The sequence below is a fragment of the Schistocerca piceifrons genome, chromosome 2 (genome assembly GCF_021461385.2).
Source record: "Schistocerca piceifrons isolate TAMUIC-IGC-003096 chromosome 2, iqSchPice1.1, whole genome shotgun sequence".
Classification (NCBI taxonomy): Eukaryota; Metazoa; Arthropoda; class Insecta; order Orthoptera; family Acrididae; genus Schistocerca; species Schistocerca piceifrons.
This window is the reverse complement of record NC_060139.1, coordinates 845,951,831-846,023,919: the sequence shown is the minus strand read 5'-3', so window position 1 is coordinate 846,023,919 and position 72,089 is coordinate 845,951,831. Positions and strand designations below refer to the sequence as shown.

The 72,089-nt window shown below is 40.7% G+C and overlaps 1 long non-coding RNA gene and 1 pseudogene across 1 annotated transcript; one reads left to right on the top strand and one right to left on the bottom strand.

Moving 5' to 3' along the window:
* Positions 1 to 14,728: 14,728 nt before the first annotated feature.
* Positions 14,729 to 28,135, bottom strand: LOC124777937. The gene is made up of 3 exons (XR_007015807.1): positions 28,066 to 28,135; positions 27,679 to 27,723; positions 14,729 to 14,859 (listed from the first exon to the last, which is right to left on the bottom strand). It is a non-coding gene; the product is annotated as an uncharacterized LOC124777937 (long non-coding RNA).
* Positions 28,136 to 38,643: 10,508 nt separating this feature from the next.
* On the top strand, positions 38,644 to 69,334 carry LOC124776674 (annotated as a pseudogene).
* The last annotated feature ends 2,755 nt before the right edge of the window (positions 69,335 to 72,089 follow it).

Genomic DNA, 72,089 nt, shown 5'->3' with positions numbered 1-72,089 from the left:
ATTAAGCTCCGCTTCCTTGATACATTATGTTTTATGCAGGCGCCACTCCAGAAACTTGTTGAAACTGTACCTCAGGAGGGTATGCATATCACTCAAGATGCATTTCCCAGTGTGGAAAAGTTTCAACTTGTAACTAGGAAGGGGGTTTTCCCATATGAGTATGTGGATAGTATGGTGAAACTCAACGAAACCATGCTACCTGACATAACTGCATTCTCCAGAAAACTTACAGGCGATTTCATAACAGATGCCGAGTATGAAATGCCGTGAATGTCTGGCGGGAATTCATCATCTCCACTTTAGGAAAGTACACACGGCTTTATATGGACACAGACGTGTGTTTGCCTGCAGACGTTTTCGAGAAATTCCGCAGTCTAAGCATGGCCACGTATTCTCTGGATCCTGTCTTTTGTTATATGGCGCCTGGGTTGTCATGGGATGCTATGCTCAAGAAATCGAAGTGCAGCATTGAATTATTGACCAATTCTGACATGCTTCTTTTCTTTGAGCGAGGGATCCGTGGGGGACTTTGCCAATATGTCCATAGGCACACAAAGGCAAATAACCTGCAGATGGGTGACAGGTTCAGCGCATCTCTTGATTCGAGTTACATAATGTACCTGGACACAAATAACTTGCACGGGCATGCCATGTAGCAATCACTGCTGATTGGTGAGTTTCAATGGGTGCCCAAGACGAATGCAAGGGATTAGGTAGAAAAATCATGGGGGTTTGGCAGCTGATTGTGATGTAGGGTATATGGTGGAGGCAGATCTCACATACCCTATTAGTTTGCATGATGCACACGCCGATTTTCCGCTGTGTCCAGAGTAACTAGTTCTGTGAGGAGGCTCCACACCAAAACTGATCACAACGCTGAGGAATAAGCAGAGATACATTATTCATTATCGTAATCTCCAGCAGTGTCTCATCTAGGGTTTGGTGCTGGTTAGAATCACCCAGGCTATCTCCTTAAGGCAGTCCCCCTAGTTGAAAGAGTTTATTGATGTGAATACGAGACAGAGAGCTTCTGTGACGTGTGACTTTGAGAAAGATTTTTACAAATTAATGAATAATTCAATTTTCGGTAAATCTATGGAGAATTCGAGGGAATGACGTGAAATTTTGATTAGAACCGAGTGGGATGGGCTTTATGGAGTAAGAAAATGCACTGCCAGACCAAATTTTAAGTGGGTCACCATATTCAACAAGAACTTTGTTGCTGTGGAAATGGCGAAGACTGCAGTGGAGTTTACGAAACCTATTTATGTGGGGATGTGCATACTAGACCTATCCAAGCTCCACATGTACATCTTTCATTATGAGTTTGCGAAAACTCATTTCGCAGATCCTAAATTCCTTTATATGGGTACAGATAGCTTCATCTATTGGGTGAAGAACTGCGATCCATATGAAGTAATGAGGTACCACGGTAATGAATTCGACACTTCCTCATACACCGCCGATAATTCTTATAGTATTATTCCACAGAACAAGAAGGTTACCTGTCTTATGAAGGATGAGGCGAATGGATTGCTGATTGTGGAGTTTGTAGGTCTACGCTCAAAACTGCATGCGTATCGTACATTGGAAGGTACCATCCACAGGCGAGCTAAGGGTGTGCGTCATATGGCGTCGAGAGCCCTCTCTATCGCAGACTAATTGCGGTGCCTGCGCAGAGGTCTTCGCGGTGCTGCACCACAGCCGCGGCATATAGTACGGCAGACCACTATGCGATCGAGAGGACATGACGTGTACACTGTGCTGCAGTCTAAAATCGGTCTGTCTCCTCATGATGATAAAAGGGTCATTTGTGTTGACAGGATTGAAACTCTCCCATACTCACACTATTCACTTGTAGCGAGAGAAGGGGTGGGGGACTCTGATTGAGTGTGAGAGTGAGAGAGAGAGAGAGAGAGTCTGCAGAGTAATAGTACGACCTTATTATCACAAAGTAAGTAGGTTTTATGTGTGTGTGTGTGTGTGTGTGTGTGTGTGTGTGTGTTTGCGTCGTCTAAATATTTTTGTGTAGTATGAACACATGTATATACATAGAGAGTGTGTGTGGAAAAAAGGATATAAAAAAGAAAAAATGTATATACATGCATACCATGTGTGTGAAATAAAGAAAAATTTTTAAAAAGCATAAAAAATGTTAGAAAGCATAAACAGAAAAAATATTCATATGTTTATTTATTCATATGCAATGTATGTGTAGCATGTATATATATATATATATCCACCATGTGCGTCTCGTAAATAGAATAGTTTTTAAGTTTTTCACCTGCTGTTAGCCATCCAAGTCAGAATAGCACAGTCCATCACAATTGTTATTGGAAAAACCTCTGCTATTGGGGACTGTTTAAATTAGATTCTAAGTGTGCACAGTCCATCAGAATGTAAAAGCTATGGTACTGGGGCTGTGGAACTTAGTTGTAGTAAAGTATTAGTTTTATAAAAAAAGAAATTTCCGACCAGTGTTACAGTTGTAGCGTGTAAGTTTTGGAATAGCAGAGTCAATTTGAACCTCAAGAATACTATATTGTACCTCAAAAACTACATTGTACCTCAAGAATTTTATTGTGCCTCAAGAACTACATTGTATTTGTTTGAACTGAATAAATAAAGATAAAAATTATTCACTATACTTCTTTGTTGTTGTTATTTACAAAGAAAAGCCTATCCCCTGTTGCATTATGTATGTATATGTATATAAAGGCTGTGTAGTTCACAAATGACATTAGTTTTGCTGAAGATGAGTACTATTAAGGAGGTGAAGTTTAAGATGGAAGATAACAAAATATATTGAATGGTTGCATGGAATTACTCCTATCATGCTGCGCAAATGGGATTTGGGAGCAGGAGGCACGTGACCATGTCCAGTTCCAAAGATATATAGCAAACATGTTTAAAATTATATCTCCTGTGCTTGAAAAGAAACAGACATAGCATGTGGTTAAAACTGTAAACTGTGAAAGTGAGAACAGGGTTGAAAACAAGAACACAGAGGTTGTGAGGTAAAAATTCATTTATTTCTCATCCAACTTAAAAGTAATTTTACATTTTCATAAGCGGAATTTTCATACATCTTCTTCTTCTTCTTGAGTCGATGGAGAGAAGGACACCTGTCGAATTCCACATCTTGAATAGCAGCAAACTTAAAGATTCGACGCTTGTATGACATCTTCTCCTTCCCCTTCCTGTAGATGATGGTATCTGTGTGGCCGAATAATTGAAGCGACGTCACCATATCTTTACAGGGTATGCCAGGATCATCCCAGTGAATTCCATGGTAGAAATGTGTTAACCACTTTGCACTCTGCTGTGTCTTAGCTCACTTCACATACTTGAAAGATCTTGGTGCTGCAATGTTTGCTGAGAATGTCTCTACTATTCTTGCATCTTCTGTGTATGTTCCGAATGCAGCGTCTTTAAATATGAACTGTCTATGCTCAACACCATAGAAACCCTGAGCTCCGCAATGATGTTCACACCTTGAGACCCCATTGTGAAATGCTCTAGGTATGGTGCAGCACCTGTTCATTTATACAGCTCTTTCCACAACACGGGTGAGCAGGCAGTAGTTGATCACACGGTCATGTAGAACTAGAGCATACACGGCAGTGTGTTCCGGGAAATTTGTCGAAGATTGAAATTCAGTTCACACATCTATAGGTCCAGACTTAATTATCTCATTCTGTTTCGAGCAGTCTATTACGATGATTGGTGATAGCTCCTTGAACTTCCGTGGACTGAGTAGGCACCCTGCGCCTCCTTCAGCACTCTCAGAGTAAGAAGCACGAAATCTTGCATACATGTCATATGCTAGACTGTGTACATTTTCATTCCACTGCGGGTGTAAATTGTCATAGGGGTATAATTCTGGATTCAGGTAGATTTTAGCATTAGTTAACTTGCAGTTGTCGAACACGATGGAATCATTTGCTATATTCCCTCTTCTAACAGTGTGAAACGTAAGTATGATGAATCAAGGTGTCTCTAGCTGCGAAGAGGTTTTAATAGCCTATGTTTGTCTGTTCACAGTCGGTAACACTGGGTACTCGAAAACCTCCCATGAGCGACATGTCAGTGACAGAAATGTACCGGAATGTAGGACTTTTAAAAGCTTCAAATGCTCCTCGTCTGATACACTGATGTGAGGCATTTTTCATGTAATCTTGCTGATTGTAATCACATTCTCCTCTTGAGCTCCTTGAATGTATGAGTTATTATCCGTCGCACTTTGTACCAGAATGAGTTCCTGTTTAGCGTTCATAATAATCTGTCTCATGTCCTCGAAGTACCCCACAAGCATTTTTATTGTTATGCATGCAGTAAATCGCTTGTACTCTGCAGTTGTTCTATCCTCTGGATCGTCTATGAACCATCCCGCATTTTCTAAACTATGCAAATCTGTGGGTGACGCAGAGACGTATGTTTTAAGGGTTGATGTTATGCCGACATTGCATGTACGGTCGATCTCATTAAATATTTCTTGGAAGAGGAATGCTAAAGTGTTGCTTGTAAGCTTGGATCCCACTGTATCGCTGCCGTCGGTTTTCTTGAATGACCCTTCTAGGAACATGAAACTATTGCATGGAAGTGTCAGCGCATCTTGGTGCTGGATGACAATCCTAATTTCATCGTTCTTGTTAAATGTGGTTGAAGCGTAGGTTTTTGCGAGAATTATTCCTGACGTATAATTCTCTCATCATACGCTACTGGACTGGTTATTTTGAGTGAGGACGTCATTGCAAGCTTTCAAGCCAACTGATTTAATAAACTCGTAGTTCGCACATGTTAACACTTTGCTGTTCGGCAGCGAAGTGGCATGCTGTGGATTGCGTACACTGGCTTTATACCGCACAGCCATCTTGCCTTAGACGTAATCGTACAATGATTTCCTCACCACGAAAGTCAACAAGTTGATTATTCTGGTCCAAAATACACAGCTCCAAATAATCCAATGTCTGAGCTGTCACTGGAAGGTATATTGCATTGACAGTAGTCTCAACAATCTTATACCCAGTTGCAGCTGAGGGGAAGAATCCGTAAATAGTATGGATCAGACTGTCGTTGAGATAGGAGTTCGTTGCAATGTTACACTCGACTCGGATTGTGCTGACGGGCAGTATGTCCACAGTCTGATCTGATTTGTAAAATTTACTAGGATCCCTCTTCAAAACCTGCCCTTTCGTGAAACCCAGTAGGTACCCTACTGAATCTTTCTGGTTAAAGTCAATCGTTGCTTTTACAGTCCTTATTTCAGATTTAAGTGTATTGATGTTTGCCCTTAACTCAATACCTTCTCCAAACTGTTTTAAGACTTCATTTAAATTGTCGATATCGTATGCACCCGGTTCTATTTACACAATGTCTTTTTCACCATTAATATCTAGGTGCAGTTTGTTGTTAGCCTCGGTGATATTTGGCAAGCTGTTGTACGTCTCCAGTCCAATCAGTGCAATCCTCCATTCAGCAACGCTCAAATCAATTGGCGGGAAGTAATTTGCACGCAATACAAAAGATCGTTCTTTTAACATCAAAGTGCATAACATTGCATCTGAACCTCAACTGATAAAGGAATGTTTAAAGCTCCTCCTTTTATAGTCTGGTTCTTCTTTGTAAACGTCAAGAGAAACATGATGCATAGACGTCCACAGAGGTATGTATTAAATTCCTGATAGTGCCGATAATTATAGAACACATATCTTCTGTGAGTGAAGTATCGTTGCAATTCTTCTGGCGGTTTCAGGTCACCAAATGATTCGAAATAGTAGACGGTATCCGCATTTTTCATAACATATGACACCCAGTTGGCGCCGGGGCCTCCAGCAACATCTAAATTCACAATACCACATTCACCAGTTTTCCTCATAGTCTTCGGCAATGTATCCCGCATAAACACACCACGGAATCTTGGAATGTTGATTTTTTTTTTCTAACAAACTTAAGATTAGTATTTGTGAGCGGTCGATCTGGTAGGACCGCTAATGGGTTTTTTTTATTTATAAATAGACCACGCCCTTTCCTATACGGTTTCAAGTATAGTCATTTTCCAGTGGCTGCGGCTTCCATCATGCGGTTGTGTCTTCTTGCCTCTTCTAACTGCGCTTGGGAGTTTTGCGCGTTCTTGACTGTTAGTGCAATAGCTGCAGCACCATCAGTGATGGAACCTACCGCCGAGAGCGTGGAGAGGGCTGGGATGATAAATGGAAGAAAACCACCAGATGTCTTGCGTATTGGTAGAACTCCAGGTGCTGTAACCGATCCTGTTCTTCTTCCCGTACCTTTCTGCTTCAGTGCGTTTTTAGCTGCATACATCGCTGTCAGGACACAGTTCTTCATATAGCTCTGCTTCCTGCCCTTTTCCTTCTTCTTGTTTAGTGCACAACGTGCAGCATTCATAACTCGCTTGAAATTCATCACTCCTAAACACAACTTAATTTTTTCCACACATGGTTTTATCAACTGCAAATGCTGCGATGCGTTGCCTATACCATTATTCTTACTTCTCCGTATCGCCTTAACCTTATCAGCTAAAACCCTATCTGCAATGTGACGACTTGAGAGATCTTTATTTGCAGCGTATGGAATGTCATGTTCCATACACACTTCTTTGAGCAAATTAACCCCCTCATCACCTCTTGCCAAGCGTTTCTGAAGCTTTGTTCCAGGTCCACAGTAATTATACCCCGGAATGTGTAATTCCACTGGCAGTTTGTCTAGAATACCACCATCTCCTTTAATGCGTCTTCTAGCACGCATTTTATGCCATTGCGGTGGTTGTGGACTGTGCGCCCCCATTATATGCAAATCTTTAGCATCAATCCAGCTCTTTTGTGTTGCAGAAAAACCAAGCCATTTGACTAGTGCTCTATTTCCCCGACGTCTTATGACTCTCTCCGCGAGAAATACATCCGGTTCCGAGCTTTTCTGCAACTCCGCGGTGTAGATGCAGCCTGCAGTTTCTTCGCCTTTACTATCCTTCAATATGTAAGTTCTAGGATTCGTTCTTTGTACATATATCTACTGGCCAGTCCAGTAGGTATGATTTCTCAAATGCTGTCTTGTGTTTTGAGATACGTACCAATTACCTACATTAAATATCTGCGTTGATCCAGCATTTTAATGCGATAGTACACCGTTTCCATGAGTCCATTATCACGAACGTCGATTGGTTTCATTTTTGTTGTGCTATATTTAGTTCGATTGTACAGAGCAATTATTTCTGAGAAGAAATCTGCCCATTTGTATGAGGCGCAAAGGTTAAAACGCATCCACGACCTTTTATTGTTTTGTTCAGGTGCTCCATGATACTGGTCTTCGTGTGAGTGAATGTTGAGTAGTGATGTATTCCATACCACTACATCACGGTCTTGAAATACCTATTGTAAAACTCTCCCCCTTGATCGGTTTGGAGGTTGAGCATCGATTCATCCCTGTCTGTAGCAAACGCTCAAACACATCCGAGACATTTCTACCCGTTTTTGTTTTAACACGTAATGCCCAGACAAATTTGGATTATGTATCAACAACCATTAAAATATATTTGATTCCATTATTCTCATGTGAATATTCCCTCATATCTACAAGATTAGCTTCCCATAAGTCATCCAACCCTTTAAACATAACATGCCTACAAGGGTACGTTTTGCGTGCTGGTTTATGCAGTTCTCGAACTACTGTCTCCACATGTATTCGATGAAACCTCTCTCTCTAAGCTCAGAGATTACTGAAAGAGCCTCATTCGAATGAGCTGTATTACCTGCAGCAGCTAATGCCATGAGCAGCCGTAGTCAATCTATTAGCTCGTTGGGGTCATCATAATATATATACTGCGGGATTCGATTGTTCACTGCTTTATGCGCAATGTCAGTACCATAGCCGCTGCTGCTGCTGCTGCTGTTGCTGTTTTCGCCATCAAGTACTGGTTCTATAATGGTTTTATATTCATGTTGCTCAGGCTTTTTGTTATCTCACGTACATCATTGAAATGCAGTATTTCATGGTACATTTCCCTATCACTAACTGAGTTCCCCTGCTAATGCCGAATGTTCTATCTATTTGACCAGGGGCGTGATGGATAATGAATTTGTCAATGGCAACACCATCGTTATCATGTGGTTTCGTTTTTGCTGAGAGATGCCTGAGAGATTCAGTAACTGGCTTAAAGGTCTCTCTTAGTGTTTACTGTCGACCCAAATGCCCTAACCTTAGCAACCGCAATTTCTCTCGAAACGCTTTCCGCGCTTGAATCACTTTCTGCTTCGTTGACATTTCGATATACACTAATCAGACGTCTCCGCAGCGTGAGGCTTTATATATCAACTCTTCTTCTTACCCTTACTATGTGCCTGCTCCCCCTTCTCAATAACAAGGAACTCAACATCTACTTTCCCCTCAATAGCCTCGACCTTTCAGTTAAGTCGGTTACCTTCTTACCGATTTCATTAACTAACTCATTTAGCATTGATCATTCTCAGAAGAGTCTGGTAATACGTCTCTAGTTCCCTGCGCATACCTCCAAACTTTATGCACAATAGCCTGAATTTTCTCATCCATGTACAGGCGTATGTTCTGTCTGTGTCCACCCATTCTCTCGGGTTGAGAGCTAGACATGCGCGAATTTGTCCATGATGTAGCGTATACTCACGTACTAACCTCTCTTATCGGGTTATATATGCAGACATACTTACAAATCTTTAAAAAATCATTTAACGGTATGTCAGTTCCTACATGTGCCTGGTAAACGTGTTTTAAATTCAGATTGTCTTGTTTGAAGGCTATAATGAGGTTTGCATTATGCCTAACCAACTGTTTCGGGATTCTGGAATATGTTGGGCTTAGATAAAATCCATCAGCACCCATATGACGACCGAAACAGAAATATTTTCGAATTTGATCTTGGTTTTCCACAGCAACATCGTCGAATATGAAGACAGTGTTTGGTTTTGCTTTTTCAGCTGGGGGGATATCACTGCCTTCACTGAATGTCGAGTATGTAACACCATCTACACCATGCAACATCTTCTGTAATAGCTGATACTTGGACTGAAACAGTGTTTTTGAGACTACACAAACATGTTCAAATCGGACTCCATCTACATGCGTTATCAGCGTCAGGAGAACATTAGTCTTGCCACAATTGGATGGACCTACAATAATTGCTTGTATATTATCAGGAAGGAGAATTCCGTTCTTCTTCTTTTTCAGGTCTTCTTTTGCATCTTCACAGGACCAATCACCGACAACAAAGTCCTTGTGATGAGGATGTCTCACTCACCGTGCCATGATACTAACTACGCCAGGTACTGACAAGTAGTTGCCATATATAGAAAGATACACTTGAAGGGACGGTAATAGTATATGTAGCCACTATAGCTCCATCACTTAACCGACTGAGCTATACTGGCTACACAGAGAAATCAGCTACATATATTTTACCCATAAAGAGTAACTTTATCATTCATTTTGTCAATAACTGGTGTGGCACTCTTTGTGGTAATTGTAAGCTGCATCATTATAGGTGTAACATTGAAAAATAATGATATTAAAAAGCGTAATACTTTTACTATAACGAGAGAGGTGTGAAATAAAACACAAACACGGTTTGAGATTATATATACATACATATTTATTTAAATATCATACACAGGGTGCCCCCCCCCCCCCCCATGAACCATGGACCTTGCCGTTGGTGGGGAGGCTTGTGTGCCTCAGCGATACAGACAGCCGTATCGTAGAAGCAATCACAACGGAGGGGTATCTGTTGAGAGGCCAGACGAAAGTGTGGTTCCTGAAGAGGGGCAGCAGCCTTTTCAGTAGTTGCAGGGGCAACAGTCTGGATGATTGACTGATCTTGCCATGTAACATTAACCAAAACGGCCTTGCTGTGCTGGTACTGCGAACGGCTCAAAGCAAAGGGAAACTACAGCCGTAATTTTTCCCGAGGACATGTAGCTTTACTGTATGGTTAAATGGTGATGGCGTCCTCGTGGGTAAAATATTTCGGAGGTAAAATAGTCCCATATTCGAACATCCGGGCGAGGACTACTCAGGAGAACGTTTTTATCAGGAGAAAGAACACTGGCGTTCTACGGATCGGAGCGTGGAATGTCAGATCCCTTAATCTGGCAGGTAGGTTAGAAAATTTAAAAAGAGAAATGGATAGGTTAAAGTTAGATATAGTGGGAATTAGCGAAGTTCGGTGGCAGGAGAAACAAGACTTCTGGTCAAGTGAATACAAGGTTATAAATACAAAATCAAATAGGGCTAATGCAGGATTAGGTTTAATAATGAATAGGAAAATAGGAATACGGGTAATCTACTATAAACAGCATAGTGAACGCATTATTGTGGCCAAGATAGAAACGAAGCCCACGCCTACCACAGTAGTACAAGTTTATATGCCAAATAGCTCTGCAGATGATGATGAAGAAGTTGATGAAACGTATGATGACATAAAAGAAATTATTCAGGTAGTGAAGGGAGACGAAAATTTAATAGTCATGGATGACTGAAATTCGACAGTAGGAAAAGAAAGAGAAGGAAACGTAGCAGGTGAATATGGAATGGGAGTAAGGAATGAAAGAGGAAGCCGCCTGGTAGAATTTTACACAGAGCATAACTTAACCATAGCTAACACTTGGTTCAAGAATCTTGAAAGAAGGTTGTATACATGGAAGAAGCCTGGAGATACTGGAAGGTCTCAGATAAATATATAATGGTAAGACAGAGATTCAGGAACCAGGTTTTAAATTGTAAGACATTTCCAGGGGCAGATGTGGACTCTGACCACAATCTATTGGTTATGAACTGTAGATTAAAACTGAAGAAACTGCAAAAAGGTGGGAATTTGAGGAGATGGGACCTGGATAAACTGGAAGAACCAGATGTTGTAGAGATCTTCAGGGAGATCGTTAGGGAACCATTGACAAGGATGGGGGAAAGAAATACAGTAGAAGAAGAATGGGTAGCTTTGAGAGATGAAATAGTGAAGGTAGCAGAGGATCAAGTAGGTAAAAAGACGAGGGCTAATAGAAATCCTTGGTAACAGAAGAGATATTGAATTTAATTGATGAAAGGAGAAAATACAAAGATGTAGTAAATGAAGCAGGGAAAAAGGAATACAAACGTCTCAAAAATGAGATCGACAGGAAGTGCAAAATCGCTAAGCAGGGATTTCTAGAGGACAAATGTAAGGATGTAGAGGCGCATACTAGGGGTAAGATAGATAATGCCTACAGGAAAATTAAAGAGACCTTTGGAGAAAAGAGAACCCCTTGCATGAATATCAAGAGCTCAGATGGAAACCCAGTTCTAAGCAAAGCAGGGAAATCAGAAAAGTGGAAGGAGTTTATAGAGGGTCTATACAAGGGCGATGTTCTTGAGGACAATATTATAGAAATGGAAGAGAATGTATATGAAGATGAATCAGAAGATATGATACTGTGTGAAGAGTTTGAACAGAGGACTGAAAGACCTAAGTCGAAACAAAGCCCTGGGAGTAGACAACATTCCGTTAGAACTACTGACAGCCTTGGGAGAGCCAGGGCTAACGAAACTCTACCATCTAGTGAGCAAGATATAGGAAACAGGCGAAATACCCTCAGACTTCAAGAAGAATATAATAATTCCAATCCCAAGCACGTGTTGACAGATGTGAAAATTACCGAACTATCAGTTTAATAAGCCACTGCTGCAAAATACTAACACGAATTCTTTACAACCGAATGGAAAAACTGGTAGAAGCCGACCTCGGGGAAGATAAGTTTGATTCCGTAGAAATGTTGGAACACGTGAGGCAATACTGACCCTATGACTTATCTTAGAAAATAGATTAAGGGAAGACAAACCTACGTTTCTAGCATTTGTAGACGTAGAAAAAGCTTTTGACAATGTTGATTGCAATACCCTCCTTCAAATTCTGAAGGTGGCAGGGGTAAAATACAGGGAGCGAAAGGCTATTTACAATTTGTACAGAAACCAGATGGCTTTTATAAGAGTCGAGGGGCATGAGAGGGAAGTAGTTGTTGGGAAGGGAGTGAGACAGGGTTGTAGCCTATCCCCGATGTTGTTCAATCTCTATATTGAGCAAGCAGTAAAGGAAACAGAAGAAAAATTCGGAGTAGGAATTAAAATACATGGAGAAGAAATAGTAACTTTGAGGTTCGCCGATGACATTATAATTCTGTCAGAGACAGCAAAGGACTTGGAAGAGCAGCTGAACAGAATGGACAGTGTGTTGAAAGGAGGTTATAAGACTAACATTAACAAAAGCAAAACGAGGATAATGGAATGTAGTTGAATTAAATTAGGTGATGCTGTGGGAATTAGTTCAGGAAACGACACGCTTAAAGTAGTAAATTAGTTGTGCTATTTGAGGAGCAAAATAACTGATGATGGTCGAAGTAGAGAGGATATAAAATGTATAAAGGCAATGTCAAGGAAAGTGTTTCTGAAGTAGAGAAGTTTGTTAATATCGAGTATAGATTTAAGTGTCAGGAAGTCGTTTCTGAAAGTATGACTTGACTAGAAGAAGGGGTCGGTTGGTAGGGCATATTCTGAGACATCAAGGGATCACCAATTTAGTATTGGAGGACAGCGTGGGGGGGTAAAAATCGTAGAGGGAGACCAAGAGATGAATACACTAAACAGATACAGGAGGATGTAGGTTGCAGTAGATACTGGGAGATGAAGAAGCTTGCAAAGGATAGAGTAGCTTGGAGAGCTGCATCAAACCAGTCTCTGGACTGAAGACCACAGCAACAACAACAGCATGGGATGCAGAATTTCAAAAAAAAAAAATCATCAGACTCTATCTTCTTCTTCGCACCTGTACAGTATTTCCCAAGAAAAGCTTTTTGATGTACAATAAATTCCGCGCGTATCTCCCTCAAGCTAATGGATAGCACAGTACTCTGATTTTTCACACACACATTTAAGCTGCTTCTCTTTTGGTTCAGCGTTCATATGCAAACATAGCTACTGCTCCAAATCATCAACATGAGCATTATGCACATGTACAAAGTTTACAACATAATTGTATGCAGAGTCTATGCTCGGCAACCAACGATTCAATCTCTCCATTGCAAGATGTAGCGCAGTATCCAGATCGTATAAGTTCATAACTGAGGCATGCCTTAGAAAAACACACTTGTCACCCAATTTCCCACATAGTGCACAGTCATCATACACTGTTGTAATAGATAGTGTCACACCAGTAAGATGAATGTCTGGGGGAGAACGAATTGGATAATACTCTGTAGTCATCTGCTGATTGATATAGCGCTCTGCACGGCATATTTCGTCCCAGTCGAACTCAGAAATTGTCACCTTAACACCCTTCGATGCATTTTCAATTTCTATTCTTGCATGTAAGCCTCAGACATGATGTGCTTCTATACCAACGTTTACACGTTTCGTTCCACTGGGAGTTGTTATATGTAGAACTGAAAAGCATGGGTACACTTGATGCCTTCTTATCCACAGCATCTACACTCTGTGCCTGCACTAGCACTGGAATGTTCTACTGGGATGGGTCATATGTTGGTGACCAGTACTGTCCTCCATTTTGCTATTGTTTAGGCCTACCAAAAGCATTTGATGCATTAGGAGCAGATCACATGTCCTCATCACACTAACCAATGAGTGGTACACACAACAAAAGCTCCTTGTCCTGCTCCAGCAAGTGGGATCTGTGTGCTATAGGATCCCACGTCGTCGCTACTGGATCAGACATGCTGGAAGTTGTTGCTGCCGCAGGTCCAGAGGTCGGTGCAGGCCTCGAGAAAATGGCAGTCGAGGTTGCTACAGGTCCGGACACAGCATAGGTTGGCATGTTGCTGGGCTTGGACGCATCCAGGGCTACTGCTGAAAAAAGGCAAGGAAGAATTGCATATGGACCAAGATGCGAAAACAACCAATAATAATAATAATAACGCTAACCATAGACAAAGGTTTGATATGGGGTACTTTTCCACTTCTTCCTGTTCTGCAGGGCTGTGTTGGATTGCGACTGCTGTTGACACTTCATGGTTCTTCTTCTTCCACTGCTGCTGCTGGCTGCTGAGTGAGACTGAGGTCCCAGAGCTGCTGAGCCTGCCCTATACCCCCTCCAGATACCGCCATCCTACTGGCTGAAGTCTAACACCAGACTAGATTAAGGGTTCCTATTGGCTCCTGCCATTTTCCCCCCCAGACCGCCATCTTGGATTATGTCACAGGAGGTATGAAAGCGCCCTCTGGTGGCAGTACTGTGTACTAGGTCAGTTGGACTCCAGACCTCATGGTGAACGCACTGGATGGAGCTACTGCCTCAAATTGTTTAAATAAGACTGCCTGCAAAATAAAGACTTATGTCCATCGTATTCAGCAGCCCAGGACAGGCTGAGTCATTTTCCCACCAATTCCAAGGAAGAGTTGGCGGTCGGACGACTTAGCTTAGTGGAGGTAGGCCAAGTGACCTTTTTTCCCGCCATTTTCTTATGTTAGTGGAGGTAACTCAATTGACCTTTTTCCCCCGCCAAAATTTGAACTTCCTGCCATTTTCTGAGGGAGAGGAGAGGGAAGGAGGAGAGAGGGGGTTAGGTTAGTGGAGGTAGCTCAATTTACCTATTTTCCAGCCAAAATTTGAACTTCCTACCATGACCTCATTGTGATGTTGCCATATCTACCACCACCATCTTGGATCCGCCATCTTGAATAAATTTAGCTACAATGGAGAGTGGGGCCATATGAAGGTTGCCTACTACTAATATCTGATAATAGGCTGGTATGTGGCTCGCAAGCTGTCACCTGCTACCCACTATGATCGATGAATTTGGTGTAGAGATGAAGGAGCATCAAATGATGTACCTGTAACAGATATATAGTGACATTACGAATCGAAGACCATCCGCCTTAGAATGATTGTTCCTACCAGAGGAAGCAGCCCTTTGCTGTAAATTTCGTACCCTACACACTCACAAATCGCTTAAAAGGTAATCACGTTTTTTTTGTTTCCCTGGTGTACTGTAAAGGCACAAAAGGAAATTTTCTGTATTTGCTAGTTTTGCAATATTAATGGCGAGTGGTGTTTACTGAGGTCGTTAGAGGTCTATTAGGCTTCCTTGACGTACATGTGAAGTTACTTTATATGTTGTGGAAAATTCGCACTCGAGTGTAACGTTATGGGCTCTGTTACTCAAATATTCATCGAAAAATGGTAAGAAATACCACAAGAAAGCTTCGTTCTCTGGGCTGCATAGAACTCAGACGAACTGCAGTTCATATCGTTCGTGTACCTTTCCAAATGATAGCACTTGTGCTATCACAATAGTCACGATCACATTTACACCTGTTTGTTATTGTAGTAATTTAAACTATACTGTGACCGCGGATCCAGATGTGACGTTTGTTTATGAACTACCCTGTTACTGTTTGTTGAGTATCATAAAATTTACAGGAGTGTCGTATACGCATTACATTAACTGTAAAGATCTTTTCCTACACTTTTGCACACACTGGATTACACCTGCACAAACCGTTTTTTATTGTTCCTCTTCTCTGTTATGAGTAAAATGCCTGAGCACGCACACAATGTTTCTCGTTTGCTTGTTTACATACCCTTTTATACTCATAAAGCGACAGTGTTGAGCAGCTTCTGCAGAGCGCCTTCATTTCCACTTTGCCCATTAATAATATTACCGATAATACAGGTAATTTCAGTATTGGATTTACGGTGAAGCACTCTGGGAAAAATATCACTACAGTGACTTTTTCTACCAACTCGTGGACTTGCGTAATAAGAACTTACGGTACAAATGAATGGCAGGAGTACTTGAATTCGTCGCCCTGGTGCAGCTGCTGGCGGCATTAGCGCTTTTGGAAAGCAGTGCATGTCTCTCGATTCGCAGTAATACACTGGCCGAGATTACGCTTTCGTTTCACGAACGCCTCCATTTCATCTGCGTCTATATTGTATACTCTCACAAAGAAACAGCTAAGCAGTATGCCGTTTTAGAAAAAGTGTCAATATTCCCTCAAAACTAGAGTAATATCGCTTCGTGTGCATAAACCATTTTCTCTTGTGATCAAAATATTATTGTCCAAGCATTTGTCTCAATATACTACAGATATTATTAAAAATGTCCAGTTCAGGTAACCATACTAGTCTTCTCGTCAAAAATAGACTGCTCACTCATTATTTTATATTCCCTGAAGCGCCAAAGAAACTGCTGTAGGCATGCATATTCAAATACAGAGATAAGTAAACAGGCAGAACACGCCGCTGCGGTCGGCAACGCCTGTATAAGACAGCAAGTGTCAGGCGCAGTTGTTAGAGCGTTTACTGTTGCTACAATGGCAAGTTGTCAAGATTTAAGGTGTCTGAACGTGATGTTATAGGGTTATAGTCTGCTAGCGATGGGATATAGTGTCTCCGAGGTAGAGATGAAGTGAGGATTTTTCCGTATTACCATTCCATGAGTGTACTGTGAATATCAGGAATCCGGTAAAACACCATATCTCCGACATCGCTGCGGCCTGAAAAAGATCCTGTAAGAACGGGACCAACGACGACTGAAGAGAATCGTTCAACGTGACAGAATTGCAAACCTTCCGCAAACTGCTGCAGATTTCAATGCTGGGACATCAACAAGTGTCAGGGTGCGAACCATTCAACGAAACATCATCGATATGGGCTTTCGGAGCCAAAGGCCCACTCGCGTACCCTTGATCACTGCACGGCGTAAAGCTTTATGCTTTGCCTGGAGCCGTCAACACAGACACTGGACTGTTGATGACTGGAAACATGTTGCCTGGTCGGAAGAGTCTCGTTTCAAACTGCATCGAGCAGATGGACGCATATGGATATGGAGACAACCCCATGAATCCATGGACCCTGCTTGGCAGCAGAGGACTGTTTAAGCTGGTGGAGGCTCTGTAATGGTGTGGGGCGTGTGGAGTTGGAGTGATATGCGACCCCTGATACGTCTAGATACAATGTACATTGTGCATTCCGACGGACTTGAGCAATTCCAGCAGGACAACGTGACATCCCTCAGGTCCATAATTGCTCCAGGAACACTCTTCTGCGTTTAAACACTTCCGCTGGCCACCAAATTCCCAGACATGAACACTATTGGGCATATCTGTGATGCCTTGTAACGTGATGTTCAGAAGAGGTCTCCATCCGTTTGTTCTCTTACGGATTTATGGGCAGTCCTGCAGGATTCATGGTGTCAGATCCCTCCAGCACTACTTCAGACAATAGTCGAGTACATATCACGTCGTGCTGCGGCACTTCTGCGTGCTCGCGGGGTCCCTACAGGTGCACCAATTTCTTTGGCTCTTCAGTGTCGTAGGCTAGATAAAAGCGAGTTACACTTCAAAAGGGATTCAAAACGTTTATCTAGAGGGAGGTGATAGAGGAACTGAAGCTCAAGTTTAGAAAAGTAGTCAACCACGTACTGGGCAGATACGTACCTAGTGGAACAGTTCTACATTTACATCTGCGTGTGAAACGACTTAAAAAACTAAGTTACACATGTCGTCCCATACTAAGACGACTGCGCATCAAGAGTTACGCTTTTCAGAAGAGTGTACCTGTTTCGGACGTCCTGCAAACGTAGTTTTACTGAAGTACTCATAATAAGTGGTTCACGGTGTGCGCGGCAACTAGAAACGCACTCCAAAGCTGAAATAAGGGGGACAGTACGATTCTTGCGGGCACATCGTCTACATTGCACACAGGCTGACCGTGAAATTATACCAGTATATGGACCGAATGTAATGTCGCGTCCAGCTGTAGTGAAATTGTGACAACAGTCCGACGGAGGCCACACTGGCGTGGGTGATGCTGATCCACCATACAGTCCAGATCTTGGACCATATGATTTACACTACTGGCCATTAAAATTGCTACACCACGAAGATGACGTGCTACAGACGCGAAATTTAACTGACAGGAAGAAGATGCTGTGATATGCAAATGATTAGCTTTTCAGAGCATTCATACAAGGTTGGCGCCGGTGGCGACACCTACAACGTGCTGACGTGCTGACATGTGGAAAGTTTCCAACCGATTTCTCATACACAAACAGCATTTGACCGGCGTTGCCGGGTGAAACGTTGTTGTGAAACTTCGTGTAAGGAGGAGAAATGCGTACCATCTCGTTTCCGAATTTTATAAAGGTCGGATTGTAGCCTATCGCGATTGCGGTTTATCGTATCTCGACATTGCTGATCGCGTTGGTCGAGATTCAATGATTGTTAGCAGAATATGCAATCGGTGGGTTCAGGAGGGTAATACGGAACGCCGTGCTGGATCCCAACGGCCTCGTATCACTAGCAGTCGAGATGACAAGCATCCTGTCTGCATAGCTGTAACGGTTCGTGCAGCCACGTCTCGATCCCTGAGTCAACAGATGGGGACGTTTGAAAGACAACAACCATCTGCACGAAGAGTTCGACGACGTTTGCAGCAGCATGGACTATCAGCTCGAAGACCATGGCTGTGGTTACCCTTGCAGCTGCATCACACACAGGAGCGCCTGCGATGGTGTACTCAACAAAGAACCTGGGTGCACGAATGGCAAAACGTAATTTTTTCGGATGAATATAGGTTCTGTTTACAGCTTCATGTTGGTCGCATCCGTGTTTGCCGACATCGGGAGCGTGTATTCGTCGTCACCATACTGGCGTATCACCCAGAGTGACGGTATGGGGTGCCATTGGTTACACGTGTCGTTCACCTCTTGTTCACATTGATGGCACTTTGAACAGTGGACGTTGCATTTCAGATGTTTTACGACCCGTGACTCTACCCTTCATTCGATCCCTCCAAAACCCTACATTTCAGCAGGATAATGTACGACCGCATGTTGCAGGTCTGTACGGGCCTTTCTGGATACGGAAAATGTTCGACTGCCCTGGCCAGCACATTCTCCAGATCCCTCACCAATTGAAAACGTCTCGTCAATGATGGCGACACTGGCTCGTCACAATACGCCAGTCACTACTCTTGATGAACGGTGGTATCGTGTTGAAGCTGCATGGGCAGCTGTACCTGTACACGCCATCCAGGCTCTGTTTGACTCAAAGCCCAGGCGTATCCAGGCCGTTATTACAGCCAGAGGTGGTTGTTCTGGGTACTGATTTCTGAGGATCTATGCACCAAAATTGCTTGAAAATATAATCACATGTCAGTTCTAGTATAATATATTTGTGCAATGAATACCCGTTTATCATCTGCATTTCTTCTTCGTGTAGCAATTTTAGTGGCCAGTAGTGTACATCTTTCCAGCAGGCTGGAAAAACTTCTGGGGAAGGGGTGGGGAAAGATTTCCCAACAATGAGGACTTTCACTCAGCAATTCTCGAATGGCTCCGCGAGAAAGGGGCCTATGTCTATCATCGAGGAATCGGATGATTGGTACTATGCTCCGAGTGTTGTTTGAAGAGACTTGGTGACTATGATGAAGAACAGTGTTATGTATCTATGTGTAGCGTAACATTTAAATGCAGGCAACATTTCAAGAAACTTGGCATTATGACACTGTGATCTGTTTACATTTATAGTATTATCTCATTTGTTGAAACCTACCCATTAAGCAAAGATAGTCTGTTAATATTAAATCGACACATTCATAGCTACAAAACATGTCAGCATTCTGACCTACATATGTTTCAGTCCAGAAAAACTTGCTACCAAAAAAAGTTCTGCATGCTGGGATACAGATGTATAATAACCTATCTGGCTGAATTTAAAAAAAAAACGAAATACTAAGAGTTTTCACATATAAACTAAGCAATTTCTTTTGGAGCAAAACTTTTACACAGTAAATGATTTTTTCAAAAAGGTAGTAAAAATTAACAAATTTCTTAATAATTGATCACTTAGGCCTGATTATAATTCATGTTTCCTTCAAGTATGAACAAGTGAATGTACAATGTAATGTCTTACCTTCTTGTAATAAAAAAATTGAATAAACTTTGATGAAACAATTAAAATTTTAACATTATAATTCTACAAATTACTTGTGTGTACAATATTATGATTACTTGGATCAATAAAATACAATACAATACAATAAAAGTCGCTTAGGCTGCCATGATAAACTGTAACTTTCCTTTTGAAGTCTCTTCACACATACCCTGCAATTCCTGTAAAGTGCTTTGTAGATGGTTCTTAGCATGGCACTACATGGAAGAGTTTCTTCCCTTTCAACCCTAAGGAATCATGAGTAGGGAAACTTCAGATTCTTTACTTCATACTAGTTCTTGAAATTTTATAAGTAGTCTTTTGAAGAATAATTTGCTTCTATCTTTAACATCCTATCAGTTCAGCTTTTTCAACATTTCCATGGCGTTGGCGTTGTTTCATGAGTCAATCAAACCTGTGACCATTTGTGCTGCCCTTCTTTGATATGTTCGATATTTCCTGTTAGTTGTATTTGGTCTGGTTCCCACATACTTGAACAGTACTGTGAACTTGGTTGCACAAGCGATTTTAAACAGCCTCCTTTGCAGAATAATTGCATTTTCCCAGTATCCTGTCATTGAACTGATCATTCCTTTTCATATCTCTACACCCAGGTATTTGAATTAATTGACTAATCCCACCTCTTTACTGCTGATATTGTAGTCAGAGAATACTGAAAGCAGTTGAGTGTCGAACAGTTAAAAAGACAGGGTCTAGTAGAAATTCTTGGAAAACACAGGAGATACTGGGTTTCACTGATGAAAGGAGAAATATAAAAATGTGGCAAATGAAGACAGTGAATGGGAATTCAAACGTCTACAAAATTAGAATGACATGAAGTGCAAAATGGATAAGCAAGAATGGCTAGAGGACAAATGTGAGGATTTAGTAGCATATGTCACTAGGTGAAAGACAGACACTGCCTTCAGCAAAATGAAAGACGTCTTTGGAGAAGAGAGTAGCAACTGTATGAATAACAAGAATTCAGGTAGAAAACCTGTCCTAAGCAAAGAAAGAAAAGCTAAAAGATGGAAGGAGTATGTAGAGGGGTCTATTCAAGGAAGGTGAACCTGAAGGTAGTATTATAGAAATGGAAGATGACGTAGATGAACTTCAGGTGGGTGATATGATAATGTGGGAAGAATTTGACAGAGCACTTAAATATTTAAGTCAAAACAATGCCCTTGGAGTAGACAACATTCTGTCAGAGCTATTGATAGATTTGGGAAAGCGATCTAGTGATCAAGATATATGAGAAGGCGAAATACCCTCAGACTTCAAGAAGAATATAATAATTGCAATTCCAAAGGAAGCAGGTGCTGACAGGTGTGAAAATTACCGAACTATCAGTTTAATAAGTGATGGCTGCAAAATACTAACACGAATTCATTACAGAGAGTGGAAAAATTGGTAGAGGCCGGCGTCGGGGAAGATGAGCTTGGATTCTGGACAAATGCAGGAACATGTGTGGCAATACTGACCCTACAAATTATCATAGAAGACATAGTAACAAAGGCAGCCCTACGTTTATAGCATTTGTAGACTTAGAAAAAGCTTTTAACAATGTTGATTGGAATACTCTCTTTCAGATTGTGAAGGTATCAAGGGTAAAATACAAGGAGTGGAAGGCACTTTACAACTTCTACAGAAACCAGATGGCAGTTTTAATAGTCGAAGGGCATGAAAGGGAAGCAGTGGTTGCGAAGGTGAAAGCTATGTGCTAAGGTCTGATCAGGGTAGCTCCAGAAAATAGTCGGTAGTTGCCAACTGCAAGGTGGAACGAGTATAATATCTTTGAGTAGGAGGCTCTTTTATGGTTAAGAGAGTCGAGCACGTGCAGTAGAAAAACCGGGGAGTCGCAGGTAGGTGCGCAGAGAAAGCAGATGTGTGCAGACAGCTTTAAGGGAGGACTCACAGCTGGGTGCCCGGAGGAAGCAGACGTTGGTGACAGTGTTAAGGTAGAATGACATTTTCACTCTGCAGCGGAGTGTGCGCTGATATGAAACTTCCTGGCAGATTAAAACTGTGTGCCCGACCGAGACTCGAACTCGGGACCTTTGCCTTTCGCGGGCAAGTGCTCTACCATCTGAGCTACCGAAGCACGACTCACGCCCGGTACTCACAGCTTTACTTCTGCCAGTACCTCGTCTCCTACCTTCCAAACTTTACAGAAGCTCTCCTGCGAAACTTGCAGAACTAGCACTCCTGAAAGAAAGGATATTGCGGAGACATGGCTTGGCCACAGCCTGGGGGACGTTTCCAGAATGACATTTTCACTCTGCAGCGGAGTGTGCGCTGATATGAAACTTCCTGGCAGATTAAAACTGTGTGCCCGACCGAGACTCGAACTCGGGACCTTTGCCTTTCGCGGGCAAGCACTTGCCCGCGAAAGGCAAAGGTCCCGAGTTCGCGTCTCGGTCGGGCACACAGTTTTAATCTGCCAGGAAGTTTCAGTGTTAAGGTAGGTCGCTGCCCCTGACCAATCTTTAGCACGTAAATGAGACAAGATATATAATGATTTCAAATTGGTTTTGTTAGATAATATTCTTGACTGGAATACTCTCTTTCAAATTCTAAAGATGGCAGGGGTAAAATACAGGGAGCGAAAGGCTATTTACAACTTGTACAGAAACCAGATGGCAGTTATAAGAGTTGAGGGACATGAAAGGGAAGCAGTGGTTGTGAAGGGAGTAAGACAGGGTTGTAGCCTCTCCCCGATGTTATTCAATCTCTATATTGAGCAAGCAGTAAAGGAAACAAAAGAAAAATTTGGAGTAGGTATTAAAATCCATGGAGAAGAAATAAAAGCTTTGAGGTTCGCCGATGACATTGTAATTCTGGCAGAGACAGCAAAGGACTTGGAAGAGCAGCTGAACGGAATGGATGGTGTCTTGAAGGGAGGATATAAGATGAACATCAACAAAAGCAAAACGAGGATAATGGAATGTAGTCGAGTTAAGTCGGGTGATACTGAGGGTATTAGATTAGGAAATGAGACACTTAAAGTAGTAAAGGAGTTTTGCTATTTGGGGAGCAAAATAACTGATGATGGACGAAGTAGAGAGGATATAAAATGTAGGCTGGCAATGGCAAGGAAAGCGTTTCTGAAGAAGAGAAATTTGTTAACATCCTGTATTGATTTAAGTGTCAGGAAGTCATTTCTGAAAGTATTCGTATGGAGTGTAGCCATGTATGGAAGTGAAACATGGACGATAAGTAGTTTGGACAAGAAGAGAATAGAAGCTTTCGAAATGTGGTGCTACAGAAGAATGCTGAAGATTAGATGGGTAGATCACATAACTAATGAGGAAGTATTGAATAGGATTGGGGAGAAGAGAAGTTTGTGGCACAACTTGACCAGAAGAAGGGATCGGTTGGTAGGACATGTTCTGAGGCATCAAGGGATCACCAATTTAGTATTGGAGGGCAGCGTGGAGGGTAAAAATCGTAGAGGGAGACCAAGAGATGAATACACTAAGCAGATTCAGAAGGATGTAGGTTGCAGTAGGTACTGGGAGATGAAAAAGCTTGCACAGGATAGAGTAGCATGGAGAGCTGCATCAAACCAGTCTCAGGACTGAAGACCACAACAACAACAGATAATATTCAGAGTTAGGATTTGTATGTCCAAGGTTTGACGCCGTAAGCATTTGGTAAAATTTTTTGTAAGATTGTTTCGTGCTACAGTAAGTTTTGTGTATGACTTAAAATTTTAACAATATATATATTGAGATAAACATTGTGTTTAAATCAAACAGCTTGAATCATAATCCAAATCCTTTGCTTAAACTGAATATGAAAATGAGTAGTAGAGTAAAGTTACCCACCAATGAAAGAACAAGTAAACATCAGGGCCAAAAGTTAATTTTCCAGTACCATCTTAATGCCATTGCACAAACGGCATTATTCTCTTAAATTTTATTGTTGAGTCAAATACATGTTGCATTTCTGGCAAAATGGAGGAGTGCAAGAAACAAGTTCTCAGACGCAGTCAGATGCAGGTTTGCTGAATAATTAATTTAGAAAAATCTCATCAATGATACTTTCAAAGGGAGTGAAACAGAGCTGTAGCCTATCCCCAATGTTATTCAGTCTGCACACTGAGCAAACAGTAAAGGAAACCAAAGAAAAAATTAGAATAGAAATTAAAGTTCATGGAGAAGAAATAAAAATTTTGAGCTTTGCCAATAACATTGTTGTTCTGTCAGAGACAGCAAAGGACTTGAAAGGGCAGTTGAATGGAATGCACAGTGTCTTGAAAGGAAGTTATAAGATGATCATCAAAGAAAGGAAAACAAGGATAATGGAATGTAGTCTAATTGAGTCAAATAATGCTGATGAAGGAACGAGACTCTGAGAGTAGTAGATGGGTTGTACTTTTTGGGCAGCAAAATAACTGATGATGGTCGAAGTAGGGAGAATATAAAACGTATATTGGCAATTGCAAGGAAAGCGTTCCTGGACAAGAATAATTTGTTAACATCGATTATTTATTTAAGTAACTGGAAGTCGTTTCTTAAAATATTTGTACGGAGTGTAGCCACATATGGAAGTGAAATGTGGACGAGAAACAGTCTACACAAGAAGTGATTAGAAGCTTTTGAAATGTGGTGCCACAGAAGAATGCTCAAGACAGACTGGTAGATCATACAACTAATGAGAAACTAGTGAACAGAATTAAGGAGAAAGATAATTTGTGGCACAACCTGGCTAGAAGTAGGGATTGGTTGAACATCAAGGGATCACCAGTTTAATAATGGGGGAAGTTTGGGAGGTAAAAATCGTATAAGGAAACTAAGAGATGGATACAGTAAGCACATTCAGAAGGATGAAATTGCTGTAGTTACACAGAGATGAAGAAGCTTGGACAGGATTGAGTAGCCTGCAGAGCTGTATCAAAGAAGTCTTCGGATTGAAGACCACAACAACAACAGGATGCTAAGAGTACTCATTTCGTGCAGTGCACAATTAAAACCTTTCTTAACATTTACAACAAATTGCCAATGTCTGTACCACTTTAATGTCTTATCACAATGTTACTGGATACTGTGCAGGAGTTTTAGACATTATTTGGTTAGATACTACTGCATCATACGCAAAATGACTGAGGTTACTATGGTCTGCAAGGTCATAAGTATACAACATCTGCACAAGGGTCCCCATAGACTACCCTGCGGCACAATAGAAGTTATTTCTGCATCTCTCTGTTATTCTCCATCCAATATAACAAGCTATGTCCTTCCTATCAGTAAATCCTCATTCCAGTCATAAATTTCGTCTGATGCCCTCTACCAACCTACTTTCGATAGCAAAAGTACTGAGACAAACGCTTTCTAGAAGTCAAAACATACTGCCACTACTTGACTGCCTTTATCCATGAATTTCAGCAAGGCAAGTAAGGTTTTCAGAACTCATGTTGGTTCATATCAATGATGTCGTTCCGTTCGAGATATAGAACTACGTTTGACCTTATAATGTGTTCGAAGGTTCTAGAACAGATGAACAATAGTGAGATCAGATAGTAGTTTTATGTATCACTTCTGTTATCATATGGGTATGACCAGTGCTTTTTCTCCAGTCACTGGGCACGGTTTTTTGTTCAAGGCATGTATGACATTTTCTCGTTAGAACGGGACCTAACACAGTTACAAAATATGCATAGAATTTGACTGGTATCCCATTGGGCACTGGAGCATTTTAGCTTCAACAATTTGGCTGTTTCTAAACACCTCTTGCACTAATATCTGTATCAATCATTAACTATTGGCCATCAGACTTAACCCCAGATGTAACTGAAAAGTTTCGAGGAAACCTCATGCTTCTACCATGAATGATCCCCAAACTTAGTGTAATAATTGAAAACGTCTTTAACCATCCAGCTATAATGTAATAATTGAAAACGTCTTTAACCATCCAACTATAATGTACCACTATTGACCAAGCAGAATATCATGTACATTTGTGTGATACTTGTCCTACAATGGTAATAATCCGAAAATGAAGTTAAACTTTGGAAAGAAAAATCTACTCCAAAGTGCAAGTTCAATGTCGCAAAATGAAATTAATGGTTGTATCCTGACTTAATAATTGAAATCACCAGATTGAATCATAATGTGTCACACACTATAAAGTCGACTAACATAACTGTCATTACTGTGTTTCAATTGCTGCAAATCGTTAATTAATTATTGATCTTTGACATTAATGACTGGGTTATACGAAATCATTCACATATGCTGACACAGATAAGTTCACCATGCGTCATTTAGGGCCTATTCATATATAAATGATACCATCATAATACCTTTTCATATCCAGTTGCTTGCTTGACCAGTCGAGAGAGAGCGAATTTTTTATACGCGAATACCACTTCATTTTTCATTCATCATTCTAGTAATTCGAAAAGAATATCGAATGGAATCCTAAATTCCTTGCATATAGGGTTTATGGATTTCTGCTCCCACATCATCAAGGCTAAAAACATGCTCGTACTTTGATCCATTATACAACAATCAACTGAGAAAATTACGATTTTACAAATGATGACCACGATAAGGCATCCTATAAAGCATCACTGAAAACCTCCTCTGAAAAATACTGTAGTGAATTGTAAGGACAGAGGGACTGATATGCAACTCATCCAACACGGGCGTCCAAAATGTAATAAAACTATTCATAAATTTAAGTTCTAATGAGATCCCCACACACTGAACACCAAAAAAGTAATGAAGTAGTTAAGAAATGATAATGTGTGGAACATTTACACTTATTATCATTACAATTCACAGATCAACGTTATAAATATAATTTCAGGGCCAATTTTTCTGGGCATTGGAAGGTCACAGTAATTATGCAAGTACAGGTGGTAACAGTGTTGCTTCCATGCACATGCGGCTGAAGCGATGATCAAGCCTTTATGTCCCATTTCATGTGCTCCTGAGGCCAGGATCCAGGCCACCTCACCTCCTCCCTTCTTCTGCTTGTTGGTATACAACTCTGCCCCTCAAGGTAAAGTGAAGGCTAACAGCCAGTATGGCTTTGCTTGGTCACTGTTGTCTGCTGCCTTTACCATAATGTTTGAATGCTGAGGTCAGTCATATGCTCAAAGGCTGAAAATGTTTGAGCTGTAAAGAAATCCATGTGACATGAAAAGGAAAATCTGTGTGCCACAAACTAATGGTAGTCATCAGAATGAATGCGCATACATGACTCGTAGTCTGAAAGCTGCATCTACTTGATAGTTTTCTTCATTTTCCTTCACTCTGTCGTTCTCATCATATCGTCATTCCTGCTCTAAATTCTCGTGAATTGCTTGGGCTGTAACTCGATCATGTTCACTTTCGTCAGATAAAGACATTTTCACAAATTCGCCAGACTTTACCATAACCTGTAATTACTGTATAATTATCCCAATTATTCACACTCAATTATTTAACACTGATATCTTATCAAATTTCAAATCACGAAAATGGCTTTTAGCATGAGAAATTATTGTGCTTTGATGCCATGTTCGTAAAACAAACTGCAGTCACCATTTGCCATCTTGTTCACATGTTGCATTTCAGAACTTATTAACCAATTATTCCGCACTATTAATATGAAATTAGGATCATTTGTTTTCACTTTATGAAGTGCAATTGGTTGAGATATGAAAATCCAAGATCGATCTACTTATCTTTTATAGCCAGGTGCAGCTAGTTCCAGGAAACTCACCAATTGTCGACAAAAGTACTACTTTCCATCTGTCCTCCAGACTCGCTGTACATTATAAAGAAAATACACAAAAATTACAAAATTGTACAGTTATTGCATCTACAATCTGAAATGATCCTGTCATGGTTGCCAATTTAAACTAGATCCTATCTGTGCTTTCTAATGACTTCAGCGATTTTTGTTATAGGAAATTGAGAAAATTTGTCTCTAAAGTTATTATTATGAACTTCTCTTCCTACATTTAATAATGGAAACTGCACTTCAAATATATCTTTATATAAAGTGAATATTTCGTGATGTTAGGAATTATTATTCTAATATCATAGATATATTTTACTGCTACAAATAATTATTTCTGGTATGAATATTAAGTATGTTCTTACTAACCTGAAATAAATTGTAAATGTTTTTAATTCTGAAATATTACTTTGTCAGGCTCAAATCAAAGTTAACGTAAACTTCTGTTAATGTGGTGTTATCTAAAGATAAATGTTCAACAACCAAAGATAACTGTGTTGTGTTAACTGAAAATCAGACTTCATAAGTAACATTAAAATGCAGGTTGTTCAGAAAGTAGAGTGCGAGAAATGAAATAAAACTAATTTTAAGCTACTTTTGGAAATAAATTAAAATACCACATGAGCTTTGACCTATACAAAGCATAGTCCACATTTAAATAAATGGTAAAGAGTGAAAAAGCTTACTGTTTCAAAGCAATACCAAGTTTTTAAATTTAACTTACATGAATATGCAGCAAGCCACTATACGCCAAATGGCATACAGAACCATGAACACAAGACAAGACAAGAGCTAACCAAAAAGATGAAAAAGACAAGCAATAAGAGAGAGATAAAATGGCCTCTTTCCTTTATGTAGCAGTTCATGGAAACTTTATATTTGTGATAAATGTTCTTTGTTAAGTGTATGTCTTTGTAATTACTTTTACCAGTAATTACAGGCATCACACTTTACCTGTCTTGGAGTAATCAATTTACATCAGGCGTGTCCAACCCACAGTCTGCAGGTCACATGTGGCCCAAAGCAAATATCAGTCCAGTCCAAGAAGCGAGCGCCTATCACACGATCGCTAAAAAAAGAAAAAATCCGTTTATCTAAAGTTATGATAAAATAAATATTTGCAATCTGAAACCCCTGCCACACTTCCACCATACCTCCATAGCTCTGACCAGCTTCTAGCAAAGACACTGTCCAGAAGTGTGACCTTAGCACTTGAATTAATAATTGTCACCAGTTTTCTGTAGCTAACTATTGTAGACACATAAACAATTACAGTAGTATCTGTGATTTAGTGTCCACCTCTATTCCCTAAAATAAGTACCAAAGCATTCAAGTAATGCACACTGTAACTGGTGTTGGGAGCAGCGCAAATAAAGATGTGGGCTAGTGGAAGTTTTGATAACTGCTCTATGCTGTGAAATTAGTTAAAATTCTCGGACTTCTTCTTTGTATTACTGCAGGTTCAGATTGTGCAATAAGAACAAATAGATACTGAAAATTAGTGCCAAAGCCAAGCCAATGGTGGATCGGTGCTGTGTCGAAATGTTGTGTCTCTTCCACAAAAAGTCAAAGAATTGAACTAGCAGCACAATGATTATTTACATAAATTTGTAGACTGATTTTGTAATAAACTATTCTAATACGTTTTTAATGAAAGTTAGTTCAGTATATTCGAAATTATTCAGAGCTACAGACAACATTGCTGACACAACAATATCAGGATGGTAACAGACAAAAGTGAACAGCCAGATATCTCCTGGAAGCCCTCAAAAAAACTGAAGGCCACACCCTCTGTTATTTGTACATGTAGTATAAATATTGGCATACGAACTCTTTGGTCCTCAACCAAAATATTAATTACATGTTCCTTTGAATAAGCATACACATAATTTTGCATAGAAAAAAGATTTTAGTAAAAGGGCTCTTGCCCTGCCTACTATTGTCGATTACCTTGAGCTCACAGTAAAGCATCACTTTTGTTTTCTGTGGGTTACAGCATAAAGGTGTCCCAGCAGGTTTCCATGACTGCTCATTTAATATCCTTTTCTGTGATACTGAACATAGTTCTGGTCCTACATCTCACTGCAAGTCTTCTTCTCACAGGTACTTTCAAATAAAAACTGTCCAGTTCCTGCACAGAGAAAAACATTACTTTCATGCACTTCTGTTGCATCTTTTCGTGATGAAATCGAAGATAAATTTTTGTAATTCATTATTGCAATTACATGTGTCAGACGAGTCAATGTTATTCACTACACTACCACGATGATTTTTAACATTGTTTTTAAATTGTTTGCAGAATTCCATCAAGTATGTCTTCATGTTCAGTTGCATTTGATGACAAAACTTTGATAGTCTTTCTCATACAGAAGTAGTTTTACTCGATTCAAGTAACATTTGCCAAACAAGCTTCCCACATGAAATAGCTTTCGAGAAGCTTTCAGCACATTTCGTTGAAAGTCTATCTACCTTTTACAACTTGGATACCATTTCAACATCTACTTCTATATTCTGCATAGCAGAGTGTGCATCCCACTGTACCAGTTATTAGGGCTTTTCTTATTCCATTCACATATGGAGTGCGAGAAAATGATTGTTAAAATGCCTCTATGCATTCTTCAATTAATCTAATCTTTTCCTCGCTATCACTATGAGAGCAATATGTGGGAGTTAGTAGTATATTCCTTCAGTCATCATTTAAAGCCATTTCTGGAAACTTTGATAGCACAGTCTCTCAGGATAGTTCCCATCCATCAAGTATTTGCCTGAGTTTACAGACTCCAACTGTTCAAAAATTCAAATGGCTCTGAGCACTATGGGACTTAACATCTATGGTCATCAGTCCCCTAGAACTTAGAACTACTTAAACCTACTAACCTAAGGACATCACACAGCACCCAGTCATCACGAGTCAGAGAACTCCAACTGTAACTCATTAATATTATATTTGTATGGTATTACGTTTTTTTGCTTTGTTTTATGAAGTGCACAATTTTAAATTTTTGAACATTTAAAGCAAGTTGTCAATCAATGTAGCACTTTGAAATCTTATCAAGATCTGATCATATTCAGCAGTGTATCTGTAACACCACTACATAATACATTTCCAAAAAAAAAAAAAAATTTTATTCTCAATAATAACTTGCTCGATGTGCACATTCATGTTTCTTGCAGTATCCGTCAATAGTCTTACTTTGATAGTAGCACAACAACAGATATATGGAAACCAACAATGACCATATTGTTGAGCTCTGTATTCCTCTCTGCATTGTAGGAAATGCTCCCCGCTAGTCTAGCTTGAAATCCGAATACATAGAAAAATATTTAGTAGAGTCATGCACACCACATGACAATCAGAGACGTTATTGGGTTAAATCACAAGGGTGAGTCAAATGAAAATCTTAAATATTTTTATATGTAATTTATTGTGGAGAAGTGGTACAAGGCTGTATCACTTTTCAACATAATCTCCCCAACGCTCATTGCAAGTCCTCCAGCACTTACAAAGTGCATAAATTCCTTTAGAAAAAAATTCTTTTGGTAGTCCACGCAACCACTCATGCATCGCGTGGCGTACCTCTTCATCAGAACGGAACTTCTTTCCTCCCATTGCGTGTTTGAATGGTCCAAACATATGAAAATCACTTGGTGCAAGGTCTGGTGAGTATGGTGGATGAGGAAGACACTCAAAATGCAGGTCTGTGATTGTTGCAACTGTTGTACAGGCAGTATGGGGCCTTGCATTGTCATGTTGCAAAAGGACACCTGCTGACAGCAATCCACGTCACTTTGCTTTGATTACATGCCACAGATGATTTTTTAGGAGATCTGTGTATGATGCACTGGTGACAATGGTCCCTCTAGACATGTAATGCCTCAAAACGATGGCTATTTCGTCCCAAAAGAGAGTCAGCATAACCTTCCGTGCTGGTGGTTCTGTTTGAAACTTCTTTGGTTTTGGTGATGAGGAATGGCGCCATTCCTTGCTCACTCTCTTCGTTTCCGGTTGATGGAAGTGAACCCAGGTTTCATCCCCAGTAACGATTCTTGAGAGGAAGCCATCACCTTCTCGTTCAAAGCACCTAAGAAGTTCTTCACAAGCATCAACACATTCTCTCATTTCAGGAGTCAGCTGCCATGGCACCCATCTTGCAGACACTTTGTGAAACTGGAACACATCATGCACAGTGTGGTGTGCTGACCCATGACTAATCTGCAGACATGCTGCAATGTTCATTCAGTGTCAGTCGGCAGTTTTCCTTCACTATGGCTTCAACTGCTGCAATGTTCTGTGGAGCCACAACTCGTTGTGCCTGACCTGGACGAGGAGCATCTTCCATTCAAGTCATGCCATTTGTGAACTTCCTACTCCATTCGAAGACTTGCTGCTGTAACAAACATGCATCACCATACTGAACCTTCATTCGTCAATGAATTTCAATAGGTTTCACACCTTCACTATGCAAAATCCCGAATAACAGAATGCTGTTCTTTCCTGGTGCTAGTCGCAAGAGGGGTGGCCATCTTTGTACTGATACTGCGACGGTATGTATCCATCTGCACTATGCTGCCACCTACAGGCCATTCTACTTGCTGTTTGTAGCACGCTTACCAACTCACAGGATAACAGCGCGAAATTTCGATTTGTTATTACAAACTTAAGGTTTTCATTTGACTCACCCTCATGCAACAGGAACAGCAAGGAATCGAACACACTTCCCTGGGGTACACCTCAAGTAACTTCTGAGTCACCATTCAAGATAACACGCTGAATCTAGCGACAAAGAAATCCTCAATCAATTCACATTATTGCGTCTGATCCCCCATATGATCGTACTTTTGATAATATGTGTAAGTGGGGTACTAAGTCAAATGCTTTTCGGAAAGAGAGATATGTTGCACCTACCTGACTGCCTTGATCCATGGCTTTCAGGGTGTTGTGTGAGAAGAATGTGAATTAGGTTTCACATTATCTATGTCTTCGAAATCCATGTTAGTTGTCATGGAGAAGGTCATTCTGTTTGAGATACCTTATTGCGTTTCATCTCAGAATATGTTCTAAGATTCTACCACGAAATTGATGTGAGAGACATTGGACAATGGTTTTGTGGATAACTTCTGCTACCCTTCTTGTATTCCTTTTTGCCTGTTTCACTTACTGCATTTTTATATTTTCTCCTTTCATCAATTAAATTCAATATTTCTTCTGTTACCCAAGGATTTCTACTAGCCCTCGTCTTTTTACCTACTTGATCCTCTGCTGCCTTCACTACTTCATCCCTCAAAGCTACCCATTCTTCTTCTACTGTATTTATTTCCCCCATTCCTGTCAATTGCTCCCTTATGCTCTCCCTGAATCTCTGTACAACCTCTGGTTCTTTTAGTTTATCCAGGTCCCATCTCCTTAAATTCCCACCTTTTTGCAGTTTCTTCAGTTTTAATCTACAGGTCATAACCAATAGATTGTGGTCAGAGTCCACATCTGCCCCTGGAAATGTCTTACAATTTAAAACCTGGTTCCTAAATCTCTGTCTTACCATTATATAATCTATCTGATACCTTTTAGTATCTCCAGGGTTCTTCCATGTATACAACCTTCTTTCATGATTATAAACCAAGTGTTAGCTATGATTATGTTGTGCTCTGTGCAAAATTCTACCAGGCGGCTTCCTCTTTCATTTCTGTCCCCGAATCCATATTCACCTAGTATGTTTCCTTCTCTCCCTTTTCCTACACTCGAATTCCAGTCACCCATGACTATTAAATTTTCGTCTCCCTTCACAATCTGAATAATTTCTTTTATTTCACCATACATTTCTTCAATTTCTTCGTCATCTGCAGAGCTAGTTGGCATATAAACTTGTACTACTGTAGTAGGCGTGGGCTTCGTATCTATCTTGGCCACAATAATGCATTCACTATGCTGTTTGTAGTAGCTTACCCGCATTCCTATTTTCCTATTCATTATTAAACCTACTCCTGCATTACCCCTATTTGATTTTGTGTTTATAACCCTGTAGTCACCTGACCAGAAGTCTTGTTCCTCCTGCCACCGAACTTCACTAATTCCCACTATATCTAACTTCAACCTATCCATTTCCCTTTTTAAATTTTCTAACCTACCTGCCCGATTAAGGGATCTGACATTCCACGCTCCGATCCGTAGAACGCCAGTTTTCTTTCTCCTGATAACGACATCCTCTTGAGTAGTCCCCGCCCGGAGATCCGAATGGGGGACTATTTTACCTCCGGAATATTTTACCCAAGAGGACGCCATCATCATGTAATCATACAGTAAAGCTGCATGCCCTCGGGAAAAATTACGGTTGTAGTTTCCCCTTGCTTTCAGCCGTTCGCAGTACCAGCACAGCAAGGCCATTTTGGTTATTGTTACAAGGCCAGATCAGTCAATCATCCAGACTGTTGCCCTTGCAACTACTGAAAAGGCTGCTGCCCCTCTTCAGGAACCACACGTTTGTCTGGCCTCTCAACAGATACCCCTCCGTTGTGGTTGCACCTACGGTACGGCTATCTGTATCGCTGAGGCACGCAAGCCTCCCCACCAACGGTAAGGTCCATGGTTCATGGGGGGGTAAGATAGATACTGCCTACAGGAAAATTAAAGAGACCTTTGGAGATAAGAGAACGACTTGTATGAATATCAAGAGCTCGGATGGAAACCCAGTTCTAAGCAAAGAAGGGAAAGCAGAAAGGTGGAAGGAGTATATAGAGGGTCTATACAAGGGCGATGTACTTGAGGACAATATTATGGAAATGGAAGAGGATGTAGATGAAGATGAAATGGGAGATACGATACTGCGTGAAGAGTTTGACAGAGCACTGAAAGACCTGAGTCGAAACAAGGCCCCCGGAGTAGACAATATTCCATTGGAACTACTGACGGCCGTGGGAGAGCCAGTCCTGACAAAAATCTACCAGCTGGTGAGCAAGATGTATGAAACAGGCGAAATACCCTCAGACTTCAAGAAGAATATAATAATTCCAATCCCAAAGAAAGCAGGTGTTGACAGATGTGAAAATTACCGGACTATCAGCTTAATAAGTCACAGCTGCAAAATACTAACACGAATTCTTTACAGACGAATGGAAAAACTAGTAGAAGCCAACCTCGGGGAAGATCAGTTTGGATTCCGTAGAAACACTGGAACACGTGAGGCAATACTGACCTTACGACTTATCTTAGAAGAAAGATTAAGGAAAGGCAAACCTACGTTTCTAGCATTTGTAGACTTAGAGAAAGCTTTTGACAATGTTGACTGGAATACTCTCTTTCAAATTCTAAAGGTGGCAGGGGTAAAATACAGGGAGCGAAAGGCTATTTACAATTTGTACAGAAACCAGATGGCAGTTATAAGAGTCGAGGGACATGAAAGGGAAGCAGTGGTTGTGAAGGGAGTAAGACAGGGTTGTAGCCTCTCCCCGATGTTGTTCAATCTGTATATTGAGCAAGCAGTAAAGGAAACAAAAGAAAAATTCGGAGTAGGTATTAAAATTCATGGAGAAGAAATAAAAACTTTGAGGTTCGCCGATGACATTGTAATTCTGTCAGAGACAGGAAAGGACTTGGAAGAGCAGTTGAATGGAATGGACAGTGTCTTGAAAGGAGGATATAAGATGAACATCAACAAAAGCAAAACAAGGATAATGGAATGTAGTCTAATTAAGTCGGGTGATGCTGAGGGAATTAGATTAGGAAATGAGGCACTTAAAGTAGTTAAGGAGTTTTGCTATTTGGGGAGCAAAATAACTGATGATGGTCGAAGTAGAGAGGATATAAAATGTAGGCTGGCAATGGCAAGGAAAGCGTTCCTGAAGAAGAGAAATTTGTTAACATCCTGTATTGATTTAAGTGTCAGGAAGTCATTTCTGAAAGTATTCGTATGGAGTGTAGCCATGTATGGAAGTGAAACATGGACGATAAATAGTTTGGACAAGAAGACAATAGAAGCTTTCGAAATGTGGTGCTATAGAAGAATGCTGAAGATTAGATGGGTAGATCACATAACTATTGAATAGGATTGGGGAGAAGAGAAGTTTGTGGCACAACTTGACCAGAAGAAGGGATCGGTTGGTAGGACATGTTCTGAGGCATCAAGGGATCACCAATTTAGTATTGGAGGGCAGCGTGGAGGGTAAAAATCGTAGAGGGAGACCAAGAGATGAATACACTAAGCAGATTCAGAAGGATGTAGGATGCAGTAGGTACTGGGAGATGAAAAAGCTTGCACAGGATAGAGTAGCATGGAGAGCTGCATCAAACCAGTCTCAGGACTGAAGACCACAACAACAACAACAACCCTTCTTGTAGACAGGTATGACCTGCGCTTTCTTTCAACTACTGTGCACAAATTTTTGTTTGAGAGACCTATGATAGATTATAGTTAACAGAGGAGCTAACTCAGATGTGAACTGGATATAGAATCTGATAGGAATTCCACTAAGCCCTGGGATTTTGTGCAATTTTAACGATTTCAACTGTTTATCGACATCACTCACACTAAATCTGTTTCACTCGTCTTTTCAGTGGTACGAGAATTAAGTCTGGACAGACTTCCTGCGTTTTCCTTTGCAAAAGAACATTTGAAAATAAAGTTCAGCGTTTCTGCTTTTGCTTTGCTGCTCTCAATTTCAGTACCAGTCTCACTCATGGGTGACTGGACAGTAACTTTGGTGCCACTAGCAGCCTTTAAGTACAACCAGAATTTCTTTGGATTCTGCGAAAGATTAGCTTCCTGGCGCAATTTGTCCATTTCTGCACAGTTATTACATGAAATAATTGCATTTAAATTAACTATGTTCAGTGTCTCGACATTCCTACATTCATCACAGTACTTTGATAGTTTTGTTGCTGTTTGTGTGTGTCTTCAAGCCTTGAGTTGCAGTTTCAGGTCCATATTTCTGATTAGACATATTAGTAAACTCAATTTGAATATTATCAAGTGCATAGTATAATTTGTTGAAACCGTCATTCAGTCCCCTTTTATTGCTTGCCAAAATTTTTCATTTACTTGAATCACTTTCTGACAAGATTTCTCCATTTTCTGATCAAGCTTTTCAATTTCTTGCAACATTTTCAAAAGGAAATCATTGCCAACTCGTTCTCGTTTTGTGACGAACTACTGGCATAGAACTATGTAATGTCGAATCTAAATTGCAGATGCCACTATCTTCTTTTATTACAATTAGCAGATTAACAAATTCAAACTTCTGATGTACATTAAGTGAAGTGTTCAATTGTGTTTCTTCATTAACTTAACATCACTACCATTTTGCTCTATGCCAGTCGTTGTAATAGTGTTCACAATAGTCATGGTTCATTATATTTTATGCCTTTATGTGATTTAAAACTTCCTTTACGAATTAAAAATTCGTTAACACAGCTCATATTTGTTTCCTATCCACTCCTAAACAAAACTGCATCCATAAACAAAACTGTATCCATGTCAATACAAAGAACCTCTGTTGCAAGTAACTGATGCACTCGCCTCGTTGTTAAGTGTATTCCTTGAACTCCTCCGAAGATTTCGTTGGTTTCAAGGTCCTGGAACCACTCGTTGTATGTTGTAATCAAGCCAATTACACACTAGAAACCCTACGGTACCAGTAGGCATCGTTATCTTCCTTTACTCAAAACCAAATTCATATGAATCTATAGTCACAAAAAATTATTATTTGATACTTAAATATTTTTATTCTATGTACATACTTAAAATAATGTTGACGTATTTTACATAAATTTTTTAAATTCATTTTTATTAATTTTACTAAATATACACCAGCCATTGTCTCTGCTGAAGACGCAAATACTTTGCTCTGTATAGTATTTCTGTTCTTCTTCATTGTGTACAGGCTTGGCGGAAAGTGATTGTAAGTGGAAGCCAAGTCGTTTGTGAGGCTACAAAAAGCACACAACGAACACAAGCGAATGTGGAATGCCAACGAGGATGCTCTGTGGTGTAAACAGTAAACACTATGCGTGCATGAGTGAACGGCATTGCTCGTGTTTGGTTGGCATTCGCTTGTGATACGTAGTGTTCGTTGTCGGTCTGTTACGAATCATCAGAGGAAGTCAGATTGCTGTTTGGTTCGGCGCTAGCGGTATGGAAAACTTTCGTCCTCTCTTGTCTATGTTTTATTCTGACGACATGAATTGCGTGGGCTATGGACTGATCCGATGAGAATGCAGCGCTGTTGATAGGAGAATGTAGGTATCATATTTGCTTCTGGGCCAATAGATCCACATTACAAACGCCGAAAGAAAATTGCGAAGAACTCAAACGCGCTCGTGGTCACGTCAGAATGAAAACAAACTCATTAGATGCTTGCATCAGTACAGTAGGCACGAAGTGAATAGCACAAGCTCTGAAATTCTTTTTCTCAAAAGAAAAAGCTCAACAAATTTCCATGGAAGTAAAGAACAGCGAATATGTGTCTGTTATGTTTCTTAAAATTAAAAATTTAGAAAGACTTCATCATTCTCGATGCTACATTCACGGTATCACGGCTTACGTTAGAGATTTTTTAAAATGATAAATAAAAATACTTTTTCGGGGTCACAGTATTTGCCCTCTGACAAAGTATATTACAGATTTTATCAAACAACCTATTTGGTAGACAGTATGTATGTGTCCCATTTCATTAGTCATATTTCATAGATATTATCTTCATTTCAGGTACTTTAGTTAAAGGCTAGTTCTTGAAAGGCTCCGGTTATGTCACTGCAACCGTCAGATACACAGCAGCTTGGTAGCAATTCAAGCAATTTGATCGACTTTCATATTCATGGTGAGAAGGGCATCTGCGCTTTGCAGTACCACAGTCTGAGACTGTGGCAGTACTCACATTTTTAAATTGCTTCCTTTTCCGAAGGAATTACTGTTGATAATAATTTATTCCATTAAAATCTGAACAGAATCTTGCAATCACAAACTAACATCCTACTTCTTCGGTTGTTAAACAAAGATCGATTTGGCAAAGTTGTTGTCAAGTGAAACATCTCTGGTAGAGTGAGTTCTGATGGTGAAGTGTTGTGTAATGACTGTACGAGGTTAAATTGACATTAATTTATGGCAACAGTGTAAAGAGACGTAACGCCATTATGTCGCGTATTGGATTCATGTCTGTTGTTTTATGTATTGCTCTGGCAAGTGTCCATGGGCGCGATAAAGAAATACCGACAACCAAGTTAACGATGAATTCGTACTTGGGACCAACTTTGAAATTTTTGTATTGGTAAGTTTGGTATCGAGATTTCAGTAAATTGTATCTCCTGTTGCAAAATGTAACCTCGTACATCAAATATATAAAATTTTATAATAACTGTCTTACCTTCTAACCTGTAGCTGATAAACAGATTTTCATTTTGGTGTTTGGCATATCTAATTATGAAACTTCCCCCCCTTAGCTATTCGTGAGGCTACAGAGGGCTTTTTGAGCAGTATGCAGCCATACTGCGTCAAAAGTATCCCGAGATAATGGTAGAGGGCGACCTATATCCACCTCCAAACATCAATATTTTCCTAGCTCAAGCATTGGTAAGTAAAGTTATATTAGCTTTTTGATCCAATTAACTGTCGCTAAATATTCAGCTATTTTAGTGCGTTAATGTGAAGAAGTAATTTTAAGCCGTAACTTTTAATAGTAGAAAGAGCCCATTTCAGGTATTTGTACTGCTGGAAGTGGAAAATAGTGTTTCTCAAAGTCTTCAGTGTTGGAAGTGTGTCTGTTAATGTTTCTATAAGCAGTTAAGACGATTGATAATTTTTTCATAGTTAGAGATAAAACATTAGGAAATCTACAGGATCAGTTAAGAAAGTTCTTTTTGAGTGTGCTTACTGGATATAGAAATTCCCAGATAAATGTCATGGTGTAATCAATGCAAATATAACTCTCCAAATTTACTTGCAGGAGTGGTGGACAGTGGAGTAACTGAAATTTGGGAACAAAGTTTTCTTAATTTGTGCTTTTTTATTCATAAGATTTCAGTATATTGTCCGGCCCCGGTAGCCGAGTGGTCAGCGTGACGGAATGTCAATCCTAAGGTCCCGGGTTCGATTCCCGGCTGGGTCGGAGATTTTCTCCGCTCAGGTACTGGGTGTTGTGTTGTCCTAATCATCATCATTTCATTCCCATTGACGCGCAGGTCTCCGAAGTGGCGTCAAATCGAAAGACCTGCACCAGGCGAATGGTCTACCCGACGGGGGGCCTTAGCCACACAACATTTCATTTCATTTGTATATATTTGTAGCTATGTTAGATGAATACTACAGTAACAGTTGGTAATCATTAAAAGTTTGCTAAGGGCTATCCATGCATTTATCGGAAATTGGCTTCATCGTGTGGTGTGTGACATCAAACTCCATCAGACAGGAAGAGAGTGAAAAATACATTTTTTTGTGTCTACATAATTAGATTGTTGATTGTGGTGACAGATGGATATGTAGCATAACTAGGCATGAGTTAAGAAGAAAGATAAGATTTTGTTCTGAGTTTGCAAAGCAATATTGAAGGATTCTGTTAATCTCGAAGTTTCATGTTGGCAACAACTGCTTGTTTTTTTACTCATCAATAGATCAGTTTTACAAAGACATTGGACATCATGTGCTTTTAAAATTTAAGAATGACAGAAATAAAGTGATTCATATTTAGAGGTATTTACATAGTTACAGGTCTAGTTTCTCAAGAATGAGACAGGTGGTGGGCTGTGAACCATAATTTAGGGAAACCACGGAAAACCTAAATCAGCACGGCTGGATGAAGATAGGAAGCTCCTCCCTCACAAAAACGAGGCCAATCTGTTTAAAATGATTCTGCTTTATTCGGTTTATACAGTTTTGCGAAGAGGTTATTTAATATTAAATACAGCTAGTGCTGTACTGTTTGTTCATTTCTCACACCTAGTCACTATACACACTTTCACAATGCAACACTACACACAGTCTCCACTGATGTCAGGACCATAATGATGATATCTTGTTTGAATTTTGAGTATGGCAACATCCCACCTGGTAACCTCAACAATTATATCATCCCTCTACATGTGAGATGTTGAGTTCAGAAAGAGGATAAGATTTTTGTATTACGCATTGACTAACTTTGGGAATAAGCTTTACTAGAAAGGAAACCCAAAGGGGTGAAAAAAGTGTGGAAGTGTTACGTGGTACGAAATATAATATTATTATTTATTATTATTAATAATCTTTTTTACTAAACCACTGCTGCGTTATCCAAGCAGTTCATCAATTCATAGACTGTATTAATCGACAGTTAGGCTACTTTTTACCTGTCTTATTAAATAAGTTTTAGTGGTCATTTGAATCTCCTTTGGCTGGTCATTGTACTGTTTTATTCCTAAACATAAAATGCTGTTTTGAGTCTTGTGTGTTTTCACATGCTAATAAAAGTTCAGTTTAGATCTTGTTCAATGGTCATGGACAGAGCTGTTTATGCAGTGATTATCAATGTTATTTTTGATGATTGTCACTGTTCGGGGCTATTTTCGATCTACTTAACTGTTTGGCAAATGTACTTTTCGGTGGAAGGGTTAAAATCCCCTTTGTTTTGATCATAACTTTACAATGAGCTCCACTACTGTTTTTGGTTATTTGTATGGTTCTTTACTGTTCTTTGAAAACCATTGTTATATTTTATGCATTTGTTGTCACCACCACTACTGCCACAGAAAAAAATCCATAGTGAATAACTGAGAGTACATATGAAAAATTTGTAACTAAGACACTGGCTGTTACAAACTGATGATAGGATTTGTAAGGGCTGATTTTATAAACATTGCAGACTTGAGGTCAGTGTTGACATTAGTTCATTGAGGACACAGCTATATTATAGAACACTAAATTTATCCCCACTGTTGATCTAAGTGAGCACAAAACATGCTTAACAACACCACTAAAATCAGCTATTGACATAATTATCACAGTTCGAACACACACAAACCATACAATGTAGGTAAACAGTATTTATAATCGAAGAAGATATTGTATTATAAAGATGGAGGAAAATAAACTGAAAATAAAAAAGATATCTTCAAACTTCTCCCTATATTAAAATATATGTTGCTTTAAATCATGTTGGGCCAATATAAAGACAAAATAGAACACACAAAATTACCTGATAGATACTACAGCCAATAAGAAAAAGGAATAACTGTTTTCATATAAATACATTACTAATAAATTCTGCTCTTCTTGCATTGTGACTCCTGTGAGCTTATTTTTCTGTTGGCACTGTAATTTCTTCAGACAGATTTTCATGCCATGTGCACATTTTAATACATCCTGATTAACCTTATCATCTGAGATCACTTGTGCAGTTAACGAAAATTATCCGTGACAATTCCTAAGTGTGTGTGCACTTTGGCAAAAAAAGGAAATTTGATGGGGATATGGGTACAGTGCTAGGATATGGGTACAGTGAGTACCACCTAAATCACCAGGTAAACATGCTACCCATATTTGATAAAAATCACATTGTGTTTTCTGACTTCATTTTCTTCCATAGGCAACTTGATAAATTGTTTCTTCAGTGAAGCAATGCTGGCCAATGTTTTGTGCACAGCTATGCAAGTTGTTGCTGCATCTGTTCTACACATATCACCAGCCACAATCTGAAACCTTCCTGTGGCATCGTAATATTAAGAGTAGCATGCATCTTGGAGTCAGCAGTTTTCAGAGGTGCCATCTGCATTGAATTAAACAGTGTCAAACCATGGAAGAGCCAGGATAGAATGCAACAATATTATGGAAAGAATAGTAGCTACTCACCATATAGGGGTGATGCTACAAAAAGACTGTCACAAACTTTCGGCCAACAAGGCGTTTGTCAAAGCCCCCTCGACCACACACACACACACACACACACACACACACACACACACACACACACACACACACACACACACACACACACACAAGAGTGCAGTCTCACAGACACACAAACGCAAACGCAACTCACACACGAGTGCAGTCTCGGGCAACTGAAACCACAGGGGGTGTGTGTGTGTGTGTGTGTGTGTGTGTGTGTGTGTGTGTGTGTGTGTGTGTTTTGACAAAGGCCATTGGTCGAAAGCGTTAAGTGTTTTGTTTTGTGCCTATCTGTGATGCAGCAGCTCTGCTATATTGGGACTGGCATTTTTCCTTCTCATAATAGTTACATTCCACCCTGGATTTTCTGTTGAAAGTCGTTGATGTAGATCAGGAACAGAATCTGCCCTAATATTCTGATTAAATCTTTGTATTAATGATTATTTCTTCTGATAAGTGTTTCAGTAAAAAGTTTAGATGCATTTGAGGTATGTTATCTCTATTCTTTATACCCTGTTTCGTAGGTATGATCTGAATCGTTCATCAGCTATACCTGTTGTTCCTAATGTTTCTAGTTTATTTAGTAGAACCTTATGTCAACAATATCAAAAGCTCTTTAATGCTCTAAATGTATGTTGTGGCACACTCATCTTTATCAAGTGCCTTTAGTACCACTTTTGTTAATCTACTATGACTAATTCTGTACATCTACCACTTTGGGAACTGAATCGATTCTCGTGAAAGGTTGACTTTGTGAAGTAGATCAGTAATCTGCCTTTCAAGATTCTTTTACTTTTGATAATGATGACAGAAGAGAAATGGGCCAGTAGGTTTGTCTTTCGCATTACCTTTCTTTACAAGAAGTAAACCTCCTGTGCACCGAGCGAGGTGGCGCAGTGGTTAGCACACTGGACTCGCATTCGGGAGGACGACGGTTCAATCCCGTCTCCGGCCATCCTGATTTAGGTTTTCCGTGATTTCCCTAAATCGCTTCAGGCAAATGCCGGGATGGTTCCTTTGAAAGAGCACGGCCGATTTCCTTCCCCATCCTTCCCTCACCCGAGCTTGCGCTCTGTCTCTAATGACCACGTTGTCGACGGGACGTTAAACACTAATACCCTCCTCCTCCTCCTCCTGTGCTTTTAAATACTCTGGAAATTTCCTTGCTGTGAATTATTCATTTATTATGTTTGTTATGGGAGCTGTATACATTGTTTCAGGATATCTGTTGGTTCTTCATGTAAGTCTATGGAAATATTCTTTTCTTCTTTTTTTAAGTTTTACTGACTTCATGCTGTGTTGCTGGCAGTAACATCATTGTTCTTAGTGCATAATTATTTAAAGTGATGCATCTACCTTTGGAAATTTTTGTCATCATTTCTCTGCAGTTACTGAAAAATGCTAATTTACACAGTTTGCTGGTTTTGTGGATCTTTTAGTACTTAAACCTCTCCCTTGTCAGTATATTATTACAACTTTTTCTGCCCATGTGTACTTTTTAATGACTTCCCCACACTGCTGTGGTTGTATTATGTGCACTGTATATTATTTTGTCATTGACTTTTCACAGCAGTTAGTGCTTCCCATAAACCTTTCCATACCTATGGTTGTTGTCTTCAGTCCAGAGACTGGTTTGATACAACTCTCCATGCTACTCTATCCTGTGCAGGTCTCTTCATCTCCAAGTAACTGCAGCAACCTACATCCTTCTGAATCTGCTTAGTGTAGTCATCTCTTGGTCTCCCTCTATGATTTTTACGCTCTACACTACCCTCCAGTACTAAATTGGTGATCCCTTGATGCCTCAGAGCATGTCCTACCAACCAATCCCTTTTTCTAGTCAAGCTGTGCCACAAATTCCTCTTCTCCCCAATTCTATTCAGTATATCTACTACCCATCTGATCTTCAGCATTCTTCTGTAGCACCACAGTTTGAAAGGTTGCATTCTCTTCTTGTCTAAAATATTTATCGTCCATGTTTCACTTTCAGAAAAGACAGACTTCCTGACACTTAAATCTATACTTGTCAACAAATTTCTGTTCTTCAGAAATGCTTTTCTTGCCATTGCCAGTCTACATTTTATATCGCCTGTGCTTTGACTGTCATCAGTTATTTTGCTCCCCAAGTTACAAAACTCATCTACTACTTTGTGTCTCATTTCCTAATGTAATTCTCTCAGCATCACCTGATTTAATTAGACTACATTCCATTATCTTCGTTTTTCTTTTGTTGATGTTCATCTTATATCCTCCTTTCAAGACATTCTGTTGAACTGCTCTTTTGCGTCTATAGAATTACAATGTCATTGGCAAACCTCAACATTTTTATTTCTTCTCCATGAATATTAATTCCTACTCCGAATTTTTCTTTTATTTCATTTACTGCTTGCTCAATACACAGATTGAATAACATCAGGCATAGGCTACAACCCTGTCTCACTCCTTTCCAACAACTGCTTCCCTTTCGTGCCCCTCAACTCTTACAACTGCCATCTGGGTTCTGTACAAATTGTAAATAGTCTTTCGTCCTCTGTATTTGATCCCTGCCACCTTTAGAGTTTATTCTAGTCAACATTGTCAAAAGCTTTCTCTAAGTCTACAAATGCTAGGAATGTAGGTTTGCCTTTCCTTAATCTGTTTTCCAAGATAAGTTGTAGAGTCAGTATTGCCTCAAGTTCAGACAGTTCTACAGAATCCAAACTCGTTTCCTCGAGGTCTGCTTTTACCAGTTTTTCCATTCACCTGTAAAGAATTTGTTAGTATTTTGCAGGTGTAACTTATTAAGCTGGTAGTTAGGTAATTTTCACACCTGTCAAAGCTTGCTTCCTTTGGGATTGGAATAATTATATTCTTCTTGAAGTCTGAGGGTATTTTGCTGGTATCATACATCTTGCTCACCAGGTGGTAGAGTTTTGTCTAGGCTGGCTCTCCCAAGGCTATCAGTAGTTCTAATGCAATGTTGTCTACTCCCAGGGCCTTGTTTCGATATGATATAAATATAAGAACTCTTGCTAGTTATGACTTTATCATGGAACTGTGGTACTCAAGGGTTTAGGAAATACACTAAATCTCGTTAATCTGGCCCCCACTAGTCTGGCCTCTCAGTAATCCAGTCTGCATCCAGCCTCTAGTTGCTCAAGCTGAGATGACGCATATAGTAATGAATTCTCATGTGCAGCAATGATGTTAGTTAATTACAATACTGTACATGTTTGAAATTATGGCTTTCTTTATGGTTCAATGTCATAGCATCTAAAGGGGAACACATCATGCTAGACGTCAAACAGTAACTTGAAATAAGAAGTTAGTAGAACTGAGGTTCTTTACGAAAAGCCATTGCAGCTGAGTAGTGTTGGATGAGCAACTGTGTGACCAAACTTTATTAGAAGAAGAGATAATCAAAGGTGTATACTAAAATTATGATGAAAGTAGTGAAGAAGAAGATGTAGGATAAGAGAACATGAAGATACCTCTCACTGCTGGTGCTGAGGCATCTTCCTGGAGTAGATTATGCAACAATCAGAAACATGCAGCCTTAATGTAAGGCTTGTAAAGCTGTAGTGTGATAAAACATACTGCCATAACATATTTTTGCAACTAAAAATTTGGGACAGATTTCATAGTGAGTGATACTATTGTATTTATACACACACTCAGGGACTAAGTTTTCTATGAAAATGAATGTCTCTTTGGATTTAACAGAATATAATCCCTACATAATGAGATTTTCACTCTGCAGCGGAGTTTGCGCTGATATGAAACTTCCTGCAGGAGAGCTTCTGTAAAGTTTGGAAGGTTGGAGACGAGGTACTGGCAGAAGTAAAGCTGTGAGTACCGGGTGTGAGTCGTGCTTCGGTAGCTCAGTTGGTAGAGCACTTGCCCGCGAAAGGCAAAGGTCCCGAGTTCGAGTCTCGGTCGGGCACACAGTTTTAATCTGCCAGGAAGTTTAATCCCTACATGTTTACACTGAATTTAAGACACTGCCAATAATCCGGCACTTTCGCTAATCCAGCACCCATATGGACAAGGAACGGCCGGATTAGCAAGAGTCTAGTGCACCTGCTGTTGTCAATTTGTTTTTGTGAGGCATTGATTCTAATTGCTCTTCATATAATTGCTAATCTTCTAATATAATCAAGCCCAGTAGTTGGAAGAGAGCCAAGCCACATCCGTCTAGATGAAGGGGAGCAGAAGTGACCCACAAAAGTACTGTCAGATATCCTTGATCTCCATTTTGTTGTAGACTCCTATACATACTTTGAGTTAAAATGTATCTCAAAAAGAATGGCCTCCTCCACAACAAACAGAATGGATTCTGAAACATTGATAATGTGAAACACAAATCACACATCTCACCCTATTTTTCGATATTTGGATCGAATTTTACTCAAATTTGTGACTGGATTGATTGAGGATTTCTTGGTAGGGAGGATGTGCAACATGTTATCTTGGATGGAGAATCATCTGCAGATGTGTAAGTAACTTCAGGTATGCAACAGAATAGTTTGTTGGGACCATTGCTGTTCACTTTGTATATTAATGAACTTGCAGAAAATTTAATAGCAATCTTAGACTTTTCACAAGTGATGCAGCTACTTATAATGAAGTTCTGTCTGAGAAAATCTGTGCAAATATTGTCAGATCTTGATAAGGTTTGGAAGTGATTGACAACTTGCTATAAATGTTAAGAAACATAAAAAGATGTACTTCACAAAATGGGGAAAAAACCTGGTAACCTGTGACTATAATATCAGTATGTCTCAATTTGGTCAGCTCATACTATATAGTCTGGTCACGTTAATGTGACCATAGCTTATGTTAGATATCGACATGCAATAACCATTCACAAAGAGCAGGTGGCAGCATTAGCAGTAGAGGGCATGTAAATGGTGTCGGGAGGATATGGAAAACACAGTGCAGTCATTGTCGTAATGCGGGAATGGAGCAATTTATCTGACATTGAAAGGGGTATGATCATTGGCTTTCAGGCCAAGGGTGGAAGCATTTATGAAACAGCTAAGTATGTAAACTGTTGGCATGCCACTATGATTGAAGTGAACAATGTATGGTAAAGTGGTGCTGTCCAAAACTGGCATCTAGGCAACTGTGGTCCACCACAGGCCATAGATGATACGCATGAATGACTGCTGTGGAGATGTGTGCAGGCAAATAGACATGAAACTATTGAAGAACTGACTGTGCAGATGAACTAAGGGGCTACCAACACTATCTCGCCAATGACAGTTTCAGTGAACATTGCTGCTTACAGATCTCTGCAGCAGGTATGTGGTTCATGCATCCATGCTGACTGGTGTTCAGCAGTACCATAACTTGATGTCAGGTGGTCTTTTCAGATGAATCTTATTCTGTGCTCTGTTGGACAGTTGTTGATTTTTTTATGGTATGAGATGTCTGAAAGCAAACATCTTGCAACCTGGAGGGAGTATTATGGTCTTGGAAATGCTTTTGTGGCACTTCCTGGATGATCTTGTTATTCTGGAAGGCATAGGATAAAGACACATCACATAGATAGGAATGTGCTACAGGCGCAGTTTGTTTTTCCTCAGCATATCTATTAGCAGGAAAATGTAACATGCTGCATAGCTCATAGTGTTCCTGCATGGTTTGAAGAGCACCAGGATGTGTTTACTGTACTCGACTAGCCACCAAACTCCTTGGATTTAAACCTGATCAAGAATGTCTGACCACCTTGATCAGGCTGTTCACACCATGGATCCTCAACCAAGAAATCTAGTGCAACTGGCCATTGCACTAGAGTGAGTGTGACTCCACATTCCTGTCAGTGCCTTCCACAACCTCATTGACACTCTTCCTGCACTGCAAGAGGTTGTTATTCAGACTTTCGACAGGTGGCCAAATTTACAAAGTAGGACTAAGAAGGATATTGAATGTACAAAGAGAAGGGCAGCATGAACAGTCATGTGTTTGACACGTGAATGTCGCAGAGATGGTGAAGAAACTGTACTGACAGAAACTTAAGAGATAACTACAAACTATACTGATGAAGCCCACCGGCAAAACTTCAAGGACCAGCTTTAAAACACAAATCTTAGAAATATACTAAAACCCTCTGCATATGGCTCACATAAGAATTATAAGGACAAGATTAAATTAATTATAGCATGTTCAGAGGCATTTAAACAGTCAGTTCTTTCCACACTCCATACATGAATCAAACAGGAAGGATCCTAACAACTGGTAAAATGGGAAGCACTCTCGGCCATGCATTTTAGTTGTTTGCAGAATTGCATATGGTATATTTTCAAATGAAACACAGTAATAGTCTGATACAGTTGCTTTCCAGATTTTGTCTCGGAGCAGCTGAGATGACTGTGTTTCAGGCAGTGAACATACATTTGGAAAATGTCATTTAACTCTGTTATCACTCATTGTTTCCTTTGATTACTCTAGTCACTTGAGGCAAATTGGGGTTGGTTTCTCAAACAGGCTAGGATGATTTCTATACATTTGTTTGCCCAACTGCACATTGTGTTTCTTTTGTTCTGGTGTGTCAGTGAAACGTTAAATTCTAATTTATATATCATCCTTTATATGGCAATACACAGGAGAAAGCAAACTTTGTGCCAGTTAAACAGGCAGAACAAACTTGTGGTTCCTTAACTTTATACGCAAAACAAACAGCTAACACTTCTTCCCTGATGGGAATTTTAGTAATATCAGCCTCAGTATGTAGTACATCGTGAGAAGGTTGTTGGGTTTAGTCTGCAGGTCCTTGCTGATCCTGGTATTGAGGAAGCATATCATCAGTTTGTGAACACACTCACACTCACTGATACGCTTCCTCAATGCCAGGATCTTTAGTCATCGACACCTTTTAAGCGGCGATCCTCCCCCACTCTGTCCCCACTGCTCTCAACTGTGGACGGTGAGACACCTCTTACTTGAGTGCCCCTATTTTACTCCGTTACGCGCCCGTCTACAGCTGTCGCCTGATATATCTTCCATTTTAGCAGATGACACGCACTCATCCGATCGTGTTCTCGAGTTCATTAGTGCCAGTGAGATGACGTCAGCCATTTGAAGCTCTTTTTGGGGACATATAATCCCACTTCTATAGTGGTTTTTAAGCTTTCCCTCTTTTTTTGTGGTTTCCCCACTTTTTTGAGTTTCGCTCCCATTGCTACTGCTTTAAAGTATCGTTTTTTTTTTTACCTTTTCCTAAGTCACAGACCAGGCACTAATGACCGTAGCAGTTTTGCGCCCTAAAACCATAACAAAAAAACCTCGGGATCAGAAAGCACCTCCAGACTTGAAACCTAGCAAACTTCTCATGATGTACTAGATTGACATTACTAAAATGTCTTCCAGACAATATTAATAGTATCCACAGACTTTTTGTAGATGATCCAGTTGTATAAAATTTACCATCTGAAGAAAACTGCAAAAATATCCAGTCAGAAAATGGTGAGATTTCAAAGTGGTGCTAAGATTGGCAACTTGTCTTAAATGTCCAGAAATCTAAAACCATTCACTTCACAAATATAGAAGCACAGTATCCTATGATTAAAATGTGAGTTGTAATTTTACGCAATAAACTTGTACAATTATCTGGATGTAACCATGTTGATGATATCAAATTGCATGATCATATTTAAGATCAAGTATAGATAAAGCATGTGATAAACTTCTGTTTGTTGGTAGGATAGTGAGAAAATGTAGTCAGTTTACAGAGGGGATTGGTTACAAAACTCTTGTGTGGCCAATCCTAGAATATTGCTGAAGTGTTTGGAACCCATACAAATTAGGTTTAAAGGCAAATATGACATGGACAGGGAGGGCAATACATATGGTGACAAGTTTGTCTGATGTACAGGAGTGTCACAGAAAAGCTGAAAAAAGCAAAGAAGTATATAAATGCTTAATTAATAGAGTATTTTAAGGAAAAACTTAAGTTAGTTTGTTATTGCTGGCTTGATTCAGAATAAGTGGTACTGCCTGGGAATCTTCAATGTCCTTTTGGAATGTTCACAATACCATAGTGACACACTAACTTTAATATGGTTATTTGTAATTTAAATTAGTTGTTTGGGATTATTTCCTTGTTTTTCTTAAAACTTGTTTTCATTTTACAGGGAGTTGCAAAAATGTTGTTAATTGGGTGCATATTAAGTGGAATGAATATATTTAATTTGTTTGGTCAAGAGCAACCTCCATGGTGGACTTGGTGCATCAACAACAAAATATACTCCTGTATGATGACTTTTTTTGTGTGCAATGCAGTTGAGGGTCAACTGGTTTCAACTGGAGCTTTTGAAATTTCTTTCAATGGTTGGTTTTTATTCTCTCTCTTTTCAAAATATTATCAGTGTTAAATATTCAAGTGCCTAGTGTACTGCTGCTGAATGATACTGGAATATATGCCATATTGTAGTCAATAATTTGAAGAAACATGTCGAAGCTGGATGGTGTCATACCTATCAGAAATTCTCAAGAAATTAATGAAGTGTTACTGGATGAAAGCATTAGCAAATTATAATCCATTAGAGTGAAACAAGTTCATAGATAGGTAAGTGACATGAGGAAAATGGTAAATCGAGAGAGGTTAAAGTAGTAGAGGATAGCAGAAAACAAGGTAAGAAACTTTGATGAGTAAAAGTTACTGTTTATTGTTTATCTGCATGAAATGACTGTACGGTGCAGAAATGAAAAGGGATTAAGAGCACAAAGTTGGAAGCAGCTTAAAGGCCAGCAAAGTATATTAAATGAAGGCCCTGAAATGAGCCATATTGTGGTTATTGTACATCAAATTGAGTGGTGTTCCATCTAAGGTGGATTTTTTTTAAAGAAGCTGGTTTATGGAATATAAGTAATACAATATTTAGTCATAAGAAATACTTAGTAATGTTTGAGAATTAGCATGTATGGATCAGACAGAGAAGACAAAATAAATCTACTCAGGACAATGGTTAATGGGGTAGTATTTGACATCGTTGACATTGGAATAAGTAGGATTAGTAAATTGAGCAATGTGAGGAGAGAGGCATTTTTACTTACGTCATTTCTGAAATTGGAAATAAAAGGCAAAATTTAACAACAAAAGGATGCTTTGGAAGCAAAGAGATAAAAGCATTTGACATTAAATGTCATTGAAACTGGGCCCAGGAAAATTCAGAGCAATTCATGTGACACAAAGCTGAGGAATAGGTAATCCTGTTTAAGATTCAGTGTGTGGGTTGCCAACACTGTCTGAATATGTTGTTGCCAACTATGTGTGGCCATGGACAGGGCTCAGCAGTTTAATTGTTAAATGACACTTCTTAAGAGAGAGTTAGCTGCTGTATAGTAAACATGAGTAATAGTTCAGATGATAAATAGTTGTTGCTTTTATTTGCACATTCTTGAGGGTGGTGAAGAAAATAAATACGTGATAGTAGTAAATGAAAAAACTGTAGTGAATTTCAGTGTTTGCAAGAAGCTGTGGTTTTGTAGAGACTGTTCCTATGGTTATTTTTGTATTTATCCTGAACAGTTCAAAGCTTCACATAAGCTCATTAACCCAAAAGTCTTGACTGTCTCCACTTGTGCATAGTTAATCATCTATTCAAAGAACAGAATGGGATAATGACCATCTGAGAATTTCATTTCTCAGCGGGTAATTTGCGCCAGTGTGCCCTGGTACAGTCTCACACAGTACTTTTCACTCGCATAAAAGTTGTCCTCCATGTTTTCATTTTTTAATTTAAGTTGGTATCGAATGGGAATTAATAAAATATATTGCAGAAGCTAATAAATTTATTTGCTTGATGTTGTTTTCAGTGTGAAACATTTTAAAGCAAGGTCCTGTACATAAGGAAACTTGGCATTCTGCACACCAGTATGAAGTCAATTTACGAAGTTTTTTCCCCATACATGGCACACACCTTCTTGTTGGTCTTTCTTTGTTGTAGGTAGCAGAAGGCCTGGAAAAGGCCTGGCTGTAAGGCATGTTGCTTTTGATGTTCTAGGTTAGCTTCTTACTGATGTCCCTTTTCTTAGTGAAGATAAGACCACCTGTTCAACAAGACTAATCACAAAGCTCATTCTGCCTTGTTTGCCTCTGTGCTTCTTGTACGGAACATATGCAGCATGCAGTGTCTAACAAGTCAATGGTTTTCGTTTTTCCACCGACAAAACTGTCAGTATGAATTTCTCAATTGGCTTCTCCCACCATCTTTACTTTGTGGGCCTGTTGCTCTTCCATTCACTGAAACTACAAAATTCCTGGGGCTCATGCTTGATAGGAAACTCCCTTGGTCCTCCCATGTGTCTTACCTGCAGCCTGCCGTACGCAGTTTCTCAATGTCCTACATGTCCTCAGTGGTACTTCCTGGGGTGCAGATCGAAGCATCCTTCTCTGTCTGTACTGGTCCTTTGTCCATTCAAAACTAGACGGTGTGTGCTTTGTTTATGCACTAGCCCGGTTGAGAGTATGAGAAGCTGCTGAACTACCACTGTCCTACCATCGTGACTTTTTCCTCAGTAGGTATGCATGCCATTTGTCTGCTCTGCGTGGCCACCCATCCTATGCCACTTTCTTAGATGACTCCTTTGCTCGCCAGTATGGGTCGCAACCCTCTCATCTGTTACCTCCTGGAGTTTACATTCGGCTCTTGCTCCGGCAGCTTAACTTGACGCTCCTTGCAACTTTCCTGGTGGGTGTAAACCCTTCACCATCTTGGCTTCATGCGATGGCCTGTGTTCACCTTGGCCTTCATTCAGTTTGTAAGGACACTACTCCAGCCTCGTTCTACCACTGGTTCACGACCTTATGGAACTTCGCAATAGTACCTTGGTGTACACTGATGGCTCTCAGACTGACTGTGGTGTCGGGTGTGCCTTCATCATTGGCACCGACAGTTTTTTGTATCGGCTTCCGGCACACTGCTCAGTATTTACAGCCGAACTCTTTGCCCTGTATCGGGCCACGGAGTACATCTGACGACACAGGCTTTTCAATTGTGTCCTCTGCTCAGACACTCTCAGCACCCTTCAGAGTCTCTGTGTGCAGTACACTGCCCATCCCTTAGTGCAATGGCTCCAAGAAACTGTCACTTGCTCACACTTGATGGAGCCACTGTGATGTTTATGTGGGTTCCTGGTCATGTTGGTCTGCCAGGAAATGAGGTAGCTGACGCTGCTGCCAAGGCTGCAGCCCGCTAGTTCCTATATTCCCACCAATGATCTCTGTTGCCCTCCATCAGGAGGTGGCATCACTTCAGTATTGCCATTGGTCCTCCCTTCATGGAATAAGCTTCAGATTTTTAAGCCATTCCTAGCGGCTTGGATGACCACCTCTTGGTCCTCCCGCTGACAGGTCATTCTGAGTTGCGTATGGGGCACTGCCTTTTTAGTCTTCGCCATTTAAGTGGCGCTACCCCACCACTTTGTACGTGTGTGTGTGTGTGTGTGTGTGTGTGTGTGTGTGTGTGTGTGTGTGTGTGTGTGTTTGTTTGTTTTGGACAGGTTAGCAGAATGTCGTTTGTAGCACATATGTAGCTACACAAGAAATATTTCTGTATAATCATAATTTTCACTCTTTTGTCATATTTATTTGGAGATTTCACATATAATCATGCATATATTTAAAACATTACAACTCTAGCGCCTGTTTATTCAGATGTTTTAGCATTTAAGTAATAAACTTTGCTGAAATATAAATATTTTCAAAAAAATTGCTTAAATATACCAATTTTTGCATTTTATTACTCTTTGAAATCAACTGAAAACATGACACCCTATACCCTGCTAATGTTGAAATAAATTTCTTATACTTTCAAAACATTTCACTTTTTTAGGACATTCGAATTTCACGCATCTCTAGACATGAACCATAATGTCACAGAACATCACTGCAGATTGAACGCACTCTAAAAATACAAAATGTCTCACACCTGGAACTGAAAACATGAAAAACATTTAGCATGGAGGAAAGCTAACCCTCGCTGCGCTATATCTCTCTCCAAAAGTGTCACTTTTGAATGAGTCTGCAAATTTTTTATAGTGCCCTGGCACCTTAGTTCTGATCAGCAATTGTCACAGCCTTTCCCAGTGTGGAAACCTTGAGCTATGTGTCATTTAAATGAACAATACAAAAAAAAAATCATTGGCAACAGACACAAAATTCGAGAAGCTGTTCACTCTGTCACTGTCTTTCACATTTCGTGTTCAGTTATTATAACTCTTACTCTTAAGCATAATATCTGTATCACTGCACAGAAACATCAGTGGCCCTGCTGCCATGGAACAGTAACTTCACACTATATCCTCCTCCTTCCAAATATGTATTTAGGCCCGGCACATTTTGACCCAAAACTACCTCTCTTCTGAAAGAAAACTAAAATCTAATCAGTAGACTGCCATGGGTACCCATACTTAGGTTTCTTACCCCAATCTGTAAAACAGGCAGCTACAGCAATCCAGCCCACCCACTAAACACTTCAAAACTCTCTGATTTATTAATGTCATTATTATCTGAAGCTATGAGAAAGACAGTCTCAGATCTTCTCTCTAAAATCTCAACACATACTCTTGAATTGGCTTCACCAGGCCCTTCTCAGTATTTTTCTGATGTTTACTGCCTCCTGTCTGATGACTCCCTAAAAACCACTTGGTTAAATTCAGACGTGGACCAAAAAATTAATCAATTTATTAGCAGGCTACACTTCCTAGTGGTACATATGGAAGTATTTGTTAAAAGCATGTCATGCAGCTGAATATACAAAAGAAAACCTGATTGGGCCTAAGGTACAAGGGTTGGAACTTAAATAGTGGCAACTATTTATTCACAACTGATACAAAAGAGTTACATGTTTCCACCGGTTACTGTCATTCATTGTAGTCACCAGCATTGTGTAGAACTTGTTGCCATAGATGTGGAAGGCGTAGTATACCGTTACAGCCTGTTCTCTTGGTGGTGCGAATGGAGCAGTCTACTGCCTGTCGAATGTCTGGAACAGTTCTGAAGCGAATGCCACGAAGTGGTTCTTCATCTTCGGAATCAAATCAAAGTCACAAGGACTTAAGTCGGGGGAGTATGGTGGATGGTACAGTACTGCCCAGTCCCATCGACTAAACAGAGCAGCCACAGCTTGCGCTGTATACGCCCATGGATTGTCGTGCAAAATGATGGGTGGGTTGTGCCGAAAGTGTTGCCGCTTCTTTCGCAAAGCTTGATCACAGGTGATGTTCCAAAAATGAACAGTAATACTGTGCATTGACAGTCTGCTATGGAGGAATGTAATGCGTTAGGATGCTACAGTTTGCCGACCTTTGTTGAAGGCTTTTACCCAATGTGCCACTGCTCTGTACGGCAATGCAGATTCCCCACACGCCTCTTGAAGACCTTGACACTGTTGTGCTGTATGACCTCTGACACATTCAATGTTGATCCAACTCGTTCCTGTTTCAAAACATAGTGACACCGTTACGTTAGACCGCTCGCTCACAAATGACTGTGTTTCCCTTGATTGTGTGCTTGCTGGTGATGTGGGACGGGAGAGTCCATTTGCTCAGAGGTAAGGTAGGTATGTCAACAACATGTGCTATCAGCAACAATAGTAGATTCCATTGCATAATGTCTCCACAGCAGTGTTGCCACTATTTAAGTTCCATCCATGCTCTGCTAATTCATAGTGGGTTGGATGGATATAGCTGTCCATTGTATTCTGTGGCTAGTAGCTAATGGGAATGGCGAGTTGTCAGTCTGACATTGAAACTGTGATATTAGTTGAGCTTCAGCCACTAGATGGCAGCTTTTTTCAGGCAACACTGTGTGTTCTGGGATAGTTAGAACATTTTCAGCTCAAGTGCGAGTCAACACTGTGTGACCTTTGAAACAGTTGCAGAAGCATGTCTTTTTCGTCCACGTTTACCGCTGCATTGGTGAGTGATCTTTTTCAGTGGTGAAAAGAAGTCATTTATCAGATTCGAAGATAGAGCAACTGCTTTCAGAAAGTTACCATAATTTCAGCGACAATTCTGAAAGTTTTCAAGATATGGATGTTGAGGCTAGTGAAAGCAACTTTGATTGGGAAACACCTGACGATGAGACACTACTGTAGCAAATAGTACCTAGCGCGTTCCCCCCTGCGGGCCCTGGGGCAAGAATAGGCCCGAGTTATTCCTGCCTGTCGCAAGAGGTGACTAAAAGGAGTCTCACACGTTTCGGCCTTTATGTGATGGTCCCCTGTAGAATTTGACCTCCATTCTTCAGAATCTTTCCGAAGACCGAGCCAGTTGGGGAAGGGCACCTTTCATGGTCCATCGTGCCTTGAGATCTGTAGCCTGCTTTCTCCTCATCGCATTGCAGTCCCACTCATTCTCCATCTCTTGGGGAGGACACGTTTCTGTGTGCACTTTCCACCATGCACTATGCAGTGTCGCTCTCTGCGCCAACGATGACTATGGACTTGCTTGCACCTGATATCCAGCACAGTAGCCAGTTGTGGTGAGGCTGCCATATATCGTATTGGTTGTAGCCCCGACAGCACAGGGATCACTCTGCTGATGCCTGCACCGTTAACTCCCCATGTGTGCCAAGGAGTAGAAGCTTATGTTCCTCGAACATCGGGAATCCCTGCAATGACCATCCTGCCAGGTGGCCTTTGCTGCGGCTGGGTGGCACCCATGGGGATGGCCCCTGGTTGTAGTGGATAGCATCAGGGCGGATGATGCACGATGAAGCGTATCACGTCATCGCTTGCTGGTGATCAAACACCAGCAGTGTCTAAGTGTTCTAAGTCTCAGTACAGTGCAAGGAAGTACGACCCTAACCATTCCCCTCCCTGGCCATACCATGGGAGGAATGCCAGGCTAAGGATGACAGCGAACCTTATTCACCCCGGTACCTCATACATACAAGAACTGATGGAGGCTCCTCTGTTTCGATGAAGCCACAGTTTTTTTGCAGTCCATTTGGAGGACAAGTTTGGGGAGATGGAGGGCTTGTCCAAAATGCTGTCAGGCTCAATCTTGATAAAACCAGAATCATCTGCCCAGTCACGGAAATTACTCGCTTGCGACAAGCTGGGGGATGTTTCTGTTACCATCACGCCCCATAAGAGTCTAATTATGGTCCAGGGTATTATATTCCACAGGGACAATTTCTTTTGCAATCTGACGACGAGCTGCGTGCCAATTTAAAGTGCCGAGGTGTCCATTCCGTCTGGTGTGTCCTTCGGGGTCCGAGGGATAATCAGGTTGCCACCAGTGCCTTCATCTTGGCCTTCGAGGATGACACCATTGCCCGAGAAGGTCAAATTGATGGTCTACTGCTGTGATGTAAAGGCATATATCTCTCACCCTATGCAGTGCTTAAAGTGCTGGAAGTTCGGCCATATGTCTTCCCGCTGTAATTCCAGTGTCATATCCCAATACTCCACGTGCCCTGCCTCCCATCTGTGTCAGCTGCAGAGAGCATCACTCCCCTTGTTTACCAGACTGCAGGATTTTACAGCGCGAAAGGAAAATCATAGAACACAAGACACTGGACCAACTGACCTACACTGAGGCTAAGAGGAAATTTAAGCATCTACATCCTGTGGTTATGATTTCCTCTTAAGCCGCCAAGCTGCCGGTACGAGAACAGTTGTAGCCCCATCTGTTCCGCGAATTGCAGTCAGCTCTCCTAGTCGGAAGACTACATCTGCCCCCTTGATGGTGGGGGCACTTCCATCCCTGTTGCTCCCACACCACCTATCTTGGGAGCACTGCTCCTCCTCGCCACCCCCCTCCCCTCACCCAACCATCAGGGACACCATTCCCCACTTCTCAGCCGGAGAAACGTAAGTCTTCTTCGGCACCTCTCGCTAGGAAAGGGTCCCTTGGGTCACTCTTTTCCCAGGCTTCTGCTAGTGGTAAAGATGACTCCCGCAAGTGGCTGAAGTGCCCAAAAGTAGCTGGTTGTAGAGCTTCACGACCATCCTCAGTTCTGGAGAGTCAGTCAAGCCCTCCCAGCCAGAGAAACCCAGCGAGAGAAATCTGAAAGAAGACCCCCAAGACCAAGGGACTTGGGGTGGAACCCACACAAGCTTTGCTTCTGACAAGGGAACCTCCCCATCGCACCCCCCTCAGATTTAGTTATAAGTTGGCACAGTGGATAGGCCTTGAAAAACTGAACACAGATCAATCGAGAAAACAGGAAGAAGTTTTGTCGAACTATGAAAAAAATAAGCAAAATATACAAATTGAGTACTCGATGTGTAACATAAGCCATATCAAGGACAATGTGATCCGAGGAGCGACATAGTCTCGTGGTAAGCGTAAGCAACTGGGGTACTAGAGGACCTCGGTTCAAGTCTTCCCTCGAGTAAAAATTTTAACTTTTTTATTTTCTAGCAATTGACGTGTGTCAATTATCAAAGTTCAGGCACTCACACAATCAACTTCGCTCTCAAAAATTCCAGTTCAGATTTGCTTGGACATATGCAGGATTTGACAGTCTACACACGGAAAAAATTGGAAAACGTTAAAAACATATGTTTTGACAGAGCACAGGGAAAACTGTGTGACTGTGAAACAGCTGCATTCATTTGTTGCAGTTTATGTGACAAACTCTTATGTTTTCATCACTTTTTTGGGAGTTATTATCACATCCACAAGAAAACCTAAATCGGGCAAGGTAGAAGAATCTTTTTACCCATTCGCCAAGTGTACAAGTTAGGTGGGTCGACAACATATTCCTGTCATGTGACGCACATGCCGTCACCAGTGTCGTATAGAATATATCAGACGTGTTTTCCTGTGGAGGAATCAGTTGACCTATGACCTTGCGATCAAATGTTTTCGGTTCCCATTGGAGAGGAACGTACTTTCGTCTACTAATCGCACGGTTTTGCGGTGCGGTCGCAAAACAGACACTAAACTTACTACTGTGAACAGAGACGTCAATGAACGAACTGACAGGTCATAACTTTGCAAAAATAAATAAAGTAAAATTTTTACCCGAGGGAAGACTTGAACCAAGGACCTCTCGTTTCGCGAATGTTTACGCTAACCACGGGACCACGGCGCTCCTTAGCTGATCCTATGCTCGATGTCGCTTATGTTGAACATGGACTACTCAGTTTGTGTATTTTACTTATTTTTTCTGTAGTTCCACACAACTTCTTCCTGTTTTCTCGATTGATCTGTGTTCAGTTTTTCACGGCCTGTCCACTGTGCCAACTTATAACTAAATCTGAGGGGGGTGCGATGGGGAGGTTCCCTTGTGAGGATGAGGTGGAGATTCTGGCATCCGCTAAGGACCTAGATCTCGCCAGACCCTCAGACACCATGGATACAGACTGGTCAGGAAATAAATCCGTGGCAGCAGGTGACCCTGAGGCATAAACTGCCTCATTGAATATTCCATGTCTTCACAGCCTCACGATCATGTCATCCTCCAGTGGAATTGTGGCAGTTTTTCCACTGCCTGGCTGAGCTACGGCAACTGTTAAGCTGTACACCTGCTTTCTGCATTGCCTTCCAGGAAACCTGGTTTCTGGCAATGTGGAACCATGCCCTCCACAGCTATAAGCGATATTACAGGAACCTTAATGACTATAATAGTGTCAGGTGGAGTTTGCGTCTATGTCCTGAACTCAGTAAGCAGTGAACCTGTGCCCCTTCAAACCGCTCATGAAGCTATGGCTGTCAGGAGAAGGGTAATGCAGTAAATAACTGACTGCAACATTTATATTCCTCCAGATCGCGCAGTACCCCTGAACGCATTGGCTGCACTGATTAACTCCCTAAACCTTTCCTACTTTTGGGAGATTTTAACGCTTGCCATCTGTTGCGGAGTGGCACTGTGCTTACTGGCAGAGGCAGAGATATTGAAAATTTACTGTCACAACTCGACCTCTGCCTCTTAAATACAAGTGCCCCCACACATTTCAGTGTGGCACATGGCACATATTCGGCCATTGATCTCTCGGTTTGCAGTCCTGGCCTTCTCCCATCTATGCACTGATGAGCACATGACGACCTGTGTGGTAGTGACCGCTTCCTAACCTTCCTGTCATTGCCGCGGAATCAGGCCCACGGACTCCTGCCCAGGTGGGCTTTAAACAAGGCAGACTGGGAAACTTTCACCTGTTGTCACTGTTGAATCTCCCCCACACAGTAACATCGATGTGATGGTTGAGCATGTGGCTGTAACTATCGTTTCTGCGGCAGAAAACACAATCCCTCACTCTTTAGGGTGCCCGCAGCGAAAGGCAGTCCCTTGGTGGTCGCATGAAGTCGCTGAAGCAATTAAGGATCATTGGCAAGGTCTACAGCTGCGTAAGCAGCACCCTTCCCTGGAGCACCTCATAGCCTTTAAACGGCTCCGTGCCTGCATTCGCCATCTTATCAAATGGTGGAAACAGGAGTGTTAGAAGAGATATGTCTCGACCATTGGGTGCCATACATCACCTTCCCAAGTCTGGGCAAAATCAAACATGTTTTCGGGTACCAGACCGCAACAGGTGTTACATAAATGGCATGTTATCTACCGATGTGTCGCAGCACTACCCCCCTGCCTTTAGCACGCTCAAACGGTGGCTGGAAGGGAAAGTGATTTCATTTACTACACGCAACAGTCAATCTTATAATGCCCCATTTACAGAGTGGGAGCTCCTCAGTGCCCTGACACATTGCCCCAACACAGCTCCTGGGCCAGTTCAGATCCACAGTCAGATGATAGAACATCTCTCATCTGACTACAAGCGACATGTCGTCCTCTTCAACCGGATCTGGTGCGATGGCATATTTCCATCACAGGGCTGGGACAGCACTGTCATTCTGGTGCTCAAACCCAGTAAAAACCTGCTTGATGTGGATAGCTATCGGCCCATCAGCTTCACCAAAGTTATTTGTAAGCTGCTGGAAAGTATGGTGTGTCAACAGTTGGGTTGGGTCGTGGAGTCATGTGGCCTACTGGCTTCGTGCAGGGCGACTTCCGCCAGGGTCGCTCTGCTACTGATAATCTTTTGTCCTTAGAGTTTGTTATCCAAACAGCCTTTTCCAGACACAAACACCAGTTTGCCTTCTTTTTTTATTTACAAAAAGCGTATGACATGACATGACCTGGCGACATCATATCCTTGCCACATTGTATGAGTGGGGTCTCCGGGGCCGCTCCTGATTTTTATCCAAAACTTATTGTTGCTCCATACTTTCCCTGTCCAAGTCGGTGCCTCCAATAGTCGCCCCCCGCCCCCCTCAACCCCCACCCGCGTATTCAGGAGAATGGCATTCCACAGGGCTATGTATTGAGTCTCTCTCTTTTTAGTGGCTATTAACAGTCTATCGGTAGCTGTAGGGCTGTATGCGGATGACTTCTATATTTCGTGCTGCTCTTCCAGTACTAGTGTTGCTGAGCGGTGCCTACAGGGAGCCATTCACAAGACTCAGTAATGGGCTCTAGCCCACGTCTTCCATTTTTCAGCCACGAAACCGTGTGTCATGCATTTCTGTCAGCATCGCACCATTCATCGAGAACCAGATCTTAATGATGATGATCCACTCACTGTAGTGGAGGCATATTGATTATTAGGACCAGTTTTCGATGCCCAACCAACTTGGCTACCTCACCTTCGTCAGCTTGAGCAGAAATGTTGGCAGCACCTCAATGCCCTCCACTGCCTGAGCAACACCAAATGGGGTGCAGATCGCTCTATGCTTCTGCAGCTCTACAGAGCCCTTGTTCAATCCCACCTTAACTACTGGAGTGTGGTTTATGGTTCGGCGGTGCCCTCAGCATTGCGTTTACTTGACGCAGTGCACCACTGTGACGTTCGCCTAGGGACAGGTTCTTTTAGAATGAGTCTGGTGACCAGTGTCGTGGTGGAGGCCGGAGTCCCTCCATTGAAGGTTAGGCATGCACAACTGCTCGTCAGTTACATTGCACATGTTCCTAGTTCTCTTGCGCATCAGAATTACTGTCTCCTTTTCCCTCCTGTGTCAGCCTGTCTCCCGCATCAGCGGCCCAGGTCAGGGTTAATGATTGCGGTTTGCGTGCAATTCCTTCTGTCTGAACTGGAGTCATTCCCTTTACCACCTATACTTGAGGTCCATTTACGTACACATCCATGGAGTACACCTAGGCCATGGGTTTGCCTGGACATTTCACATGGCCCTAAGGACTCAGTTAACCCTGCGACTCTCCACTGTCACTTCCTCCAGATTCTCGACTTGTAGCAGGCCCATGAAGTGGTTTATACGGATGGCCCGATGGCAGATGGTCACGTTGACTTTGCCTATGTTCATGGAGGACATATAGAACAGCACTCCTTGCCCAATGGCTGCAATGTTTTCACTGCAGAACTGGGAGCCACATTTCTTTCTCTTGAGCACATCCGCTCATGCCCAGAAGACTCATTTCTCCTGTCATCCTTTGGTAGTGACCATCCAGGAATGGTCTAATCGTTTAGTGGTGTTTGTCTGAACCTCAGGTCACATCGGAATACCAGGCAACGAATTTGCCGAAAGGCTGGCCAAGCAGGCTACGCGGAAACTACTTCTGGAGATGGGCATCTCTGAACCTGACCATGAAGACCCGCTTCAGTGTTGGTGTGGCACCCAATTGACAGTGGCATATGTTTTGGTGCATTGCCCCACTTTGACTGCCCAGCGACGGAGTCTTGGGTTACCGGACCCGCTGCCACTAATTTTATCTGACAACGCCTCATTGGCTGATTTAGTTTTATGTTTTGTTTGTGATGGTGGGTTTTATCATTTGATCTAAGTTTTAGCGCATGTCTTTTATCTCTGTGTCCTCTACCCTAGTGCTTTTAGGGTGGAAGTTTTAATGTGTTGCAGGGTGGCTGGCTTATCATTTTTATTCTCATGGTCAGCCAGCCATGGTCATCTGCTTTGTTGTTTTACTCTCTTCATCCCATTTCTTGTGTTTCTATGGTTTTCTTGTCCCCCTTTTGTCCATTTACACGTTAGTTGCCCTTCATCGTTCTTGTGATTATTTTCCTTTTATTCCATTCTTGTGTTGTCAGTCTCGTTCGTTTTATTCTCACACTTGTGGCATTGTTTTATTCGGAACAAGGGATTATGACCCCCCCCCCCCCCCCTCCATTTTAATCCAACCAAACTAGCGCATTTGTGTGTGCTAGTTCAGTTCGTGATCAATATTCGTTCAGTGGTTGTAGTGGTACAGCTGTGCCTCTAAAACAGTATGATGTGATGAATTGTTTTGTGTGTTTTGTGTATGATGCTTTGTGCAAAATACTGCTGAACAGATGAATTTATATCCACAACAGTTCATAGCTTCTCATTACAGTTTAGCGGCATGCCCCAGGCTTTGCAGTTTGCGGGATACTGAAAGAGAGGAGGTAAAAAACACTTACTGGAATGCTCATATTTAAAGGAATTCATCACAAACGAGAGCACAAGACATACTCTTCAAAGAGAGAATCATATGACAAATGGGGAAGCTGTTGAGTGAAAAACGGTTTCATCTTTTATTGATATACCGCCACTTTGCTGACGATACCTCGTACCATGCCACTAAGCACTATCAGCAGAAAACTATTCAAAATTCACCCAATTAGGGAGCATTTGTGGCACAGATTCAGATCAGTTTTCTATTGTAGAGGGGAACACCACCATTGACAGATCATCACTCTGGGAAGGATGACTTGACTAGAAGCAATTAATTCCATCAAGGCGCAACAAATTCGGCATCAATTTTATGAACTCTGTGGAAGCAGCTCCGGGTATATATGGCACTTCATTGTTTACACTGGAAAGGACACTAATTATAGTAGCCACTCTCCAGTAGAAACAATAACCTCTTAAATTGTTTTGGAGTTTGCACGAAATACTCTGGAAAGGTCACTGCATTCCAGGTTTGGGGGACAAACAAACCAGCAATAAAACCGACATTGTCATCATAATGCGGCAAGACAGGAAGGGGTTCCTTGACTTTATTGTGTACTCTTCCTTTCCTTGTACTGTTTGTACTCTCCTTTCTTCAGTTTTTCTGTACTGAAGTAGGAGGTGTATAGGTGCTATTCTCATTTGTACAGCTGCCAGATGGCCAGGAGCAGACTGAATAAAATATTATCGAGACTTTTTCCACCACTTTATCTAGATGGCAGGTTGCTATTGGTGAGATTCTACACAATGGAGAGAGAGAGAGAGAGAGAGAGAGAGAGAGAGAGAGAACCACAATATAGTTGAAATGTGTTTAAAGGCAGACATCCCATTGGCAAATGTAGATAACATTGCTGCTGGTTGTATACCCAGTTCAGATAAACTTAGATGAGAATATGTCAGTGTAGTGACGAAATGAAAGATGCTATGAAGGATGTTCCTATTGTGGTTATTGCTGACAAAACTTTTGGCAAAAAATACCCACTTTTTGCAGTTTTATTTTGTACGACAACTGCAAAATCAGACCAGAAACTGTATCTGGCTTCCTGTAACTTTTAGACATTGCTAACAGAAGTACTTGTGCCCATGCCACAGTAGATACCCTAAAAGACTAAAACATTAAATATGAAAATGTTGTGGATTTAGTATCAGGCTCTGACAGCTTCAGATAGTGATTGGAGATCATCTAATACCTGTCAAATGCTGGGCACACAAAATTAAATTAGCAGGTGACATATTTGTGAAAGAACTAAAGAAACTAAATTCTGCTGTCAGTAAGGTGAACGTCGCATTTCTTAATTTCGGTTGGTTGGTTGGTTTGTGGGATTGAAGGGACCAGACTTCTTAATCTCGCAAAATGAAAAGTCTATACCTTCAGTTCCTTCAAGGAAATTTCCTCATCTGTGAAGAAAAATTTTTGTGATCCGATAATCAAAAGAAGTAATTGCTGGTTCCATGCCATGTAATACTTGGATTTGCAGTTACCAGCAATCATCAAAGTTTTCAGACAATTGCACAACAAAAATGCTGCTGTTGAGGTCATTCTTGCTCATTTAATACATGAAGCTGTATCACATTTAGTCTTCTTACAAAGCATATTTGTAAGTGACACATGTGCCAGCATTGTCAGTTTAATTACAACACTAGAAGATAAAACTTATCCATTCGTACATTTGTTATGGGAAGGACTTTAATCAAATTACTATTGAAAAGAAATTCTGAAGGTTATTTTCCAACAAGCACTATTGTTATGCATACTCAGAAATTAGCATAGAAAGCATCTGCAAAAAATTATCTCAGATCTGCGGGTATGAATAGTTTACAAAAGCTATGTAAACACACACCACCAGACACAACTAACATTTTTGCAAAAGCATTCACAATGTCTCCAACCTTGCAGTTTGTGATGTAACACTGTATTTGAATGATTTTGCTGCTGTTAATATAGCAAAAAAATTACACTGTTAGAAAGTATTCCATCTGACACTTGCTTTAAAGCATATTCATCATTCCATCAACACCTTGTTAACTGTTTGGAACATTATGAGAAGCCTGGTATAGTGCAGCTTCTACTCTGTGAAAAGCTTAAATACAGTGGATTTGTAAGAGCTACTTTATCTGCAATTTGGCCACCTGCAATAGTGCGGATGTGGAGAGGTTACTTCTCGATGTTAAATTTAATTGTAAGTGACAGGAGGTGGTGAACGAAGCAGTCCCAATTGAAACTACTTCAGTTGTTGCATTCAGTAGATGAACGTTATTATACAGGCCTAGAACACACGTTAGATGAGAACTAACAAACACTTTGGTGTTACGTCGCAGAAGTAATCAAATTCTATTTTTTTTAAAAATGAACCGTGAAAAAGAGAAAATCAAACTTAAAGGTAAGGATTTTGTGTGTATATGTTGTTTAGGAGATACACACTATGTGATCAAAAGTATCTGGACACCCCCAAAAAAATACATTTTTCATATTAGGTGCATTGTGCTGCCAGGTACTCCATGTCAGCGACCTCAGTAGTCATAAGACATCCTGAGAGAGCAGAATGGGGCGCTCTGCAGAACTCAAAGACATTGAATGTGGTCAGGTGATTGGGTGCCACTTGTCATATGTCTGTACGTGAGATTACCACACTCTTAAACATCTCTAGATCCACTGTTACTGATGTGATAGTGAAGTGGAAACGTGAAGGGATGCATACAACACAAAAGCGTACAGGTCGGCCTCGTCTGTTCACTTGATGGAGACCGTCGACAGTTGAAGAGGGTCATAATGTGCGGTAGGTAGACATCAATCCAGACCATCGCACAGGAATTGCAAACTGCATCAGGTTCCACTGTACGGACTATGACAGTTAGGCAGGAGGTGAGAAAACTTGGATTTCATGGTCAAGCAGCTGCTTGTAAGCCACACTTCACGCTGATAAATGCCAAACAATGCCTCGCTTGGTGTAAGGAGCGTAAACATTGGACGATTGAACAGTGGAAAAATGTGTAGTGATGAGTCACAGTATACAATGTGGCAATCAGATGGCAGGGTGTGGGTATGGCGAATGCCCAGTGAACGTCCTCTGCCAGCATGTGTAGTGCCAACAGTAAAATTTGGAGGCAGAGGTGTTACGGTGTGGTCGTGTTTTTCATGGAGGGGGCTTGCACCTCTTGTTGTTTTGCATGGCATTATCACAGCACAGACCTTCATTGACCTTCATTAATGTTGTAAGCACCTTCTTGCTCCCCACTGTTGAAGAGCAATTCAGGGATGGCGATTGCAGCTTTCAACACTGTCGAGCACCTGTCCATAATGCACGGCCTGTGGCGGAGTGGTTACGTGACAATAACATCCCTGTAATGGGCTGGCCTGCACAGAGTTCTGACCGGCACAGAGTTCTGACCTGAATCCTGTAGAACTCCTTTGGGATGGTTTGGAACGCTGACTTCGTGCCAGGCCTCACAGACAGACATTGATACCTCTCCTCAGTGCGACTGAAAGTATGCCTGTGAGAGTGGAAGCTGTCATCTAGGTTAAGGGTGCGCCGACACCATATTTAATTCCAGCATTACCAATGTAAGGTGCCACGAACTTGTAAGTCATTTTCAGCTAGGTATCCGGATACTTTTGATCACATAATGTATGTATGTTCATGTGTTCTGGTTGACAAAAACAGAGTAGCCCTTATGTGAACTTAAGTGTTTGTGAGGCTAATATGCTATATTTGTTAGTTTACATATTTATATGTGCCTATCATAAAAATATGCAATTTAAGTGATTCACCCCATTAAAGATGTTCCCAGAAAGCATCAGTTTTAGTATGGTTTGTTGTGAAAAGGTGTTGCATAATGTAACATCAGTCACAAAACATGTTACTATACAGCCATATTGTTCCATTGAAATTATGTACATATCCTTGCCTGAATTTGGACTGTTTTCGTTCTCGATTGATTAATGAGTGGGTGCATAATTTGCTTCCACTGTTGCTCTAAGCTCATCTTCCAAGTGTTTGCCTAATAAAATGTACACTGAATTCATATTGTGCTGTTTGATTCATGGTATGCTAAAGTTATTTACAAGAAAATAAGGCTTACAGGAATTCGGGCACAATACATGCGCAAAAAGAAATTTGTGTATAGTGCACATCCCACAAATGCTGTCAGAAGTAAGGAAATTCTTGGCAACTGATGGTAACAGGACATGTGGACATGTTTCACATGTATATTTTCTCTGCTCATTCATAAAAGGTTTCTGTATTTTTCTGCTCTGTAGAAAGACATTACAAACTTTCCTACAATAGATAGAACTGCTAATGACAGAAATAAATATCAGTATTTAACACTATCAAAACATTAATATTCAACATCAATGAATGACACATCAAAGCATAACAGACATATACAGAGACAGATTTGACAACAGAGGTTCAGCCACTCCTTTGTTTCCCTTTCATTAGGAGCAGGGGAATGTGAAAATCGTGTGGAGGTTGGTATGATGCCCTTAGGCTGCATGAATTGAATCTTTTGGAGGTCCATAAGAGCTGTTCTCTGTCTGCAGAAGCCAACACAACACACCCCCCCCCCCCCTCCCTCCTTCTCCGAACTTCTGCTACCTGAAGGTAACTGGCATTTGAAGGCACAGCCTTAAGAGTAATTGCTACCTGTTCGAAAAACATCACTTGATTTAGACGGTTCTAGAACCAACATGGAGTCCCATTATTTCATCTGTATAGGATATATTAGAGAAGTTTCCTGTAATTTAAATTCTTTAGTCCATTTTATATATACTGTTGCCATTCTTCTTGTAGGAAAATTTCTTTTCTTAGCTGTGCAATACTGTTATTTCCAGAATAAGTTGTTGTTAATAACACTTTTAATTTCTCATTTTGATCGTGCCATATTATTTTTCAGAGTTTCTGCGTGTAAATTAATATTATTTATTTGTATTACAGATGTTCCTATTTGGTCAAAACTGGAAACGGGCAGGATACCACAGCCACCAGAATTATTCCAAATCATTGATAATCACCTCCATTTTGGTCGCCAGTCGTAATTAAGGTGTAAAATATTGGTTTGAATTTGTTTAACAATATGTCTGGTTAATTTGTTTATTCTTTTCACTGAGATAAATGTGTTTACATTTGCTACAGTATGAAGGCTTCTTCATAAAGTGGGAAATACCTGCAGGAAGTTGCCAGAAGTTTTTAAGCAGATGTACACACATTTGTTGAAGTGAATGATTAGTGCTTGTGCTAGAATAAATGTTTACCAGTATGTCTTGTTTTAAATGTGTAATACTATTTTTTATTGGAAATTTGTTATTTTGGATATTTGTAAGGTGAGAACTTCCATTGTTGCTCATGTAAAGCTGTATTTACAGTATTACTTTCTGTATCTTATGTTATGTATAGTAAATACCATTGGTTTCCCAAAAACTAGTGTAAAGGTTGTATGCTTTCCTTTTTATGCAGTTTCATTCTTCATAAAACTTGGATTTTTACAATAACTTTCAGTTTAGAAGAAGTGTTTAACAAATATTGTTTTTTAGGCAAAAACTTGGGCGAAACCAGTGTAGTTGAAGTTCAATATCACTCTCCAAAATCATTCAAGTATAAAAAGAATCACACCATCCTTAACTTCCCGTGATTTGAAGTGGAAGGGGGGAAAATGGAAAAATGTTCACGCGTATCAAAGTAAAGTGGATTAAAATACAGATTTTTCATTGTTGATATTTTCATTATTTATATGAACAGCATATTTAAAACATAGCACATAAAGCACAGAGCGAGGTACTTTAATAGTTTTACCACTGGAAACTGCCTGAAGAGACAAGACCAAAAAAAAATTTTAGAAGTTCGATCAGATGTGGAGTTTCTTCTCACCATTTTCTTCAGCAAAAGTGGGATAGAGCCTCAAGAGTTCCTGCCTTATTGTCGCACAGTCAATAAGGAAGTTATGTGCCATTTGTATGAAGCAACCCGAAGAAAACAGCAAGAATGTGGGAAAATCACTCCAGGAATTTTTAACCATAATGCACCTGCTCATCCTTGATGCTTTTTCATGATTTTTTGGCAAAAAACTTATGTTGCCACAGTCACCCTATTCACCAGACATGGTACCTTGCATCTTTCTATTCCTGAGGCTGAAGAGAACCATGATAGGACATTGTTTTGGCACCGCTGGTGAGGACGTCGTTTTGCCAAAATTGATGAGATAAAAATGAAATTGATGAATGAGTTGAACACCATAACTTAAAGCGAGTTCCATAAATGCTTGCAAAATTGAAGGAAGTGCTGGCACAAGTGTATTGTATCTCAGAAGGGTTACTTTGAAGGGAACAAAGTTGATGTATAAATATATTCTTTAAGAAAACAAAAATTCCCAGTACTGTTTGATCACATGTCATATGTTGCTGCTTGGGGTTTGGGACATACTTCATGCTGTCATTTTCTGTTGCTATCAACTAATCAGAGCATTATATTTTTTGCCTTGTTTCCATTGAAAAGTGGCACACAGGAATGATATTTGCACCTGCGAGGTAAACCTCGTATGAGTGGAAGAAAATGGATTGCCGCAAGAAACCACATTTTATAATATTCATTTTTACAAATAGATTATTTTTTTGTCAAAACTGGCACATCAGTTTCTGCATTAGGAAAAGTGGTGCTTTGGATTTGAATTTGTACTGAACCACTACTATAGACAAAAAATAACTCATTAAAAACTTGAAAATGCTTCAGCAGAAATATTTTCACATTAAGAATTATAATTTTGTTAGATTTGATGGTAAAGTGGACAACTATTTGTGCCAACTGTTTCAGCTGAAACATAATGCCACACAAATGTCTTGGAAAAACAAGAAATCACTTGTCAGCAAAAAATTTGATCATAATATACAAAGCCATGGGCACTGGTGTGGCACTCTCCTGTGCCAATTTTTTCATGGGCCAACTAGAGGAAATTGTCATAGCCTCACCAAACCCATGCTCTGGTTCAGGTTCATTGATATATTCATGATTTGGTCTCAGCCCAAGATACACTACACTCATTACTCCACAACCTCAACATTGCTCTGGTTTTGCAATTACGTGGTGTGTGGCACAGGAGTGTTTGTGTCTCATTGAGGGGATTTAAGACTGTGAGTAGTGGTAAATGTGTAATGAGGTAATACATCTACACCTACATAGATACTCCACAAGCCACTGTACAGTGCATGGCAGAGGGTGCCCTATACCCATACTTGTCATTTCCTTTCCTGTTACAGGCGAGGGAAAAAAAGACTATATATGCCTCCATATGAGCCTTAAGTTCTTGTACTTCTTGGCCCGTACACACAATATATATTGGCAGCAGAATTGTTCGGCAGTCAGCTTCAAATGCCAGATCTCTAAATAGTGTTTTTTGAAAAGAACATCACATTTCATGTAGAGATTCCTATTTGAGTTCCTGAAGCATTTCCGTAACACTTGCATGGTGTTCGAACCTACCAGTTACAAATCTAGCAGTCCACCTCTAAATCGTTTCACTAACTGACCTAGTGTGGATCCAAAACACTCTAGCAGTACTCAAGGATAGGTTGCAACAATGTCCTAGGTGCAGTCTCCTTCACATGCGACTCTTTCCAAAACTTTCCCAATAAACTGAAGTCAACCACTCACCTTCCCTACTACAGTTCTCACGTGCTCGTTCCACCTCATATCGCATTGTAATGTTATGCCGAGATATTTGACCCTGTTGTTCTGTTCACTTTTACTGTACAAATGTACTGTTCGGGTAAATACAACCCGCCATAATAAAATGTAGAGAAAAACTACTCACACTTATTCTTCTTACCGTTGTAAACCGACATTGTAGTTATATTGCAGTATGTTGTTAATCATCATAGCAATCATAGTAGTAGCAGTAGTAATAATACACACTTCACTGAAGAAAATTTATTATTTTAATATTCATGCAGGGTATATTAGGAACAGCAGACATTTCCACCAAAGTCATTCTTAACACCTAACTGCCTGCCCCTATCACTTTCTTTCCTTCTCAGTCACTGCAGTTTGGACACAATTAGGTGACGTGTGTTTTGCATAAATGTTTATTACTTTTCCACATTCCATGTTTGTCTTGTTACTGACTTGACCACACCTGCCACTCCTTCAGTGTCTTGGATGCTTCTGACCATTTTCAAAGAATCTTCTA